Raw genomic sequence first — 72,089 nt, forward strand, 5'->3', positions numbered from 1 at the left:
AAAAAAAAAAAATGCTGCAAGAAGAGGGAGTGGTGAAAATAAGAATCATTTATCTCTCTCTTTTCCTGGTTTGTAGCAGATATTGATGGCCAGAGCCCAAGCCCAGGAAGATTTTCAGCTATAGTTTCGGACTGGGTTATAGTTTCCAGTTCTCGGTACCTATAAACACTGCCGAAGCGTCCTGAGTCCTATTAAATGGAAGTGAACGTTGAGGCTCTGGTGGCCATTTACCCTATGGGGGGGAAGGGAAGGAGGGAAAGTACCTATTTGCTCAAACTTTATTTCCACTAAGAGTCAAATAACAGAAGGTTCACTGATCCATCTCATACATACGTCAAAAAGCAATGGTCATGCTGCCAACAAGAAATAAATCAGGAAGAGTTCAGGCTCCAAGTAACCTATAAGGCTCCCAGCTCAACAGGGAAAGAAACACAAAAACTGCTCTTCCACAAACCTGGAGAAGAAGACCCAGGATGATGATACCTCAGCTTCGTGCAAAACTCAGCTCTCTGGACGAAAGTAACCTTTCCATTCTGCTCATATTTTTTTATTACTCATTTAGAATTTCTCAGGGGAGTTAAAAATTTTTTTTCTAAAAATTAAAACAAAACATTCTTTTAAAGTAAGTAAATAATCTTGAAAAACATTTGTGGGGAATGGGAAGCTCCATTTTCACCTAAAAAGATTTCAAATTTGTGTACACACAATTGCTTACTCATAACCGTTTTCTGTTTGAGATATCATACATAAGGTGCTCAGTTTGCAAGGAAGCCACTGTAAATGTACAGGAACGCTATGAATCTTCAAAGAGCCCCATACCACTTGAAAAGCTGTTTGCCAAGCAATGTTTAAAAAGAAAACAAACTCTTGTCTATGAACAAGATCTCCAAACTCGATTTTCTGTAAGAATGCTTTTTAAAACAGGCTATCAAGACACATGACTCTTTTCCATTGTTCCTTGACATTCAGGATCTCTGTTCACAACTTCCTAGTAAACAAGTTTTTCTTAGTATCAGGCTTGAATTTTTTTTTTTCTTCACCGCTATAGATAGAAAAGTAATTGCATAGAAATCTTGGACAACTTTTTTGTGACTAAAAGAAACTGAAAAAGAATTTTACATTATGGCTTTGGTAATAATAAAGCATATAACTTTTCACATAAACTTTTTACGCTTAGGGTATCGTGAGACGCGTGGGATCTCATCTGCTGCAGTTACATGTCAAGTTTTAATCACTGTACTCTTTTGCTTTCCTTCACCCATGAAATACAAAGAATAGCTATTCGCTTCGTTTTTGTATACACAAAAGTAGGATACAAACTCTTCTATGTTCTTCTGCTGCCACCCAGTGGTTCTGATCGATAATGCAATGATGACAAATTAAAATGGGACAGAAAAGCTTGGTCTCGATATGAAAGAGATACATGCACCTCTTCCAAGAAGGCCCAAAGCATGAAAATCCAAAGTAATAAAAATGTTAAGTTTTAGAGGAAGTAGTTACATTATAAAATGCTCCCTCTTGTTACATAAAGATTGTGGGAAAACCTCCCCTAGATTGTAGCTTCAAGCAAGAGTGGAAACACCAAAGTTTACTCTTCCTAGCTAGACACAGGCTAGTTGTGCATCAACACATAGCAGGCAATCAGTAAACACTTGTTTGTCCCGATATTACATTTGTATTAACTGTTGTATCAAAAATGCTCATTATAATCAAGTAAGAAGAAAAGCACAATGCAAAGCTTTTTGCAGTTGAATGTAAACGGAAAACAGGCAGAAAGGAAATATTTGAAATGTTAGTCAATTATCTCCTGGTGTGGAATTTCTTATTTTCTATAAAGAGTGTGTTTTACGTGGCCAAGGGGAGATATAATCCATAGTTTAAGAAAAAAAATTATTTCTGAGGAATATAACGAGGTGTTTTAAATAGTATGTTTCTTGAACAATTTTAAGATAGCTTGACCTGGAGAACAAAACTGTCAAACATGATCACAAATGGCTATTCAGAAATGTCTTTTCCATTGCTGACACCAGCAATAGAGCACACCATCAGAAGTGTGATAATGGCTCCAAGTCATGCTTGAAAGTTGGTGTGCAAATTTAACTCCAATACCAATTCACCCAAACCGAAACAAGCTAGATAAGTGTTTCAAAACTCCATGCAGGCATGGGCAATTGGCAAATAGCACTCGTGACTGCCCCAAGTCCTCTCCTGTAAAGCCTCTTCCATGTGTAGCTCCTAAGTCAGTAATTAAGCTTGAGGCAAAGACAGCAGGTCAAGGTGCAGCCTTCAGAAGGGACTCACTCCTAGCCTCACTGTGATCTCGGACAAGGTGTAAGCTCTCTGAGCCTCAGTGGCTTTACCTGTAAACAGAAAATAATGACCACCTACCTCAACTGACTCCTTGAAAATATACAAATGATATAACACAATGCCTAGCAAGGAGTTGGGTGTCAGTTGCCATAAATGCATACACCCTAACACAGAGAAACGTATATGACACTAACAAACACACAGAACAACTACTATTCAGAGAGAAAGGAACGAATGGAGAATTTTTTTTACTCCGTTGTAAATCATTTTTTAAATTTAATAACATAACTATAATTCAGATACAGTATATGAAAAAGAAAACATTGCACCTGGTTCCAGATATGAAAATGACAATCCAGTGGGAATTTTTTTTTTTTTTTTTTTTTTTGAGTTGTGGGATGCATGTGAGGATTCACTACATAAGTAAATTGCATGCAGGTGAGATCTGGGCTTCTAGCGACCTCCCTGCCCCTGGTAGTGGTCGTGATGCTCAGCAGGTGGTTGGGTGCCCCTTGCCCACCTCCTTCCCTCCTTCAGCAGTGCCCAGGATTTGTTCCCACCTTTGTGCACACAAGCCTAATGCTTAGGGCCCACTTAAGAGTTAGAGCATGCGATATTCAGTTTTTTCTTTCTGTGATAGTTCACTGAGAATGATGGCCTCCAGCTGCATCCATGCTGCTGCAAAGGACATGATTCTGTTTTTTTTTTATGGTTGCATAGTATTCCATCCTGTGTATGTACATATTTTCTTTATCCAGTCCACTTTTGAAGGACATCTGGATTGGTTTCATGTTTTTGCTATTGTGAATGCTGCAATGAACATACGTGTGCAGGTCTTTTTGGAAGAAGGATTTATGTTCCTCTGGGTATATTCCCTTTAAGTGAAATTGCTGGATTGTATGGTCGCTCAATGTTTAGTTCTTGGAGAAAACACCACACTGCTTTCCACAAAAGCTGAACTAGCTTACATTTCCACCAATAGTGTAGAAGCCTTCCCTTTTCTCCATGACCTTGCCAACACCTGTTGTTGTTGTTGTTTGACTTTTTAATAATTGCCATCCTGACTTGTGTGAGGTGGTAAATCATTGTAGTTTTGATTTGCACTTATCTGATGATTAGGGAAGCTGAGTGTTTTTTCATGTTTCTTGGCTACTTGAATGTCTACCTTTGAGAATTGTCTGTTCATGTCCTTTGCACAGTGGGAATTTTAAGATATCAGTGTCCTACTTGATTCACCTTATCACAATAAAGACAAAAATATGTAAAACAATTGGTAAGCATAGCATTAAAAACAAGGCCTCAATACATTCAGCTATTTCCCAACTCACGTATTAACAAGCATTTCTTATCTCTGACAAAAATATCAATTTATGGAAAAGGACTCATACTTTGCCTCGTAGAAAGTTGAATATATTGAAAATGTCTTCCAGTGAGTCAGGGAATATAAGGAATTTTAAGGTACATTTTTAATGAACACCCACGCCTTATTCTGGATGAAATGTTCTATTTTCCAGTATCGAGGAGTGCAGACTCTAGTTTCATTCCAATCCTATCATTAAGAAATGTAAGATATCCTACATCTCATTTGATCACATACATCTTTTGTTCTCTTTGCCTTTAACCTCTATAAAAATGCATGGCAGAATCTACAAATAAAAACTTTAAAAATAAAACACCAAATGCTGGTGAGGATGTGGACCCATGGAAACTTACATTCACTGCTGGTGTGAATGCCACTTCGAAAGACAAAGTTTGGCAGTTTCTTACAAAATTGAACATACTCTTACCACATGATCCAGGAATTGCACTCCCTAGTATTTGCCCAAACAAACGGAAAACTCATATCCACACAAAAATCTACACATAGTTTACAGTCATTTTATACATATTTGCCAAAACTCGGAAGCAAGCAAAATGTCGTTCACTAGGTGAAAGATAAACTGTGGTACATTCAGACAATGGAATATTTTTCAGTGCTAAAAAGAAATGAGCTATCAAGCCAAGAAAAGACACAGAAAAAACTTAAATGCATATTGCTAAGGGAAAGAAGCCAACCTGAAGTCTACAGACTGTGTGATTCCCACTCTATGACATTCTGGAAAAGGCAAAACTATAGAGACAGTAACATCAGTGGTTGCCAGGGGTGGGAGCGGGAGGAAGGATGAATATGTGGAACACAGAGGATCTCTCGGGTGGTGAAAATACTTCATGACACTATAGTTAGTGGTGAATGCAGGCTATTATATTGTCCAAACCATAGGATGCACGACACCAAGAGTGAATTCTAATGTAAACTATGGACTCTGGGTGATGCCAATGTGTCAATGTAGGCTCATCAATTGTAACAAATGTACCGCTCTGGAGAAGGATGTTGCTACTGAGGGAGATTTTGTCTGTATGGCAACAAGGGATCTATGCAAACTTTCTGTGAACCTAAAACTGCCCTAAAAAGATGGTTTACCAGGCCAGGCATGGTGGCTCACATCTAATCCCCGCAATTTGGGAGGTACTGCTTGAGCCCAGAAGATCAAGACCAGCCTAAGCAATATAGCAAGACCTCATCTCTCCAAAAATCAAAAATTTAGCTGGGTGGCACACACCTGTAGTCCTAGCTACTCAGGAGGCTGAGAGGAGAATCACTTGAGCCCAGGAGTTCAAGGTTGTGGTGAGCCATGACTGTGCCATCTCACTCCAGCCTGGGTGACAGAGTGAGACCCTGACTCAAAAATAAATAAATAAAAAGCTTACTAATTATTTTAATTACATATGAGAAGGAACTTTAAAAACCTGGCATTATCTTTTGAAGGGCAGGCCCCTTGTAGTTCACTGAGAATTTGTTTCTCTGGATCAAGTGATCAAAGTTTTTACTTGGAAGTTTTGAGAAGATTGTACAACAATTTGTGATTTTACATTTTGCTACATCTTTGACACATATAAAGTCTAACAATGAACAACAAATTTCCATTATAATCCAGTTGGGATCCAGTGACACAACAAATTATAAACACATTTCCTATGAACCAGCCTCCCCTGATGAAAATTAAGTACAATAAAAAACCCTCTTCTAATTTAGTACTATTTAAGGCATTCAAGCAAAGATCACATTATCACTTATATATAATTCTACTGCTGTTGTGTCTAAATTTACCTTGAATAATATTTAGAAGTTTAAAAATAGAATTGGAAATTAGAAAGACCTACTTCCAAATGAGAGTTATTCTCTAGCTGCATCTGGAATGCAACTTGCCTAAAACTTTAAAATAGACTGGGCCCAAATCTAGGATAATTATTAAATGGCTACAGAATATACTCTATGTACATGTGTATATATATATATATATACAACAACAAAATATTTAATACCACATTTAAGCACTCATATTATTTCCCCATCACTAAAGTGTTTAACTGCCTAAAACTTCAAAAACTAAATAACTATATTCTCTGGAGTCCCTGACTGTCATGCTGCTTTAGACAAATTTTATTGCTGGTGGTAATAAAATTCTTTTTTCTCTTTCTGTTTTAGCAGAGAAATTATGCCCATGACAAAAACAAAAACAAAACAAAACACAGTGCTACCACTTCCCCTCTGCTGGTGTGAGGGACTCTCATTTTTAAACCATTTCTGTCTTTAGTTCTGGTGATTACTTTCATTGCCATATCATTTGACACCATCTTCTAACTAGCCAGCCTGAAAAATTAGGATTTAATTTATACTACCACTCTCCAACACCTTCCAATCTTTGATGGAAGAATTTAAAATGAATATCACTATTACCTTTGCCACTTAAATAACTTAAAACCACATTCATCCATTAGTTTTGTACAGCACCTGTGTTTCCCAACACATAAGGATACCCTTTACACTAGGCCCTATTTCCAACTCATTTCTATGACACCTTTACTTTTACATTGCCACAGTCAATTTTATTTATATTCTTGTCTTTCATGTTTTATGTACCAATTGATTCTAAAAGCTAAAAACCAATAAACAGTATTTACCATATTAAGAAAAATTAAATGGGTCCCAAATTATTAAGAGTAAGAACCCACTTCTGAGTTCCCTAATACCTAACATTAAAGAAAGAAAACTGAATACCACACTGTAAGGAATTTTAAAAACACACACACTTTCAAACTAATCTGTTTGAATGAATATGGGATTTTTTTAAGTGGCGTGTGCTCATCTAAGAGCACAAATTATACAGAACTTGTAAAAAAATTTTCAGTATTTTTTTAGGTTAGAAAATAAGTTTATTTAGAAAGTAAATGAGAGAGACAGCGGCGGGGGGGAGAGAGAGAAGATTCACCTTCCCAAGGTAGGAGAGAAACAAAGCCAAGAAACATGGCAGCCACAGCTCAAGGAGCCACGTGGACACACCAGAGTTTAACAAAGCAATGTCACTTATTTTCGATATTTGAACCTGACTGCTGCAGGAAAAGACCACATGGCACATGATCATAATAGGCTTGGTGAAAATCTTCTCCCTGTGAAAACCTGACAGGGTCTTCTTTAAACGAATTGCTGCAAACCAAGATAAAAAAGTTTAAAAGATGGCACGCTATTTTGCAGCAACTTGGATGAAACTGAAGATCATCCTAAATGAGCTAACTCAGGAACAGAAAACCAAACACCACATGTTCTCACTTATAAATGGGAGCCAAACTAAAGGTATGCAAGAACATAGAGAATGGTATGGTGGACACTGAAGACTCAGAAAGCGAAGGGGAGAAGGGGTGGAGGCTAAAAAAAAAAAATCATCTCTCAGGTACAATGTGCACACGTAGGAGCAATGGGTAACTTTAAAGCCAAGACCAAAAACTATAGACCTCCAAAAGTGATTAAAATTTTCAAAAAAAAAATTTTTTTTAAGATGGTACACGAGATCATAATTGACAGTATTTGTTAGAAAGGTCTGAACGTTTTGGCTTAGAAAGAGTGTAACACGGGCTCGGTGGTTCAGCCTGTGATCCCACACCTTTGGGAGGCTGAGGTGAGTGGACTGCCTGAGCCCGCAGGTTCGAGACCCACCTGGGCAACCTGGCGAGACCTCATCTCTACAATAAATCAAAAATTAGCCGGACGTGGTAGCGCGCACCTGTAGTTCCAGCTACTTGGAAGGTTGAGGCAGAAGGATCGCCGGAGCCCAGCAGGTCGAGGCTGAGGTGGCCGGGAGCGGCCACTGCACTCCAGTCTGGGCGATAGAGTGAGACTCCAACTCAAAAAAAAAAAAGAAAAAGAAAAAGAGAGACAGAAAGCTGTGTTGACATTTCAAGGTATAAGTACCAAGACCTCTGCCCAAATTCAAAAGTATTCCTAAGTTTATACAGGTTCCTAGTTTTCTTCAGAAGTACATTTTTATCTTGTGTCAAAGATTTTTACACATAGTTTCACACTCAACTTATTCATCTTAATAGCTTCTGCTCATCTAACAGCCACTATATAGGTTTGCCAGAGCTAACAAAGTACCACAACCTAACTTATAAAAAATGGTAATAAAAAAAGTACCATAACCTGGGTGGCTTACACAACAGAAATGTGCTGTCTCACAGTTCTGAAGTCTAGAAATCCAAAAGTAGTGTCAGCAGAGCTGGTTCCTTCTGAGGGCTATGAGAATCTGCTCCGGACCTAGCTGCTGGTAGTTTGCTGGCAATCTTTGCTATTCCTTGGTTTACAGAAGCATCATCCCAATCTTCACCTCCATCTTCATGGAGTAGTCTCCCTGTGTGCATATGTTGTTCTTTTTAATAAGGACACCTATCACACTGGATTAGGACCAACCCTAATGATCTTATTCTTATTAATTACATCTACAATGACCCTATTTCTAAATAAGGCTACATTATGAGGGGTTGAGGCTTAGGACTTTATATATTAAATTTAGGATTTAATATATAACCCAATTGAATCCACAGCAGTCATTTTTCACATGATAAAAAAGTATGACCACTCCCAATCTCTACAATCATGTTTGGATAACTGCTGAATCTCCCATGCCTAAAACAGAACCTGGCACACAGGAGTTCAATAAATATTTGTTAAATGAATGAATGAATGAGACTGCAAGTCAGGAGAAAAACTGTGGATGCTGAGAGGTGAGCTTAAACTAAATCATAGCTGAGTAATGCCTTCCTACATGGAATTTAGCAGGAATTAAAGAGTGTGCCTTGGCAAAATTGCAAAATACTATACACTCCATGGACCTCTAAAAGTCATTCACAAATAGTAACACACAAATGTTGAAAGTCACAAATGTCAAAACTCCTAAAAACCAGCTAATTTTAAATAATGAATTATTTCTTAAGGGAAAAATAATAAAGAAGAGAGATCAGAACTAGGGTAGTAAATGATTTCTGTTTAAATAAGTCAAGGAAAACCTTATTAGCAAGATCAAAGGTCACCAAATAAAACTATACCAACCAGATACATTACAACATTGTCTATGGGCAATCCATTACTCCAGCACTAAACTGGAGGTGATTCCTTGTTACAACAATTTTTTGTTATTTTAATAACTAAACCTTTTTGGATAAGGTCCAAGATGAATTGTACTCTATAGCAGATTGTATATAATAAGCTGCTGTTCTTTTTACAATATTTTTCAACATAGCATCTCAATTGATAATACCCACATAATAAGAAATTGAAGGCACTCTTTTCTATTTCTCCTAATCATCTCATTCAAATCATATCACCATGAATTTCCTGGGTACTTGGCTTTAAAATAATTGTATTACTATAAATTCAGGCCCTGGATAGGTCTATATTCATTTCAGCAGAAGCATCTTGAAATGTTGAATTATCAACTTCAATTTCCTTCAGTCATTTATTGTAGCTGCCAAACTGAAATGGTACACCTTATAGGCAACACTAAACTGAAAAGCAAATAATAAAAAAAAAGAGTCTCTTAAATGTTTCATTTATCAAAGCGTATTTTTCCACCATCAAATTGTGTATACTGTCTGAAATATAGCACTTTACAAAAATGACATCTTGTATGCAGTTACTCTATTATGATAGATTTGCTAAACTTCAAGGTTTATTGGGGGTGGGAGAGTAAAACTAGCATCTTCTTTCAACAGATAAGTAATACAGAGCTGGTTGGTTTGAATTTTCAGCTAGGATTCAAGGGGTAGGAGGGGGCATAGAGCTAAGAATTAAACCTCAATTGCCAATAGCTATCAACTAGAGCTACTCCTTTTCTGGCCAGCTTTACTAATCTTTCTGTCTGTGTTTAAAAAAAATTATGCCATAAAATAAGCACTTTAACAAGGCACAGCAAGTCAGAGGGTGGCTCTTCTAAAGTGTAGTCTATGGCTGTTAGCTAACTTTGATAGGAAAACAATCTGCAAACCAAAACCTTCAAAGAGCTTCCTTGAAATCCTGCTAACAAGTAATATAATAGCAAATTAATCAAGTGGAACAATTCTACAGAATTCTATTCTAAAGTCCTATATACTTTCCCCAACATAACTGTTAATGACAACTATAAAATGTGAATATATTAAAAATAAACAAAATATGTCTTGTATTTCCAAAACTAAAGACTTTTAGATCAGAATATGATTGTTTGTATTTGTAAAGTATATTCATATCAACTTACATAAAACAGGTTACTACCAAGATCATTTGGTAAAAGAGCCACTGAATTTATCTGGGCAAATTGGTTAACTAAGCTATGAAGGGAGATGAGACATCAGTGTTTCTTTTTCTTTCCTTTATACACCAAACTTAGCTATTACATGAGACTCAGAATCACTGTTCAAATCTTTCTCGGTTAATGTCACTTTATAAAGCCAGAATTTCTGATATTTATTGCATAAAACCATAATTCAATTATCATAAATTGAGTGATTCCTAAAGTATCTTTTTCTCATTTTTTAAGCATTTCCTACATTTCTAGTCAATTTTAAAGTCTTATTTAGAAATAATACCCATTCATTTCTAATAACTAAGAAGAATTTTTTTAATCGGCAGGGTATCTCAAAAACTAATCAACTTGAAATAACCTAGTAATTCCAGGAATGTAAACCATAATTCAAGCTTCAATTTTTCTCTTAACATATTCTATTTTACTTAAATGAATTCCCAGCCTACAACTATGAACAAGAAAAAAAAGTGTACTTAAAATAATATTAAAAGACAAGTTCTCATTATTTAGTATTAGATTAATAGACTATAATTCTAATCTTAAAAATATGTGTAGCTGCAACCTTTCCAATTTGCTAATTCCCAAAGAGATTAATAAGAGATGTAATTAACATCTAAACTTCGAGAAGACTGTCATTTGGAACAAACTATGTTAACAATGACTGCACCATAGTCAAATAGATCAACCATATCACCCTTTATGGTTCTGACCAAGGTTAATGAGCACAATTTGTCATAAATTTCCCAGTAACTCTGAAAAACTGAATTGAATGAAAAGACTACTTTTTTCATAACAATTTATAAAAATAGGATAAAGGCTGAAATTGTCTTTGGAACCTGGAACCTAGTGCCTAGTACCAATTCTGGCAATGTAAATGTCAATAAGTGTATTTGTGGAATGAATAAGTAAACAACAAACAAATAAGCAACCCAATGCTCTACTACCATTCAGCTTTTTATTATGTGCTAAGTAATAAATATTTAAGATTATACATAATAAAATGGAATATATGCAAAAAAATTTTTATTTCTACTAATAACCACTGAAAGAATTATTCACTTAAGAATCTCCAATTTAATAGAATGTAGAGTTGGGCTTTCATAAACCAACAATCTGGCTAATGATTTTCTGCAACTGTATAACATTTTTAATTTAAGTTTTTTTCTTTAAGAAATTAGAAAACATACAGAAATGCAAGTTATGTTTCTTTGCAATAAATAATGCAAAGACATGTACACTAGGTCTTATTAAATAACAACACTTCTCTCATGAAGAAGTTACTTTTAAAAATAGCTAGAAATTTTAGGATAAAGGTGGGAAAAGGAGTGAAATAACTGTAAATGTTCATAAATGTTCTTCTACTTCAAAAACTATCTGACATCAAAGCTAGAAAAGAATTCCTATATCTACCAGTGACTTCTCTTCATGTGTCATAGGAAGAGTTCAACATGCTTTATAAAATCCATTACATTTTAAGATCATTTCCAATATCTGCTATCATAAATCAAGAAATCCACTTATTCAGGGTTACTTATGGAAAATTAATCACACGGAAAATTTTAACAACTCCTGTTTCAAAAATTAAAGTACTTTACTATACTTGGCATTCCTATATATAATGATGTGGATTCAACACTGAAAGCATTAAGGGCATATAATTAAAATTCATGGGCTTAGACATTTTTTAAAGGTTAATAGGTAGAAGTCTTTGTAACAAATATTCCAGAAAAATAAATCAGAGCGTAAACACAATGTAATCTCCTTTGGATTTCTCCTCTGCTTAAGTGACATTATGTAACATAAGAAGTTGTTCCAAAACACTTGTACGTACTTGATACAGCCTTAAAAACATGTAATTTTAAAAATCTGAAAAAGACAAAAAGTACTGTAGACACTATTCATCAGAAACAAAAACTCATAAATTTCTCTATTTGTGATGACTTCTAAAACCTATCTTCCTAATTTGGAAGGCAAATTTACTTAAAAGATAAAAATACACAGATCAGCTACATAACACTTACAGCCTTTATTGAGAGTATGCCAAAATTCATCTTCAACATACAACCTTACTTCCTCTAAAGTTAATGAGAATGTATTTTATTTTAAGTGGGACAGAGAGGCAACCTGCCAAGAATTAAAGTACAACTGTAAAGTTTTAATTTCACACTTTGAATACCAAAAAAGCAGTAATTCCGAAAATCATGAAAACATGATAACCACACACACACACAAAAAAAAATTGGACGTTTAAGTCATTTCATTCTTTCTTAATATCATATAGTGAAAACAGATGCACTTAAAACTTTAGCCTACAGATAGCATCCTTCATAAGGTCATTATTCATTCAAAATAGTACAAATGTTTACAAAAAGCATTTAACTTATATTTCACAATTACTTATAAAATGGCATTTGTAAAACTGATCTATAAAGGAAGTCTCATCAAAAGAGACAGTAAGCTATAAATATAAAATATATCATAATGTTTAAAATCTCATAGTCCTCTATAGGAAAATCAATACAGATAACTTCATTTTTCTGAAGGAAAAAAGTGTCTAACATTACAAATTTAAACTGTAAATTTGCACATGAATTCAATAAGGAATACATTTAAACCTTGCATTGCCACATAATTATCTATTTTGTGAAAACACATAAAAAGAAGATAAACTTTTCTAATATATGTACATCAGAACCAAAAAGTTAGTTTTTACTTTTTCCTTTATTGGCAACTTTTGATGCGTTTTTAGGTCTTGGTTCCCAAAGGGCATTTTTTACAAATCTTGAAGCTGCACCTCTGTCCAGCTTGCCAGCCTTTTTCTTGTCTGTTATTTCCTTGACTCTGTTCATATATACTCTGATTCTCTCCTTAAAGATAAAAAAGACAAACAATAGATTTACTAACATGTCTGCTACCACTAAGTTTTATTATAATATCCTTGCTTAAATGCAACAGATATGTATTTACTGCCTATAAAGTGCATTGTGCTAAGTTAATACACGTGAATAGGATAAAAATGCTCCCTGCTTTCCTGGAGTTCACAGTCTAGGGGGTAAGACAGACATTAAAAATTCATTTCCGAAATGCTCTAAGTGTTTCCAAAGAGGAAGACTCATACTAAGACCTCACTATATAGAGATAACCACTGAATTGTTTCTATACGGTTATACATTTTTTTAAATTACTACTAATCTAAATCTATTTTTTTTTTCCTCTTCAAGATAGGATCTCACTTTGTAACCCAGACTAAATTGCATTGGTATGATCTGGTTCACTATAGCCTTGACCTCCTGGGCTCAAGCAATACGCCCTCCTCAGCCTCCCGAGTAGCTGGGACTACAGGTGCATGCTACAATGCCCAGCTAATTTTTCTATTTTTTTTTTTTTTGTAGAGATGAGGTTTCGCTATGCTGTCCAGGTTGGTCTCAAACTTCTAGGCTCCAGTGATTCTCCCACCTCGGCCTCCCAAAGTATTAGGAATACAGGCATGAGCCACCGTGGCAGGTCTTAAATCTACATATTAACTGTTATGTATCTGAAGTCTAAAATCTAAAATTTGAGCTTCAGACACTTGCAACACAACTAAATTATCCTGAAATGTTTCTAAACAGGAAATAGATGAGGTAGTGCCTAACTCTTTACCTTTTTATGTTACTGTCTAGTCACAATTAAAATAGACAAAATGAAAATTTAATTTTTTTATTCAATTTCATAATTTTGATTGATAAATCCATAAAATTTTCCAATAAAATATACAGTTATAATCAGACTTTACAGGGTGAGAAACGTACTATGTTGCCATACCACTTTGAATCTTCTGAAACCATTAATCAGCATAAATGGCTATCCTATACTTCAAATGGAGAAATAAAGTTGATGACAGACATAAGATAGCACAGTAAATGATTGATCGCTGCTTAAAAGCAAATTTCATTAAAATAATCAAAATAGGCCGGGCTCGGTGGCTCAGCCTGTAATCCCAGCACTTTGGGAGGCCGAGGTGAGTGGATTGCCTGAGCTCGCAGGTTTGAGACCCGCTTGGGCAACTTGACGAGACCTCATCTCTACAATAAATCAAAAATTAGCCAGGCGTGGTAGTGTGCGCCTGTAGTTCCCGCTACTTGGAATGCTGAAGCAGAAGGATCCCTGGAGCCCAGCAGGTGGAGGCTGCAGTGGCCACTGCACTCCAGTCTGGGTGACAGAGTGAGACTCCAACTCAAAATAATAATAATAATAATCAAAATAGTTACATAAATACACGAAAAATACAGAATCTTAGATTGTTTTCATTGTGAAAGACCAAAAACTCTGCCCAATACTCGCTAATGGCTCCCTATTTCTGCCAGAGTAAAAGCCATAATCCTGACAACAGTGGATACCAGCTGCAGTACACACCCAGCTTAGCCCTGTCTCAGGGCTTTGCTCTGCTTATTCCTTTGCCTAAAATGATCTTTCCTCAATTATCCCTCTCTTCCTTCCAATCTACTCAAATGTTCACCTTGTCAGTGAGGCTCTAACTTCACCATTCAAAACTGCAAGCCCATCTAACCACCCTAGTCCCCCTTAATCCTGATTTTTTTTTCTTTTTTCCCATAACACATAACTTTTTAAAATACTACATATTCATATATGTGTATTATCTATTTGTTTATTATGCTTACTGTTTGTCTCCCCCCGTTAGATACAGTCTGGTGTCTACCACAAAGGTAGGAACCAGCTTTATTCACTGAGGAATCATCTCACTTGGAAATAATACCTGGCTTCCAGGAGGCACTTGAATATTTGTCGAGAGAATAAATTGACTATTTTCAACGTCTTTCGTCAATTGTGATGTATATGGTAAATAGGTTTCCTATCATACAGTAACTCAGAGATCAATTAGTAATGTCTGTCACAAGGTCAGAAAAAGGGAGTGGGTTTATGTTTGCTCCTTATTTGCCAACCCTTGTTTAGAATTTTAACATACTCCTCCATAAAGTGGGTTCTGAGGGAGAAAAAAGACAAATGATCTTAATCCTTTCATAAAGATAGTATCATGTACTCCAAATAATTTTGTGTTAAAGGAAAGAAGAATTTTATTACTGTAAAACCCATAGTAGAAGCAGAAAACAGATGATCCAGGCCACACTTATTAAGGTTTAAAGCCAGTAGCACTGGTTGAATGAAGATCTGCATTATCATATTGCTTTATACTTTTGCTTTAAATATTTTTCACAATTGCTGTATTTAAAAATAAATGTATTTTCCCCAATAACTTTAAAAACAGAAAATGTCTTAGACCACATGTTAAAAAAATAAAGACAAGAGATCTGACTTACTCATTTTTTAAAAATAAATGACCATATGCTTTACTAAGTTATAAATAACATACATATCAACTACCATAAGACTTGAGAATAATGTCAAGTGTATTTCACATATAAACTTGCCTTATATTTTATAAACACAAAGAATAAATGTTTTAATTTCTTATTCATAATGCCAAGTCAAGAAGGTAACCTTAAGTTTGATTTCTAATTTTTCCCTTCAAATTGAATGATTTGATTTAATTTTTGAAGTCAGCAAAAACTCCAAGATACCAGGCCTTATATACTGTACTTATATACCTAAATGGAATACAAAGACAAACCTAGAAGATTTATTATAGGCTGTAAATATGTCACTAATGCAGAATTACTGGACAGTACACATACCACTGGTGCCAAAAAAGCTTTTAGCTTTGTTGCTGAACTGAATTCTTTACTGCTGAGAAAATGAATTAATGGAGGAATTGAAAAGGTGGGGGGAGAAACTTTCCCGTCTTTGCTAGTAAATCAACTAGAATATACTTTTAAGAATTGTGTAAGAGTTAAAATAAAAAGAGAAACAGTCCTAGAGATGAACAATATTTTAAGAATTTATAGGGAAAATAATACGCAAGTTATAAATAATTACTAGAATTGTAACATTTTCCCATCCAAAGATTTATATATGAAATACCAATTCTCTGACAAAGGTGAGAGAAAGAAAAACCGAAGATGATAAGATCTGGCTTTCTTCCCTAATTTCAACCCTAATTATGTTATACATAATTAGTGTGATAAAGGTAGTTTGAGCTAAACTTCAGGGATACGATAACAAGTAGGCATGGAGAACTAAAAGGAATGAACTGAAATCTTACCAGCTCCTGCTTCACTGGATGTTCCTTAGGATTAACTCCTTGAGTTGCCAAATAAACTACAAGGAAAAGATTTCATGGATAAAATAATATATATATTAATTAAGAGCATTTCAACCAAAGAAGCTGTAGTTAGTCACAAAAAAGAAAAGTCACACGAATGATTAATTAAATTTTGAATTATTCAACCCCTACTAATATTAAATGTATATGTGGTTTATGGACGGTCAGTATTCTCATTTAAAGAAAAAAAATACTTGACTATTAAAATGTCCATAAAGTGTAATTTTATATAAATTGTTAGCATTTTAAAAAGAAATCAGTTACCTTTAACATAATAAGTAATTTGTTTTCTAATTAATTCCAAAAATATATACATACCCCAAAACATTGAATTTAATGTGTATGCAGAAACCAAGTCCACTTTCGCTTGCTCAAGTGGGTCCAACTATTAAAAAGAAAAAGGAGAGAGGAAAGGAGAGAGAGAAAAAGAAACACACACAAATTCTGAACACCATCCGATAACATTTTAAACTTTTACCAAGCATAATATATCAAAGAATTTTTTTTCACTTCCTACAATCCAATAATCAAATGATCTGGAAATAATTTGCAAAAAGAAGAAGTTTTCTTAACCATCAGGTTTTGCCCACAAATTTTCACTTCAGGCTATCATCTTTAGTTAGACAAGGAATGTGTATAATCCAAGAAAAATTCTTTTGAATTATTTTAATTTCAGGAGTTACAATCTGGGCTTTGTATGTCAAAAGTAATTTATCAATATAAACACTGTACATGATGCATTTATGTATAAGAAGCAGGCTAAAATGCTTAGGCAATACCAAAGACAGAAGAAATATAATGAGATTTGTTTTAGACTGTCAAAGTCAATTTACTGTTTTTGTCCTATAGGGTTTCCAGAAACCCTGATAACATCATTGTAATGCTTAAAAGGTCAAAGACAGAATCTGTCAAAGAGAATACTGTGAGTGCTCCTTTTTTTTCAAAACCAAGTTAAAATAAAAATATAATCAGAAGGTACTTCCTAAGGCTGGAGCTTGGTTTTGTTTTTTTTACCCTAAAAATACTCAAACACTAACAAAATTGAAATACAAAAGGAAAGGGGTATATACTCTTAATCTATTTCTTCTTCCATATGTTTCACAAAACAGCACTCTTTTATAAAATTCATTTTTAGAAATAATATCTTAAAATACCTTCTGCAGCAACTCATTTCTAGAAACAGACATCATGGTCTTCAACATCTCATCCACAGCACCAATGGAATTCTCAAATGTTGATAAATACTCATGAATTTCTACTGGATAGTCTTCATTAATTTCTTCCCCTGCCATTATGACCAGCTGGAAAAAAATTAAATTTTTAGAATTCATATTGGACACAGAGTTTGTTCTCGAGTTCATAAAAAAAATTTTTTTTAAATAGGTCATATCATACATTTCAAAAGCACTCAAACAGTTAAAAGCTAAAGATAAACAAATCTTAGAATATCATTCTAGAGCACTACACTCTAACTTTCCCTCTTACGTTTCTGGGGTAGGGAGAAGAACCCACCTAAGTCCACTAATACTACACACACAACCCTCATCACTTATAAAGAACTAAAACCATGGTTACCAGACATAAGATATCAATAATCCCCTCACCTTGGGGAGGTGAATCTTCTCTCTCCTTTCTCTCTCTCTCTCTAATTTACTTTTAAATAAACTTTTCTTTCTTAAAAAAAAAAAAGATATCAATAATCAAAATCCTACATTTTAAAACTTTCTGCTGAAGTTAAAGACCAAGCAAAGCAGGCCAGGCACAGTAGCTCTCATGCCTGTAATCCCAGCACTTTGGGAGGCCAAAGCAGGAGAATCACTTGAGCCCAGGAATTCAAGACCAGCCTGAGCAACAGAGTGACACCCTGTCTCAAAAAACAAAAAAGTAAAGACCAAGCAAAGCAATGTAAGTTTGATAAATACATCCCCTAATGCTTGCTGAAGAAATGATAAGCAAAGTACTTTTTTCTTAAAGCTTATATATTTTAGCCCTTCTAAATTTAGGTGTTGATCTAGCAGCATGTTATATTAAACTAAAAAAATTAGATATCTTAATTATTACCTGAAATACCTTAATTATTTATCACTAAAATCATTTTTCAAGCCTATAGATAGATAGATAGATTCCCTAATCTTCTTTAAAATAGTAACAGAAATCCAAAGAGCCCATTAATCTCATAAAACCTATAAGTATAAAAGAGGAAACTTTGGGGAAATAAACCATTTCATTTAGGCTAGACCATACCTTGATAGCCCATACTTTTAAAATTCACATTTGTATCATAATATCTATGTGAAAAAAATATATATATTAATGTATTAAATAAAGTATCTAAGACCCAATTTCAGAAGCAATTCCAAGATATATGTAACAACTTTAAGTTAGAAAAAAACTTTATTAACAGAAATGCCTCCTTTATTACATAGCTAAGGAGAAAAGCAAGAATGTGTATATGAGCAAGAACATGGCTTTCCATCTTACTTGATCACTAACTTTGTTGCCTTAGCTATTTCACTGAATTTTTCTGTGCCTCAAATTTTTCATCTATAAAATAAGGCAGCTGGTCTAATGATCTGTAAAGTCCCCTATAGTTCCAAATGTTATGACTATGTCTTTTAAGTTTTAAAAGTGTTATTTGAATTTTTAGCTGCAATATATCAATATTTATTCTCAATAAGTACTTTCCACTAGACATCTGGTTTCATTTAAAAGAAAAAAGGAGAAGTCCATCTGACTATCACTACTTGAGCTGTAAAGTTACTATCCAACTACTGTACAATCAGCAATAAACAAAGAACTATGATAAAAGAAAACTACAGGAAAGAATTGTAACTTCCTATTTCAAAAGATTATGTGAAAATGTGTTTGCCTCTCACTCTCCCCAAAATCCTGCCATAATATGACAGAAGAAATATAAATATGAAAATAAAAACATTAGAAACCAAGAAAAGCACATATCCACCCGTAGACTTCAACAGTAAAACTTCTGAAATATAAAGAACAAGTGGGAACAGACTAACAGGAAACAGAGGCAAGAAATCTTACAAACAAAAGAGAATGAGAATCTAGGAATAACCCCAAGATCAAAGGCCACAAGGGCTGAAAACAGCTAAACAGCTCTCCAGATCTGTGAAAGGATAGTTTCAGCATGTATTGTCTGGATGAAGATGTAAGTATAGGAATATACCGCAAATATACAGAAGACACATTTAAAGACTTCTTATATTTAAAAAAGGCTTAGCATTTCCTTTATGTAGAATTTTACATTTTAAACCAACAAATTAGAAAATGTGGATAAAAAAAATAATGTTCAAGGAAGACATCAATTACCAAAACCAAAAAGAAGCACATAAACCACATAGATAATGAACCACTAGAAAAAAAAAATGACAAAGTAGTCAAAGACCTACCCTCCAAAAACAACTTTAGGCCTAGAAGATTTCATAGGTAATTTCTTCCAAACTTCAAGAAACAATACAAAGAAACATGAAAAACTTAGATACCCATTTCACAGCAAACACAAAAATAAACTCCAGATGAATTAAAAATATAAATAATTAGATTATATAAAATATTTATATTGCTCAAATGAAACCCAAATGCTATAAAAGGAAATGGCGGGCAGACTTAACTACATAAAAGCTTTTTTTTTTTTAAGTCTATATGGTAAAAGGATACCATAAGCAAAGTTAAAAGGCAAGAGACAACCAGGAGAAAATATTTGCCAAAACACAACAAAGGATTAGAAAGATTTCCTAGAAAGCACTAAAACAAATTAAAATATTGAAGATAACATTACAATGAGATTGGCAATAATTTTAAAGATTAAGAATGTTCCATGTTAGCAAAGGTAAACACTGAAGGTGGAATATAAATCAGTACAGGTTTTTAAAATGCACAAACCCTTAGACTCAGGGCCTCCTTTTCATAATTTAGCCTACAGAAGTCCTTGTACACATGCATATCGATTTATTAAAATAGATTCCTCCAAGCTGTCTCTGAATTTCCCATTTTCTCCTGCACCAAATTTTCCCTCTACTGCATCATTTCTTATAAGCTTAAAGTATTTTATTTTTCCGTCTGAGACAAGAAACAAAAGAAACATCCTGACTTCCTATCTCCCTCCAGCTGAAGTCTTTTAGAACAAACTTCTCAAAAGAGATGCTATACTAATAGTCTCTAATTCCCCTTCTTCCATTCTCTATCAATGCTCCTATAACCAATGCTCTCTTCCTCTCCTCTACCAACAGATTTAGAGCTCACGATGCTTCACCAGATCTCTGCTCCAATGTCAGCCAATTGTTGGATCTCTCCTGACCACCCCATTTTAAAGTGTCCACTCCTCCCCTGACTGCCTATCTCCTTCCCCTTCTTACATTCCCCAATAGGAACTTAAATATTTTTTAAATTCATTTATTGTCTGTCTACCTCCCAAAGCAGGCAACTACGTGAGAGTAGACCTCCTACTTTTCATTCAAAATTGCTCTTATCAAGGCAGCCCACAGTGCCACATTGTTAATTTCAATGGACAATTCTGTTCTCATTATATGACATCATTGAGCCCCTTCTCTTGGTTTTCAGGACATCACATTTCGTGGTTCTCTTCTTCCTCACTGACTGCTTTCTTGGTCTCTGATGCATCCTTCTCACATCCTCAGCCCCTTAACCTTGAAGTGCCCAAGGGATGTCCTTGACTTTCTTTTCTTCTCTATTCCATCTACTCTTAGGTGAGTTCAAGGTTTTAAATTTCATAAACTGATGACTCAGGTTTGTTTCTCCAGTCCTGACCTTTCCACTTAACTTCATATTTATGTTTCCAGCTGTTTACTCAATACCTCTGGTTGGATGTCTAATAAACTCTGAAATGTAACCTGCCCCAAAACAAAATTCTAACCTTGCCTACTGCAGTCTTCCTCATCTCATTTCATAGCTATTCTAACTTTCTAATTGTTCAGACCAAAAGTTTCAGAGCGATCCCTAACTATTCTTTCACCTCATCTTTAATACCTATCAAAAATCTAACCCTGTCCTACCACCTCCACTGTCATTATGCTGGTGCAAACCGCCATCATATCAGGCCTGGATTGTTGCAGTATCTTCCCAAATAGCCTCCTTGCTTCTGTCCAGGGAGTCTATTATCAAGAAGTAGAGAGACCATTCAAAATGTAAACTAGACTATGCCATGCCTCTGCTCAGAACCCTCCAAAGGCACACCACCTCACTCGAGTAAAAGACAAAATCCTTCCAGTGATCTCCAAAGCCCAACATAATCTGCCCTGACTCCCCATCACCTTCTGTGACTTCAACCTCCCACTCTCCTCTTGCTCATTTCACTCCAGCCACAACAGCTTCATTGCTCTCCCTCCATCACATCAGGCATGCACCTAACCTCCCTCTGTACTCATTTTCTTCCTAGAATGCTCTCATTCTGTCTCCCTAACAATAAATAGAGCTCATGATGTCACCTTCACCAGATCACTGCTCAAATATCACCCATTACTGAATCTCTCCTGACCACCTCATTTTAAAATGCACACTCCTCCCCTCACTGCTATCTCCTTCCCCATCTTACATCCCTCAATAGCAACTGACATGCATTTTTTTTTATTATTCCTTTACTGTCTGTCTACCTCCAAAAGCAGGCAACTACACGAACACAGGAATTTTTGCATTTTGTTCACAAGCACTGCCTGGCAGTCGATAAACATTTGTTGAATGCAAATAAACTATAACAAAATATTGGAAATAATCTAAATATTAACCTACAGGGAAACAGTTAAATAAATTATACCATATCCATCCTTGGGAATATTTCATCTACTAAAAATAAATAAAGAAGTAAATCCTTATACAGTAACGCAATGAGAAGTTTAAAAAAACATAAAACATTGTGTAGAAACATAATGTCCCAAACATACGCCATTTATTTAAAAAAAAAAAATCTACACCTGCATATATGTAGAAAAGGTCTGGAAAGAGGCATATAAAAAAAATAGACATCTTTTCCGAGAAGAGGCAAGAATTAGGAAATAAATTCAAAGTAGACTACTTTTATTTTTTTATTCTTCACTGTCTAAATTTTATTTCAAAGAGCATATATTAAATCTGTAACCAAAATAATCAAATTTAAATAAAGGAATTTTCAGAAACTATTTTGGCTTCTAACAAATACTGCAGATATAAAAAAAGTATTTAAATGTAATTTTTTTCATCCAATTTTCCCATTAGAAAATACTTCCCCTCTCTAGAAGATAGTGGAGATTTTTCCTGAGATTATTCCCAGTCCCTAAGACTCAATAAACAAGCAGTTATTTATTGTTAAAACAGGTTAGGGTGAACACTGAAAACAAGGTAGTAACAGTAATTGCCCTCATTAAATCTGAACTAAACCACTTTTTCCTAACTATTATCAGAAATCTCTCCCAATTCAAATGATTTCTACTAACACTTAACATAGGCAATTCTTGAATATCTGTTCCTTCCACAGGAAAAATGCAGGCATTTCCCTACGTCTCCTCTCTACTACTCTGACTCAAGCACTGTCTCTGGTGTTAGAGCAAACACTTCAACAGCACTGACTATAGGTCAGGCACTATTCCAGGCACTCTACACACATTAGCACACCTAGTCCTCACGGATGAAGAAATTGATCAACAGTGAGGCTGAAGAACTTGTCTAAGGTTGTACATGCTAATTTCCAAAGACAAGAAAAGAACTCACCAGCTCTGTTCCTCACCACCCTCCCGGGTTCTGCAACTACTCCTTCAAGGCTACTCCTTCTAAAGCATCAGTTACAGAGGTAGAGACAGACGGAAGGGGCATGAGAGAACTTGCTTCCTTCAGTAAAATATGGCTGAGACTAAGAAGCCAGGGGAAGGAAAGGAGGACGATGCTATCCAGTATCACTACAGGATGTTAGTGCCACTCCTCTGTCCCTCCTCTCACTAGTTATAGAAGCCAAAGTAGGTAAGTGAAAAGAATGGGCACCCAGCATCACATACAGAACTGAGGCCATCTGCTACCTCCTCCCCAGATTCCCCATTTCAGTGTAGTTTGTCCAGTCAGAAACCTGGGAGTCATCCTGACTCCTTCCTCAGGCCCAAATCCAATCAGTACTGTCAACACAGTTTCCTTAATCTCCTTACACTACAAGCTTTCTCTCATTCTCACTGACTAGATTATATCAACAGTCTTTGAGTAGTTCCCTGTCAATTTTTCTGCACTTTCAATTTTACTGTGGCAAAATACAACAAAAATAATCTGACCATGGTACTCCCCTATTTAAACTTCTGCAATAGTTCCCTACCACATGGAAGACAGTTCCAAACATGGGTGCAAGGTCTTACTATGGATGCAGGCCCATTATAATGTGGTCCTTGCTCACCTGTCTAACTTCATCTTTCATGACTCCCCTTTTACAACCCTGTAAATGGGGGTGTGCTGGCAATTTTCCAAATGTGCCAAGCTTTCTCATTCTCGACTTTCACCTGTGCAATTCTCTGTACCTGAAATGCCCTTCCAATTCCACTCAATTCAAACCCTCCTTATATTTGGAGGTAAGATCAGGTTTCAATTCAGCCAATGACAACTCCTCTGCAAGCCCTCCTTCATTAAAACACAACTACTAGCTAGCATATTACCTAAAACACTGTTTTATTTTTAATTTTTATTTTTAAATTGTGGGGTACAATTCAGGGTTTGGCATACAAATACTCATTGTGCAGGTGCCCTTGTTGATGAGGTGTGCCCCCACTTCTCCAGGCAGATATCGACTACTGTCAATCTCACCTCTCTCCTCCCCCTCACCCTCCTCCCACAGTTTCCCACTACTGTCAATCCTTTTCTTATAGTATTATGGTAGTTGTTCAAGGTCTACTTATGAGTGAGAACATGTGATACTCAGTTCTTTGTCTCTGTGAGAGACCACCCAATATTATAAATTCCAATTCCATCCAGGTTTCTGCAAAGTTCATGATTTTGTGCTTCCTTATGGCTGCATAATAGTCCATTGTGTATATGTAGCACATTTTTTTATCCAGTCCTCTTTTGATGGGCAGCACAGTTGGTTCCATGTTCTTGCTATTGTGAACAATGCTGCAATAAACATACATGTGATTTGAGTTCTTCCCAGTATATTCCTAGCAGGAGAACTGTGAGGTCATATGGAAGGTCAATTTTTAGAACTTTTAGGAATCGCCACACTGATGTCCACAGAAGCTGTACTAGTTTACACTCCCACCAACAGTGTAGAAGTGTTCCCTTTTCGCCATATTCTCTCCCCATGTTATTTTCTGAGTTATTGATGGTGGCCACTCTGACGGGAGTTAGGTGGTATCTCAATGTAGTTTTAATTTGCATGACTACTGAGGCTGAACATTTTTTCATGTATCTGTTGGCTGATCGTATGTCTTCTTTTGAGAAGTGTCTATTCATATCTTTTTCCCACTTTGTAATGGGGCTTTTTCAGCACGTTTGAGTTCCTTGTAGATCCTTGATGTTAGGCTTTTGTCAGACATGGAGTTGGCAAATATTTTTTCCCAGTCCATAGGCTGTCTCTCTGCTCTCTTGATGGTATCTTTGGCTTTGCAGAAGCTTGTCAGTTTAATGAGGTCCCACTTGTCTATCTTATCTCTTATGGCATGGGTATTTCAGGTTTGATCAGGAATTGGTTGCCAGTTCCAACTTCCATAAGAGTGTCTCCTGTATTTTCTAAGGTTCTTATAAGTTTGAGATTTCACATGTAGGTCTCTGATCCATTTAGAGTTAATGTTTGTGTATGGGGATAGGTAGGGGTCCTATTTCAATCTCCTACATGTGGTCAGCCAGTTTTCCCAGCACCATTTATTGAATAGGTTCTCCTCTCCCCGGTAGTGGGTGGTGGAAGCTTTGTTGGAGGTGAGTTGGTTGAGAAATTGAGGTTTTTCTTCTGGAACCTCAATTCTATTTCATTGGTCTATATGCCTGTTCTTGTACCAATACCAGGCTGTTTTGATTATTGTAACTTTACAGTAAAGTTTAAAGTCTGGGAGTGTGATATCTCCTGCTTTGTTGTTTTTTTTTTTGTTTGCATTTTGTTTTTGGGGTTTTTTTTGCTGAGGATTCTTTTGACTATCCTTGGTCGTTTATGTTTCCATATGAATTCCTGTTTTGTTTTTTCTAGATATGAGAAGAATATTGCCGTATTTGGTGGGTATTGCACTAAATCTGTAGACTGCCTTAGGTAGAATGGACATCTTAACAGTGTTGATTCTTCCAGTCCATGAGCATGGAATATTTTTCCACTTTTTTGTGTCATCTTTTATTTATTTGAGCAGTGTTTTGTAGTTTTCATTGCAAAGGTCTTTCACATCTCTGGTTAAGAAGATGCCAAGGTATTTCATTTTGTGGCTACTGTGAATGGAATTGTGCTTTTTATTTGGGTTTCTGTTTATTATTGGTGTATAGAAATGCAATTGTCTTTTGCACATTTATTTTATACCCTGAGACTTTGCCAAACTCCTTTATCAATGCAAGGAGGTTTCTGGCAGATTCTCTTGGGTTTTCAAGGTATACAAACATGTTGTCTGCAAAGAAAGACTTCCTTTTTTCCTATTTGGATACCCCTGATCGCCTTCTCTTCTCTGATTGCTCTAGCTAGGACTTCCAAAACTATGTTGAACAGGAGGGGTGAGAGTGGGCATCCTTGTCTTGTTCCAGCTTTCAGGGGAAATGAAAACACTATTTTATAATGCCTTTTTATTTACTTTACTTCTCCCTTTGACTGCAAGCTCCTTGAGGAGCTCTGTCATATTGATATTGTACCCCCAGTGGCTGACACAGAATGACTATATGTCTTTATATGTCCAGGACAGGACTGTTCCACTGTCTATTGTGTCAGCTTGCCACAGTCAGCTCTTTTCTCATTCAGAAGTCCCATTTTGAATAAAAATTATGTGGCCACCCTAAACAATGTAGGTCCTCTGACACTTATCACTACTCCCCCACTCCATTTTGACAGAAAACTGGAGTCAGGGAAGTTGTTCCTTGTACCACTCAGGTTCAACCAGAGAAGCAGAACCAGTAGAGATATAGATTGAGAGAGTTATTGCAAGAAACTGGTTTACACAGGGCAGGCCATCAAGGAAGAAACTCACACTGGAACTCTTGGCAAGTGGAATTTCTTCCTTTTTTGTCAGGGAAACCTTAACTCTGCTTCTAAAGTCTTTCAATTGATTAAATTAGGCTCACTCAGATTATCTGGGATAATCTCCCTTACTTAAAGTCAACCGATTATAGATTTTAACCACATTTATAAAATACCTTCACAGCAACACTTAGATTCATGTCTGACTGAATATCTGGGGACTGCAGCCTAGCCAAGTTGACATATTAAAAAGACCATCACAACTTCTTTCAGACTTCAGAACTATGGCAAGGAAAGAGATATTCCTGGCATCACAAATTGTTGCTCTGATAGCATTTTTCTACAACAGCCCTGTTATTCTTGATTACCAATTCCCAAGTAATAAAACTAGACTTCAAATTTCAGCTAACAAATGTGAAAGAAATCACATCTCTGTTTAACAACTACTATTTCTCTAGGTAAGATCACTATTATTTTTTACCTGGTGAAATTATAGATTCAGACAATGATCACTAACAGATAAAAGAATGTTGGGGATGCTCACAATGGAAGGACGAGACTATCACTACCTGAACCCACTTATCAATCTTCATGGTCAGATGTGGTGTAATTCCAGTACTCTGGGAGGCCAAGGCAAGAGGATCAATCACTTGAGGCCAAGAGTTCAAGACCAGCCTGGGCAAAATAGCAAGACCCATTTTTTTTTTTTAATGTTTAAATCCTAACATCACTAAGAGTAGAACAACACATTATAAACCTCCTGATGTGAGGCGATGTAACATACACAGCACCATCTGTGAAGTACTTTCAGCCCCTCAAAAAGTTGATTCTGAATCTAATTGAGACCTTAGAGCTAACTTCCATTTTATAAGAAATACAGAGGGTAGAGAAACAAATTAACACCACAAGAAAGCAAACAGAAATCTGAAATAAGAAATACAATACTCTATAGAACTGATCAGGTTTCTACAAAAAGGGAGATAAATGAAGATGAGATTAAAGAGATTTAGGGAACATAACAATTAAACAAAATGTACAGACCTTGTTTGGATCTTGATTCAAATAAACCAAATGTAAAAATGTATTTTTGAGAGGAAAAAAATTCTAAACATGGGTTGGGTATTAGGTAACACCAACAAATTATCAATAATTCTGTCATCTATGATAATGGCATTATAGTTATATAAGAAAATGTCTCTATCATCTAGGGATGCATATTAAAGTCCAAAGAGGGATAAAACTACATAACAATTTGAATTTGCTTTTTTAAAAAAGTAGGCTTCATGAATTAACTAAATTTGAGGAAAAAAATAAAAACCTATGTACATTATTTCTATAGTGAAATTAGATTGCTAACTCACAAATTAACACTTAGAATACAACTCAATTCCTATATTAGAGTATATCTAATGAGAAGAGGTAGTCTAGAGTATTTAAGCAGCTCTATTATATATCATTTCAGTTCTATATATAATTGGAGGTGAGGGAGAAGAAGGTTATTGGGTGATAACTGCATCTGTGAGAGCTGATGAACAAAATTTATAAAAACAAGATAGAGCCTGTGGCATCAAATGAAGTTCGTATTTGTACATAGCTTTTTATTTTTGTTCTCAAATTTAGTTAATTCATGAAGCCTACTTTTTTAAAAAAGCAAATTCAAATTGTTATGTAATTTTATCCCTCTTTGGACTTTAATATGCATCCCTAGATGATAGAGACATTTTCTTATATAACTAAGGCTGACATTCTAAAGTGTCTAATCAAGAACATCACAAATTTCCTTCTTTGAAAAAATCCTGACCAGGTATGGTGGCTCATGCCTATAATCTTAGCACTTTAGGAGGCCGAGGTTGAAGGATTATGTTTGAACCCAGTGTTCGAGACCAGCCTGGGCAAAATAGTAAGACCTTGTCTCTACACCAAAAAAAAAAAAAAATCTAAATTAAAAAAAATTAGCTGAGCATGGTGGCAAGTGCCTATAGTCTCAGCTGCTCAGGAGCCTGAAGCAGAAGGATCACCTGAACCCAGGAGGTCAAGGCTGCAGTGAACTACGATCATGCGACTGCACTCCAGCCTGGGCAATAGTGAAGCCTCAACCAAAAAAAAAAAAAAAAATTTAATTAAATTAATAAATAAATAAAATCCGAATTTCTTGTATCTTTATCCAGCAGTTTAAAATGTATGCATGTAAAGCCAGGCACAGTGACTCCTGCTAAAATTCCAGCACTTCTGGAGGCCAAGGCTTCAGGAACACCTGAGCCCAAGAGTTCGAGTACAACCTGGGCAACATGGAAAGACTTCGACTCTACAACAAATCAAAAAAATTGGCACAGCACAGTGGCACATGCCTGTAGTTCCAGCTACTTGGAAGGCTGAGGTGGAAGAATCTCCTGAGCCCAGCAGATTAAGGCTGCAGTAGCCAGAATTGTGCCAGTGCACACCAGCCTGGTGACAGAGTGAGATTCTGACTCAAAAAAAAAAAGTACCATGCAAAATTACATAAACAGACCAAGTCTAAAGCTAAATGAAAAACTAGGGAAAGATATCTGTAACACAAAGGCAGATAAAAAGGAACCCCTACAAATCAGTTTAACAATAACAACAACAAAAAAATACATATAGCCCAAAAGAAAGATGGGCAAAGAAAATCAGCAGTTCACAAATAAAAGAATCTGGATGACCAATAAGCATAAAGAAAGCTACTCAGTCTTACTCATAATTAAGGAAACACAAATCACTAAAACAAGACACCAATTTTCATGTCAAACAGGTAAAAATTTAAAAGATTCACAATACCTAAAATAATAGGCAAAAGTGAGAGAAGAGTCTCTCAGTCACTGTTAGTCAGAATATAAATTAATTGAGCATTTTAGGGGTAATTTGGCACTATGTTTCAAAATTGTATATATACATATTCCTTGACCTAGCAATATTACTTCTCAAGATGTATATTTTTACCCAAGATAATGTTCAAGGTCGCCTACTGTAACAGTCTTTTAAAACAGTGAAACTAAAGCAGAACAACCTTTATTAGGAACTGGTTAAATAAATTATGATATGCCCATCCAGTAAAATAAACTACAGTAGTGAAAAAGTATAAAGTAGAGCTTAGAGAGATTTATAATATATTAAGTGAACAAAAGCCGGAGAATAGTATGTATAATACATCCCATTTGTTTTTAAGAAAGGGAGATATATATGAGTGTGGCAGCACATTTATACGGTATATGCAGGCAAGTTTTCCTAAAGGATGCAAAAGAAACTGTAAACTACAGTTCCCTCTGGGAAACAAAAAATATGAAGACAAGAAAGCACATTTTATTACACTTTCTAAATTACAACTTTTAAACAATAATATATGTAACATTACAATATAAAATTTAAGTTTATAAATTGAAACTCTACTTATCTCAAATTTTGAAATTTATTTTATTCCCAAATATGCCAGATAAAATGTCATCACTTCCCCTTACTTAGCAGCTACAATTAAACCTATATTCTCTAGCTCTATTACATTCAAAGAACCATATATTTTCTACACCTAAATTTTCAAGCCAATATGAGGCCATTTTATCTCTATTCCCATTGTACAATAGCCTTCCTTCCTACATGGCCATACCCCAAGTCAGTTGTTTTAAAGATGCTTTTGCAAGTTATCTTTCCATTGTACCCACTAACCAATTCCCAGCCCATCTTGATAATCATTCTATCTCCAGGCCTACTGAACCAATTCCTAAAGGAATTCACAAAAATTAATGCTACCCAATCTCAAAGGGCCCTCTCTCAGGACAATTCTTTTGCTTGACAATTCCTTTATTCAACCCTGACTACCTCTTCAGCACACGCTCTATAATGACAAGTAAATGAATAACATTTACTGAGCATTCACCACATGCCAGACACCAAGGACTCATTTATTCAATAGGTATTTATTCAGCATCTATGGCATGCTGCCCTGATACTTGGAATATAAAAGTGAGCAAAAGCTTGCCTGTACTGTTTAGTGTGGATGATAGCTATTAATCAAATAATCACTGAAGTATAAAACTACAGAAATGATATAGAGAAATACATGGTGCTAAGGGACTATAACCTAGTAGACATGACTTAATCTGAGGGAGGATGGGATGCTTTCTTAAGAAAGTACTCTTGATGATAGAGCTGAGTTAAGCAGACAAAAACACAGTGTGGGAGTACTCAAAACAGCTCTATGACTGGGCACTAATATTAGCCTCGTTTTACAGATAACACAACAGAAACTCAGGGCTAATAATGGCAAAGCTAAGTAGAATGAAATCCAGATCTAATGGAGGGGGAGCATCCCTCACAAATCCCTTCAGTGGTCTCTCATCCTTTCAAGACAGAATCCTCTTGACACAACATATAAGGTCCTTCAAAGTCTGTTCCTCTCACTCTTCTAGCTATGATTCCCGTCTTACCCTATTTCCCAACATCACACTGAACTTCTGCTCCTGTCATTATTCCACATGACTAGAATCCCCATAATGTACTTAGCAATTAGAGGCCTGGTACTAGAATGGTTACTCAAAGATGGGAAATTGGCCAGTGAATACAAAGGAAAAAGGACTTGCAAAAGTATCTTTAAAACAGCTGACTGGAAGTTGTGGCATGAAGAGAAAAGTAAGGTATTTTCATAGTCCTTTCCCTCTGCGTTTTCTGGGCCTAGTGAAACCTAGCAATCCTTTAAAGCCCACAGAAAATGCTCATTTCTCTATCAAGGCATCTATCTCCCAAACAAAAGTAGTCTCTTCTTCCTCTTTGCCCTCAAGGCTCTCTGAATATAATCGTAATATAGTTTTCACGTTAGTGTGTAACTAACTGTCTGCTTCTCCAGACTTAAAGTTATCACATATCCATCAATAATACTCCTTGTGTATCTTGATACTCCACAAATGTCAATCTTCATTTTAGCTGATTCATCAACTGCACTTGACAAAATTGAACGTACTACTCAACAACAAATTCCACAACACCAGACTCAGGCTTGTCCTTGTCCCTCACTGGCTGCTCAGTCTGTCTCCTTCAGTGGTTCTGCCTCATTGTCCTAACCTGTACATGCTAAAATGCCTAAGGACTTCAGTCTTGTGCTGCCTGTCTGCTGTCACTCCTTTTATGATTGTTTCCAGTCTCACACAACTGTCTGTTCACTGACAACTCCCAAATGTTTGTTTTCAGCAATGAGCACTCCCTTGAACTACAGACTCAATATACTCAGCTGCCTATTCAACATCTCTGCTTGGATGACTAAAAGACACCTCAGGCTTAGCAAGTCCTTAACTGAACTCCTAATCTTCCGCCAGTTTTCCACTTCTCAGTTAATGGCAGTTGCCTTATTCTCACAATCCGCATTCAATCCCTAAGCAAACTGTATTGGCTTTGCCTACAAAATACATCCAAAATTGAACTGCTACTCACCACATTCACTGCTTTCCATCCAGTTAACTTACTATCATTTCATCTAAACCATTACAACACCTCCATAGGTAGTCTCCTGGTTTTCACCTACCCCACACTCCAACAAACTATTCTTAACACAGTAGCCAGAGTGATTCTGTTAAAACCTAAGTCAGACCACATCACTCCTCTGCTCAGAACTTTCTACTGGTTATCTACTCATTGGGCTATTCCTTCAAAGCAAGATTCATGCACCATATCACTAACATAATGTCTTGTCATATATTAGGTACTTAGCAACTATTTGTAAACTGACTAAAGTCAATCAAAGTAAACTAAGACCAAATTTTAGAGAATCTTAATATCAGATTACTGCTTGAACTTATGAGTATTAAAAAGTCACCACATGCACCCAAAAGAAAAATATATGATAATGTATATTCTGGGGCTTTTCTCATCTTTATACACAATTATGAACTAAGCCAGAGACTAAATCCAACATACAATTGTTTTTGGAACTAGAGAGAGATTTGCAGTGGTTACACCAAAATTCTATTACTGTAATGAATTATTGCAATGACTTTTTTTAGAAAATAATAGTAAAATGCACACACAAGTTCTCAATATTTATTGTTGTCTTGGATAAACAGTGAGTCCATGTTAGCGTCACCTGTAATTCTCCTTCAGTCTCACAATATAATTCTTGAATAAATATAGATTTTTTTTCTAATAAAGATGTTAACCTCTAAAAACAAATTTATCCCAAAGGCCAACAGAAAAGTACAAAGTCTAATAGGAAAGTATACAAATTACAAAGAGGTTACTCAAAATTGAGATAAGTAATTACATCAGATTAGAGTCAATTCACTTCTATTCAATGTTTAATTCGAAGCATTTTCAAAAGTACTGGTATGAAGCAGTAAAATTATCTTCCAAAACACATAAAACTTGCTTATTAAAATAATCTCATCTCTAAAATAATAGTACATGGAGTTGCTGAGCAGATTAAATGAATGTCAGTAAAGCTATTAATAGTGCCTGGCTTAGCACTCAAACATTGTCTGTATTTTACTAAGGTGAAAATGATCAGAGGCCCTAATCTAATGTGGACAATTTAGAGCCATAATTAAAGGCTCAACTATTTGGAAACAGTAGCTGGGATAACACATATAAAGAGCCATGTGTAAAGGTAAAGGCAGTTAAGACAAAATTATATAAACCATACATGGTAGTTCACACCTGTAATTCCAGCACTGTGGGAGGCTGAGGCAGAAGGATTGCTTGAGGCCAAGAGTTCCAGACCAGCCTGGGCAACATAGTGAGGGGAAAAAAAAAATCACCCTGGCATGGTGGTACATATGTGTAGCCCTAGCAACTCTGGAGGCTGGAGGCTGAAGTGGGAAGACTGCCTGAGCCCAGGAGTTCAAGGTTGCATTTAGCTATGATTCAGCCATTGCACTCTAGCCTGAGCAAGACTCTGTCTCTAAAAAAATTTGTTTAAGAAAAAAAACATTATATCATCACTGAACTGTGACACATACAACATTACTACACGAAGGCAGCTATAACATCCTTTGACTCTGAGAATTTTGTTTCAATTATTTTGAAAACCATTGCTCATACTTTGTCATTATTTTACCTTTCAACAAAACAATAAGATCTATCATTTCCACCAATCACAGCAGTTTTCTGAACTTCAACAGAGATTATCTGTTATTTTCAAATCAAAAACATATGATTAAGTCTTAGTTCAGTCTACGGTGAGAAAGTCCTAATAGGTTAGTTAGTGGGTAACAAACATCTCCTTGGGACAAGTACATTTTTAACGAGCTAATATAGAAGTGCAGTCAACCAACATGAAGACATTAAAGCTATTTTCAAACGAAAATTTTAAGTCACACAACTTTCCCGGGTCATAAAGAAAAACTGCTCTCTTGAGATTACTCACTACATATTTCAACTGGTCAAAATTAGCCCACTATCTCAGGTGGCCTAGAACTGCATCGGCAGGCAATCCGTAATCGTGAAAGTGAATGATAACTCGGGCTAACACAGTCAACATACTTCCCTACACCTTTCACTCTAGCCTTCATCCCTAAACACGGTTTTAAGGCAATGCAAATTCATTGTGAAGTCATGTTTTTTTCGATTTCTCTGCCTTCCTTGATTTGAAAGGCGGAACTAAGAAGCGAAGAGAAAAAGAAAGACCTGACGGAGAGAAATTAGGTGGCAGGATCAGCCAAAGCAGGCAAGCGGCCACAAGAAAAGCGCAAGTGGGGGACCTGCAACAATGCTGCCCCAACTCTCTGTGTGAGGGATCGCATTCCTGGAGGGATCCGGATGATAACAGGAGAATCCCAGGAAAGAGCAGCGGACTTACACAGGGGCACGAGAAAAACTCACAGCTTTGAATAATACCTCTCGGCCTTCGACTCTGGTCTCCAGGAAAGCGGTCGCGCGACGATAACGTCAACGGTGCGCCGGTTCTAGCCGCGGCGCAGCGGCGCTCTGCGATGACGTCACGATGCTTGCCCCGCCCCTTCGCTGCTTTTCCCTCCGCTGTGAGGGCGAGGTTCTGCTGGAATGCTTAGAGCCAATGTTGGGGGAGGAGTTTGGAGTGGCACGCTGGGCACCTTTATCTAGATTTGTATTTGGCTAACACCTACCCCAACTACAAGTTGAGTATATTTAACCAGGAAAAACGGTTACAAAAGTTTTGGTCAGATTTTTACTTGTGCCTAAGCTTGTTCTGACTCTGGTCCTTACACTTTTATTTTTTGCCTCAAAATTAGCCTCCTAAACCGGGCGTGGTTGCTCACGCCTGTAAACTCAGCATTTTGAGAGGCCAGGCAGGAGGATCGCTTGAAGCCATGAGTTTGAAACCAGCCCGGGTAACAAAGCAAGACCCCTGTCTCTACAAAAAGTAGAAAAATTAGCCGGATGTGGTAATACATGTCTGTAGTCCCAGCCACTCGGGAGGCCGAAAGAGGGTTGCGTGAGCCTGGGAGTTTGAGGCTGCAGTGAACCATGATTGTGCCACTGCACTCCAGCCTGGGTGACAGAGTGAAACCCTGTCAAAAACAAGAAACTACAACATAGTTTATATATTATTTTTGCCAAAAATGTATTACATAAATCTAATCCGTAGAAATATCAGACATCCAAATTAAGAAATTTTTTTTTTTTTAAGTTGGAGTCTCACTCCGTCGCCCAGGCTGGAGTGCAGTGGCACGCTCACAGCCGCCCCAGCGTCAACCCTCTGTGCTCCAGAGATCCTTCCACCTTGGCCTTCCAAGTAGCTGGAACTACAGGCTCACACCACCACACCTGGATAACTTTTGATTTATTGTAGAGACGAGGTCTTGCCAAGTTGCCCGGGCTGATCTCAAACCCTCAAGCTCAGTCAAGACACTTGCCTCAGCCTCCCAGAGTGCTAGGATTACAGGTTGAGCCACCAAGCCCAGTCAAGAAATATTCTTAGGGGAAAAAAAAACTGTCCTGTATTTCCTAAATGTTAATGTCAGAAAAGAAAAAAAAAAACGCTGAAGAATTTGATTAAAAAATTAAAGGGACACGACAGCTAAAAAGACAGCATGTGATCCTGTATTGGATCCCAAATCAATGGAACAAAAAACTCTATAAAGAATACTATTGGAGCAATTGGTGAAAATAGAATATAGATTCTATACTGAATAATGGTATTAATATTTTCTGAATCTGATCATTGTATTGTGGTTATGATACAAAATATCCTTGCTCCTAAGAGATGCACACTGAAGTTGTAGTGGCCGAAAGTTTAATTCGAGAGACTATCAAGAGTTAATTTCGATGAAAGTTTAAGAGGGTTTTTATTTGTAAGCACTGCTGGCCTGTGTTTAAAGTATTTAGATTAGCAGTAGAGGGCCATATTGTACCGCCATTTAATTTCAAATAGTTTAGGAAACATTTTAATATTAATAATAGTGATAACATGTGGAGAGAGATGAAATATGGCAAAATGTTAGCTTCATAGTTGGTAAATCTAGGTAAAGAGTATGAGAAAGTTCATTATATTATTCTTGTAACTTGTCTATAAATTTGAAATACAGGGGAAAAAATGATGCGTTGGAAGGCCAGAGAGGCAGAGAGCCTTTCTTGACATGCGGTTGTTTAACTTTATGGGTAGTTTGCGTACATGACTTCTTGTCTTGTTTGTGACCCTGAGGACCTAGGATGAAAAATTTGCCACTGGTTTTAGCCTATGTATACAAAATATTACTTTGCAGAATATTTCCCATGGCCACTCCACAATTCCCTTCTTCCATTTTGAAAAGAAAGACACAGGCCATACTAATGTTAAGAATTCCATGCCAGTTGCAGGGGCTCACACTTGTAATCCCAGCCCTTTGAGAGGTCAAGGTGGGAAGACCGCTTGAGGGAAGTTTACTCACCTAGACAATATAGCAAGACCTTGTCTCTTTAAAAAATAAAATAAAATCCAATAGCAAACTTTGTTTTTAAATGAAACATGAATTCAAAGATAACACTGAATTTGTCCACATGACCCAATTAGAAGCATACTCTCATGAATTAATTTCATTTAATTGGTGAGCTACAATTGGCTGAATCACCCCCTCCCTTCTCTGGTGGGGTATTAGGAATAAATGAACAGGTGAAAGCAGGTTTAGCATTCACCCTCACTCATTCAGCCCTGCAGGAGAGGAACAGAAGGGAGAAGTCTTTTTTTAGACAGGCAAGAACTGAGGGATGGAAATTCCAACATGAAGCTGCGGCCCCATTGGGGATCATAACTTGTTTGTTCAGAAGACAACCCACAATCCACTCCACCTGATTTAACTTTTTCTGTAAGAATCAGCAGAGTTCCAGAGAATGACACTTTAGCAGCAAAAAAGTTCAAGGGAGGTGATTAATGTTCCATGGCATCCTGAGGGAGAATACCCAGATGGCAAGAATTGTCTGTCTTGAAACCAAGAGTGGAGGCACAATTAATGCCATTACCATCGCTACTGTTTGTCAAAATAAGGACTCTTCCTCCTTTTCTACTTGTTTTTTAAATTGTGATTAGTCTAGGTATTCAAGAATCCTTGATTCATTTGAAACATTCTGATAAGGTAGAATAAAACAGGTTGTCAGCTCAAAAAGCATTCTAAAAACTCTGCAAAAATGTATGTGTTCACTCATCTTCAACTCCCTGTGCTTTATTGTCTTGAATGATTTACATCAAAAAGTGGAATAAAGCCAGGATTTGAAAACCTTCCTAAAATAACCATTTCAAAAAATAATTGTGTAAAGGCAATGCTTATTTAAGAAATTGATTTCTATCATACTCCCTGTAAAATCCCCTTGAAACCTTGCCACATAATAACATCCTTCAAAAAGGAATCAATGTTTATAGGCATTATGAAAATAAATATATGTATTTATTACTCAGAACGAACCCTTCCTGTGAATTGCATGTAACTGTGTGTTCTGATTTCAAAACCACCTCCTTCCACTCCCACATCAAGAATAAGCTGAGTTTTCTGGACTGATGCTCAGGGTACAAAGAGAAAAAGTCTTTATTTGGGATGCAGAGATTAGATCTCGTCACCAGTGTGGGCGTGTGTGATTCAGTTAAGTGCTCTGAACCTAAATCTGTTAAGTCATGATTCCTGACCTATTAATTATGAGGAAAAGTGAGAAACTTTTATTCCTTGTTAGAAGAATTGTTTGAGGAAAAAAGAGAAAAGGAGCATACTGAAAACCATGAGAATGTAAGGTGTTTTGACAAACTCCACGGATCTGTAGCTGCCGCCTGTTTTTAAAGATCCTATGGACAATAATTCCTACTTTGAAACTATTCAAGTTGGAAAAGTCCAGGAAGTCCTCGGCATATGTGAAATTAGTTTTCAAATTTTTGAATACTGCAGATACATTCAGAGTATCCTGAATTGTATTTATGTGTACTATTTCTAAAGCATGGATGGAAAACTAGTTTTTAAAGCCACGTAGGTAGTGAGTCTGCCTAGCTAGGTTCTGTTCCTCTCTGTACATCTCATGTGATTGTAACTCCAGTCAAATATAAACTTTGTGTTTTGTGTGTAAACAATGACCCCAAAAAGAAATCTAGTGGCTGGTGCTAGTGGTCAGAGTGAAGAGATCAATGGAAATTTTAATAAAATGGTAAGTTTTAGCATGAGTACAAAATTTGTGGATAAATCAGAAAGTGTAATTTAGAATTCCACATTGGCTTAGATCTAAAACATAAATGAGTTCACATATACAGAAAAATTATCCAGTGATCATTTTAGCTAGTACAAAAATTATTTACCAAATGAATGATAATTTCACAAAAAAATGTTTATATAAGTTCTGAGCCACTGTTGAATCCTTTCTAGAAAGTCCTGTATTTCTTACACAAACTTTCACACCACAGATGAATCTTGTTTCCAATTTCTATCCATTGTGTCTTTAGAATACATTTTATGGGACAATTCAAAGGCTAGATTCAGGGTGGAGGAATTACGTTTCTCAGTAATATTTTTCCTAAATGCTATGCCAGAAATGAGCTGCTACCCTTTACGAATTCAAAGATTTGAAAATGTTTCCAAATGTATTCCTTATAATCCCAGGTTCTACTGAATTTTTGGCATTGTAGGTAAAACAATCCCCTGTTACGAGAAGCTAAATAGTTGATACAAACAGGTTTTAAGCCTTCTCTGTGACTGTGACCTTTGCTATGTGACTTTACTGTTCCTCCCATCAGCAGGCAGAGTATATTTTCCCACCACTTGATTTGTCTTTAAAATACATTATAGATCCTGTATTAAATGAATTTTTAAAATTCTGAAAACGACTACATTTAGATAAAAACACAAACATTTGTAAAGTAAAAATATTCTACTCAAGAAACAATAAATATTAATATTGGTCCAAGAGAACATAAGAATATAGTCTTACCAAAATATCAAAAGAAACTTATCTGTGCTTATTAGTGGAAAATCTTATCAGTACCATAATCTTTAATGACATATTGTTTCTGAAGTCAAGAGCAAGTCCTTCTTTCACTTTTTAATATGTAGAAAGCATCTACATGGGCTTTATATAAATTTAACTGTCTAGAAACTTGCTAGCCGTTTTCTGTTCACTTCTGTTAGATGTAATGTATCTTTTAATTAGAAACCAGAGCCATTTCTAGTAACAATCCTGATTAATGAAAGCCTCTTTTTGCTTTTTTACTATAATGCTGCATACCTGTTCAAAAGTATACATTTGTACAATAGGAGACAGGCAGCAGATCAGGAGTGGAGGCTCATGCCTGTAACACCAGTACTTTGGGAGGCCCAGGCAAGCAGATTGCTTGAGCCTGAAAGTTCAAGTCCAGGCTGAGCAAAATAGCAAGAACTCATCTCTACAAAACTAAAAAAAAAAAAAATTAGCAGGATGTGGTGGCATGCACCTATAGTCCCAGCTATTCAGGAGGTTCAGTCCTGGAAGTCCAGGCTGTGATGAACCATGATTATGCCACTGCACTCCAGCCTGGGCAACGGAGTGAGACCAAGACTCAAAAAAAAAGAAGCAGGCAGTGAGTAATCAATTAACATTTGACAATGTAGTGCTGTCAAAAGTATTCATCTGAGGCTTCTATAATACATCAAAATAATTTTGCTTTATTAATTTATTCTATGTATCTCAAAGACTGCATATGCGTATTACACAGAATTCCATTGATTATGAACTCATTTATTCTTTCCATCTGCATATCTTTTTTTGGGCATCAGATTTTTTTGATAATTCTGTAAACCAAAAATACATGTAGATATTTCAATAGCATGCATATACATTGAAAGCGACATTCAAGTATTCTAACCTTATTTGCAAGCTATTTTCCAATATCAAACTATAAATCATTCATTTAAAAAATTCATCCACATTTCTTAGTAACGTATTGTTTTAAGCAAACTCTTCTAACCATCTATTGTAGTTGTCCAAGGATAATTAGTATGATGGAAATGAATGAAAGTTAATTTTTACAAATGAGAAGCAAAATTTTATAGTAAGTTTTTTAAGAAATGGCTTGATTTGTATGCCAGTTTGAAAATTGAAATTAAAAATATGATTAAAATTGGTCATTTAACAAAATTATGTTTATAGCTGCAACACAGTAATTTTTAGAATGAATGATGAAAACATTTAAAAAAATCTTTTTTGAGTTGGGGTCTCACCCTGGCCAGTGTGCAGTGGCATGATCACGACGATCACAGCTCATGGCAGCCTCAACCTCCTGGGCTCAGGCCATCCTTCCACCTCAGCATCCTGAGTAGCTGGGACTACAAGCGCATGCCACCACGCCTGGCTAATTTTTTTTTCTTCATAGAGATGAGGTTTTGCTACATTGCTCAGACTGTTCTGTAACTCCTAAGCTCAAGCAATCCATACACCTCGGCCTCCCAATGCTGGGATTACAGGCGTGAGCCACTGTGCCCAGCCACGATATCAAATTTTGATTTGGATTTCTGTTAAAAATTTTATGACAACATTGTTAGTTGTTAAATGCAATGTGGCGTCCTAGATTGGATCCTGGGAGAAAAAAACAGGACATTAGTGGAGAAAATTTGGTAAAAATCTGAATAAAATCTGGAGTTTAGTTAATAGTACTATGCCAATGTCTTAGCTTTGACAAACATTCCATGGTAATTTAAGATGTTAATATTAGGGGAAAATGGATGAGGGGGTAGATAGAAACTCTCTGTATTATCTTTGCATCATAAATCTAAAATTATTCCAAAATAACATTTACTAAAAATTGTTAGATGGCATGATGTGACATTCTTCATTCACTTTAGCAGCACAGCCATAAAGAGATTCAGCTCCACAAAAATGTGTGAAGTCTGCACAAATTTTCCAGAAAGTCTCTTTCAATCCCTTGAGACACAAATCTTTCTTTCTTGACGCACATAATTCTTGTAGATTTTCTCTTCTTTAGCAGTAACTGTCCTGAGTCTACCACATCCTCATTGCCCCTGATTTTCCGTTTTATCCATCACTTGGTTCAACTAAATGAAAGTCAGCATCTTTTGCAATATTCTTGATCACACTTTGTAGTCAATCTGCACTCCCCAACCCCTCCCAGAACTTTGGACAGAAAGATGCCCGTGGAAAGGAGATAGACTGTAGAGTTAAGAGGGGAGAAAAGATTGAGGAGAGACTAATTTTATATGTGGTCAGTTATTTTACAAAATGACATACACAACCTCATAACTGTAGTACTGTAGATAATATTTGTTTTTTCTGATCTCTGATTATTATTTTATTTGCTTTGTTAAATATTTTGAAAAATATATAGTAATATCAGATAAATATAGAAAATGGGATGGGAAATAATCCAAAATTCCACCCCACATGCTCTGCAATTTCCAGTTTAGCATCAGCCTGCCAATCTTTCATCTTTGCACATTTCACATCCCACTACTAGTGAGTTTGAACATGAAGATAATATTTGGAAGGCAGGGAGCCCTATGCTTCTACTTTTCCCATACTGTAAACACATAAAGAATTGAGAAAGTAAAGCAGCCAGTGAGAACTGGCAGCCAATTCGAAAACAAGAAAGTTCCAAGAGAGATATAAACGTGTAACACAAACTGTCTTGCTAAAAAAATCTTTACCAGGTGCAGTGGCCCATGCCTGTATCCCCAGCTGCTCAGGAGGCTGAGGCAAAAGGAGGCTTGAGTCCAGGAGCTTGAGCTGCAGTGAGCTTTGATCACACCATTGTATTCCAGCCTGGATGGAGTGAGATACTGTCTCCAAACAAGAAAAAGAAATCCTACAAGTGGTTGCTTAAAACATCTAATCATTTCAATTTTACTTGAAAATTAAAAATAACTTAGGTAATTATAGACCCAAACCTGTTGCAACAGGGGTTGAATTAAATAACTCTATTAATTGGGGGTTATTAATGATTGAAATATCATGCTACATTTCAATCTACAAAAATAATCTTGTTTTTTAATTTGTTTCCAAGTATACTTTGAAATCTACTGTTAAAAAAAAGAAAAACCTTGAGAAGAAAATTGACCAGAGTTTGTGTTCACATGTTCTTATGTATACATAAGAAAGTCTTCCACTTCTGTTAAAAAAAAATTAAAAAGTAAGTTCCTTGTTGCAATGCAATTCTGATACTAACTACCCAAAGTTAGGTCAAATTTCACAGGCTAAAAGCACAGTCCTCCAGAAGACTTCCCTCGTTCAGACACCAGCCCAAGCACCAGGGCCCCTGGGCCACCACATTTCTGACCAATTAGCCACAAGTTCAGAGGTTTCCACTACTGCCACAAGCTCAATAATTCACTAGAATGACTCATGGAGCTCAGAAAGGTGCTATACTTATGATTACTGCTTTCTATAAAGGATATAAAGCAGGGTTAGCCAAAAACAGATGCATAGGGCAAGATCTGAAACTATCTCCATCCTCAGGATGCATCACCTACAGGACACATTAACATATGTAACCAACCAGAAAGTGCACCTGGGCTTTAGGTATCCAAACTTTTTAACTGGGGTTGCAACAGAAACAAGATTGACTCATTGTCCACAGGATTGAATTAAGTCTCCAATTCTGTCCTCCAATCTGGAGATCCAGGCTGATCTGGCATGGCTTAAAGCCCCAACCCTCTAATCACAGGGCTGTCTTCTAGCATGGCCTGTCTCCATCTTCACACTATGTAGGGAACCATCCTGAGTCATTAGCATAAATTCGAGCATGGTCTGAGGGACCTTGCATGAATAATAAGGATACTCCTGTTACTCTGGATATTACAAGAATTTAGAGGCTTCCTCCCAGGAACCAGAGATAAGGACTAGCCAAAGTATTTGTTTTACAACTCTAATAACAACTAATAAACAGTTCAAATACCGTTTGAAATCCACATTCTAAATGAAGCTGGAATTCTGGAGCCAAAGCTTTTCTCAGCTGATTTGGTGTGGCTTCTTTTAAAACACAGATAGGACAACAATACCTGGCCTAGTTAAGTAACATGTGATTAGAAAGTATTTTGGGTTCCCAAAATGAGTATGCTGCTAGGTATGACCGTGGTTCAGTAAACTGGGCTAATTTAGAAGGGAGGGTTGGGTTATCTGACAGTTTCCACAAAAGGATGAGTTCAGAGGAAAGTCTATAGAGAGGCAGAGTTCATACCCATCCCTCATAACTTGGACTTGGGGGATCATCAGCATAAAGCCTGAAAGTCAACACAGTTGTGTCCAAGACAATGGGAACCAGTGTGTCCATGCTGGGAACTCAAGCCCCAAAAGCATCTATCATACAGCTTCATTTACAGGATCATAAATTATAATGAATATTTGAAGAGGTACTCGCAACCTGCCCTTTCCTCCCAAAAAAATAAAAGAATGGAACCATAAAGGCAAAGGAAGCTGAAAAAATCCAGATCAACTAAAACAAACTGTTTATGCTAACAAAATGAATTAAAATATGGAAATGATTATCCTGGTAGACAAGACTGGAAATGTTTAAGTAGAAGCATCTGTAGTAATTTGTACATGTTAGACTTGTTCTATACTATGGCCTCTGCTAATTGGGAAACAAATAGCTATTCATGAAGAGGGCCCCATTCGTCAGTAGATCTTCTGTAAAGCACCTGTCCTTAGAGTAAAATATTTGCATCTGGATCCAAGAGTTAATAGATTTGAAAATCTAAATTACCCAAATCGGCTTCTTCTCATCAATAACAATTACTTCTCTACACTTAAAAGTATTTAATGTAAAAAAGGGGGGGGTGAGATATTATATGGTTTTATTTTCTTGTTTTACTTTGTTTTATAGAGCTGATAGTGGAAATTTCTCATTTTTATTAGCAACCATTATTGATGGGTGTTTCCTGAATTCCAAATGAGGGAGAAACCTCTGTTTTTATATCTTATGTCAATAACATATTTTATTTCCTTTGAATCAGGTAATAAATGGTAGCTCACTACCTTGTCAGTGTTATCTTCACTACATTCCCCAAGTACCTATTATCCCTAGGAGCAAAATTCCTGAAAGGGTCAAGAATCTCTTCCATGGGGGCCAATACACAGCAGTCCCTGGGGAACTTTACCTGGATGATTTCTCTGTTTCCTTCTTTTCACTTTCACTTTTATCAGTGTCTTTGTCTATAGCTACAGTCATTGAATCACAGTTCCAGGGAGATGGCATAAAAGTATAGTGTGCGTATAAACACAGTAGGGAGTCCGTTCTGAGTTCAAAGTTGGCACTTTGGTAAATGCCTCAGCTAAATTTCAAGGTTCTCAATGACAGCGACCTCTTTTCTACCTCTCTCCTGTCTTTTTCTGGTGTGTTACTATAATCCTATCTGCTTGTTAACTGGTTAGTTGATTGATCAGATTCATCTTTTTGGATACCATACAAAACAAGTCTAGAAAGTATACATAAACAGATTAGTATAAAGAAATCTGGCATTACTTTCCTCAGTATGTGCAAAAGTATAGTAGAAATATTATAATAACAAAATTGTTGATAGGAAGAAGTACATCTATATTTTGAAAGAACATATAGTTTGATCAGTACAATTAAATGTAATATACATAGAAATTCAGAAAAATATATAGCTATAGAAGGCATTGGGGTGATTTTTAAATTCTATTTTTTCAAATATTCTGTGAAAATTGTATAGAATGTTGAAATTAAGAAACACAAAGGAAAAAGCAAAACAGACATGGTTGTGTCCATTAAAAATGTTTTTGCTCCTTCATTAGAAAATTTTAGAATGAATAAAGTAAATATTCCATTTAAATATAAGTGTACAGAGATAAATCAGTCTTTAGAAGCTTTCTTCTCTGGAAGGGAAAGTAAAATTATATTGATTTAAAAATTGGGGCAAGGCATGATGGCTCACACCTGTAATCCCAGCACTCTGGGAGGCAGAGGTGAAAGGAATGCCTGAGCCCAGGGGTTTGAGACCAGCCTGAGCAACTTGGCAAGATCTCATTTCTACAATAAATCAGAAAAAGTAACTGAGCGTGGTGACGCATGTCATAGTTCAAACTACTTGGAAGACTGAAGTGGAAGTATTGCCAGAATCCAGCAGGTCGAAGCTGCAGTAGCGTGACAGCGCTGCTGTACTCCAGCCTGGGTAACAGAGTGAGACTCTGACTCAAAAACAACCAACAACAGCAAAAAAATGCCACTGGTTTGTTGGTAGAGCTATGGTTGTTATAAATTCAGAGGTCTTAAAAATGGACTTTATAAAAGTAACTGCAGCAGCAGCCATACAATTTTAGTTGAAGCAACTTTTCTAAATAGGTGGCATCTACTTTAAGTTTTGATGTAAATCAATTAATGAACAATAGAACTGAGCATTGAGTACATATGTTTGTCTAGACATTTGGATTAAACCCTTATCAATTCATTCATTATGCTTACATAAGACCAAGGTAACCTAGTAGTCAGGAAAGGGAGGCAAGAATTCCAAAGAGTGATGGCTTAAGCAACAGTGGAACTTATTGAGATGACCACATTCACAAGCTCAGCTCCATACCTCTGTGTTAATTTGTAAACAACTCTTACAGATTGAATTGTGTCCTCTCCAAAATATGCTGAAATCCTAACATTTAGTAGCTGTGAATGTGATCTTAACTTAATAATAGGGTCTTTGCAAATGATCGAGTTAAGATGAATTCATTAGGATGGGTCCTAATCCATTATAACTGATATCCTTATAAAAAGGGGAAAACTGAACACAAGACACAGATAGAATGCCATGTGAACATGAAGGCAGCAATTGATATGATGCATCTAACGCCAAAGATTGCCAGCAAGCCACCAGAAACTAGGAACGAGTCACGTAGTAGATTCTCCCTCACAACTTTCAGAAGGAACCAACTCTGCCAACATCTTGCTACTGGATTTCTGGCCTCCAGAACTGTGAGACAATAAATTTCTGTTGCTTAAGCCACCCAGTTGGTGGTACTTTGTTTTAACAGTCCTAGGAAACTAATACCAGCCTGTGTTGTAGATTACACAGGTAACCTAAATAGAAAGTTTAGGCTAAAAACTAGCGTGGTATGTATACACACTAAATGTATCAAAAACTGAGAATATATAGTAAGGAACCAAGGAGGAAAGTGCTTTAGGTTATCAGATTTTTTTTTAAATAAATTGTATTGAGGTTAATTTGCATACATTTAAATACATGTTAACCGTGCAATTCAATGAGTTTTGACAAATGCGTAGACCATCTCAATCAAGCTATAAAGCATTTCCCAGAATGTTCACTCATGCCAATCCCCTCTACTGCCATACCCAGCGACCACTACTTTTCTGTCATGGTAAATTGAGACTGCCAGGTCTAGAACTCCATATAAACGAATTTACACAATATGTACTCTTTTTTATCTGCCTTCTTTCATACAGCCTAATGTTTTTTGAGTGAATAAATGAATCAAAAAACTATGAACATTCAGGTACCAGTCTTTGAGTAGACATATTTTCATTTCTCTTCAGTAAATACCTAGGAATAAGATTGCTGGGCCATATGGTAAGTGTATGCTTGTTTGTATAAGAAACTGTCAAACTGTTTTCTAAAGTGGCCGTGCCATTTTATACTCTTCCTACTTTTCCTATGTCAAAGTTCAGCAAACTTTTTCTGTAAAGGGCCAGAGAGTAAACATTTAGGCTTTGTGAGCCACACATACCTATTGAGATGCTTTTTCCACTGCTCAAAACAGGTTTTGAACTCATCCTTTTTTTATGAATTTTAGTGCATCTGCTATTTTTGGTTTTACCTCTTCCACATTGGCAAAACTTTTCCCTTGGAGGACTTTTTTCATCCAGGGAGACAACAACAACAACAAAGTTGCTCAGGATGAGATCGGGTGAATAAGGAGGGTGGGGCAGTGGAGTCATGCCCATTTTGGGTCAAAAACTGCTGAACATTCTGTGCATTGTGGGCAAATTGTTCATGTAAATCACCCATCATGAAACGGGCAAACATGTTGAAATAATCTCTCAAAAAAAAGAAAAACTCATTGAAGTCAAACGCACCTTCTCACAACAATGCTAGCTGGCACACTGATGCCGATGGGCTCCTAGACCACTTACTTAGCAAGGGAAGCCTGTACTACAAGGGACTTGCCCTCCAAAAGATCATTCCAGGTTTCTTTTGGGGGGTGCCCCCTCATATAATACAACTCTATACAGCCTGGCACAGAGTAGATGCTACAGATGGTAGCACATTTTTATGTGTCTGAAATTTAAACTTCCACCATTGAAATTGTGAAGAGAAATTTGAGAATGGTAAAGACAGTGTCTCTCTAAACATGCTCTAGCTATGGCAGTATACATTGGCTGTTGTTGTTATGCTTTCTTTTATCCCCTTTCTTCCTCTAGTTCAGTTTCCTTCTTTATGGTATACATCCTTTACGAGCTCTTTCAGTGAGAGTTTATGACTGGTACATTCTCAAACACTTTGTCTGAAAATGTCTTTATTATACACTGTCGTTCAAGAGTAAAGACATAATAAAGACCCTTTTACATTTTTATTTTATACCACATGGTCACTCCAAGAAGAGATTCAGCTAATTAAAAATGAACAGTTTGGGGCAACCCCCTCAGGTCCCCTCCCAATCTGGGAGCTTTTCTGTCCTCTCAATAAATCCTGCTTTGAAACAAAACAAAACAAAAAAAGAACAATTTCAGCCTCAGGAAATCAGGTATGTTTGTTTCAGGTGAAGCTAGTATTTTAAGTATTGTTGGCACCATCATTTACATACTTTTAGATAGATCCATGAGCTCAAGAAAGAAATTGGTTCAAATCTGTCTTAAAGAAAATCATCTTTAGTAAGAATGTACTAATTCTTGAAAATATGACCTACATGCTAGAAATAGTCTGCAGGCTTCAGGAGTCCACTACTCATCAGAAGCAGCATTGGGCCAGGTGTCTTCCATCTTTGAAGAACTGATGAACATAGAATACAGCTGGCCTTGTTGGTATAGGTTATCCATGCAGCGAAATAGCATGGTTAGGAAATAAAATCATCGCTGTGCATACACGAATGCAGGGGTTCTCAAGCTTGAATGTATACCATAATACAAGGAAGATTTGCCACAGCACAGGGTGCTATTCTCACTCCCCAGAGTTTCTGCTACAGCAGGGCTAGGATGGGGTGCCAGGATTTTTACTTCTGAGTTCCCAGATCACTCTGATGCTGGTTTGGGACAGCACATTGAGACTCAAAGAACTAACGATATATAAATGAATTGTGGCAATCCATGTAGATCATAGTTTAACAAACATAAATTATTTTTCATTTCAGAATGTAGATAAGTTATTTCCCTGATATTGATTACTATTAAAAGTAATGGGGGAAATGTTTTCAGAAGGAAAAATGGTCTTGCCTATGTGGAAATTTAAATCAGCTACAAGTCTTATTGATCAATTCACTATTTGGGAATTCACAGAGTGTAGTATAAGCAATCATGTGATGAAAATGACATGCAGAACTAACGTTGATTAAGTTGCTATAAAATACAAGTCTACAAAATGAGACTAGCTGGGCATGGTGGCCCATACCTATAATTCCAGCACTTTGGGAGGTCAAGGTACAAGGATTGCTTGAGCCCAGGAGTTTAAGACCAGCCACAGCAAAATAGTGAGACCTCATCTCTCCAAAGAAATAAACAAAATTAGCTAGGTATGGTGGCACACACCTGTAGTCCTAGCTACTCAGGAGGCTGAAGCCGAAGGATCGCCTGAGCCCAGGAGGTCAAGGTTGTGGTGAGCTCTGATCATGCCACTGCACTCCAATCTGAGTGACAGAGTGAGACTCTGACTCAAAGATAAATAAATACTAAAATGAAACTATAAAAACAAGTCAATCTTATTATCTCATACTTAGTCTGCTTGGGCAGCACTTTGGGCCTAAAATGGGTTATAAACTTAAATTAACAATTTTTTTTTTTTTAGTTGGAGTCTCACTCCACCTCCAGGCTGGAGTGCAGTGGCACACTCATGGTCACTCCAGCGTTGACCTGTTGAGCCCTGATGATCCTTCTGCCTCAGCCTTCCAAGTAGCCAGAACTATAGGCCAGCACTACCACACCCAGCTAATCTTTTGATTTATTGTACAGATGAGGTCTTACCAAGTTGCCCAGGCTGGTCTTGAACCTGTAGGCTCAGGCAATCCTCTCACCTCGGCCTCCAAAATTGCTGGGATTACAGGCTTGAGCCTCTACACCTGGTCATAAATTAACAAATTTAAACAGATATATTTTTATTTTCTCTTATTGTCTGTCACTGTCTTTACCATGCATCTTTCTCTTACTGCCCTTTCTCTTTTCCCATTATTCTTATTCCCATTACTTTACTAAATACTTCCAAATATTTTTCAATTTTTGTAGGGCTTGATGTGTAGTACTACATACCAAGCATAACAAATAGGATAGCTTTTTAAATTGAATCTATTGTAAACAGTTGGACTTACTGGGTTTGAATCAAGCCCACATGTCTTCTCCGTGGCTCTGGATAATTTTTCCAAGCTAATGCTATTATGATGTCAAACGGAAATGGTCCTCTCACCCCAGTCCATCGTTATAAGAGCCTCACCCTCTATCTAACAGTATGTATAACAGAGTTAAGTTTTGTGTGTTTAGCTTATGTATTCATTCAAATGGGAAAAGTGAAGCTGTTGGAGCAGGGCTGAGCTACGGAAAGATCCATTCCTTATTTTAAAGGAGCACAGAAATTACATCAATTTGTATACACGAGCCGTGGCAATTGCATTTTACCACTGTCAAAGAAAACATATGGAAGTTTAGTCCATACTGTAGGAAAGGAGTCATTATAAGTACAATTCCTTTTATATTATCGATGTCTATCCAATGAGTTGGTATAAGATTTTTAAAACACCACACCCAACTGATTTTCATATTTTTTGTAGAGACGAGGTCTTGCTATGTTGTCCAGGCTGATTTCAAACTCCTGGGCTCAAGTGATCCTCCCATCTTGGCCTCCCAAAGTGTTGGAATCACAGGCATGAGCCACCACACCCAACCTCCTTTGATTTTTCTACCAATATCTGTAGAGAATAAGGAAACGAGTTTATTATTACAAGCAACCTCTAAATCACCATTTCTTAGAGCCTAGTATTTATTTTTGTGAACCACATTAAAATAGCTGACCCCTCCAAAAAAGCACTTCTCACAAAAGCATTCTATGAGAACACCGCAACTGAAATTGTATATTCAGAAGTGCTAGTTTACAATATATGTTAATGAACTGCTTCCCATCATATAGGCATAATCTGACTCAGAGACATGAACAAAAGATGCAACTTCAGGCATGAGGGCACTGAGAAGGCCCAGATTCTTTTTCAAGGGCTTACCTTAAACAGTTAGACATAAAGAAGAGACTCTCCCCAGTTTGTTTACATGAATAAACAATGAAGACAGTGGGATAGGAGATTTTATTTATTTATTCTTTTTACTTTATTGTAAAGACGTTGGGTATGAGTCAAGATTAGGTACATAAGTAATGTATGTGCAGGTGAAACTGAGGCCTCCAATTGGCCCTCACTTACCCTGATTTAGGACTAGGTACCCTTTGTGTTGTTATGTGTCCCACCTCCCATCTTCCCTCCCCCGGCAGCGTCACGCAACTACCAATCCCTTTCTTGTGTTGTTGTGGAGATTTTAAAAACATGTTTTATTATGAAATATTTCAAATAGACACAAAAGCAAACAGAAAATCACAATGGAGGAGGTTGCTTTTAAATAACTGCAGTTAAAACGCAATTCAGGGGGTAGAGTAATAAAAAGAAAATATTTGAACCACTGAGTCTATGCCTTCAGCAATGACATAATAGCTTTTTAAAGTAGTTGTATTATTCTATTCAAAGTGTCGTGTGGCACTCTCTCATAGCAGTGATTAGCACAAACCAATAAACACACGAGGCTTATACTTATGACTAAGACCAAAGCAGCATAAAACAATTCTTAGTATTTGCAATGATATCTTAATTTATTCAGACTCCATTCGTTCAATATATATTTGGGAGAGCAAATAAAACAGGTGGTATAACATCTGTTTAAAGAACAGAAATGTAGAAAGGGAAACAAACACCCCAGTTATCTCAAATTCTTCATTCCCTCTGTATGAAAATTTAAAATTCTCCAGAGGACAGAGTTTCTTTCCGGCCATAGAACAAAAGGCAGTCTACGAACCTAATATTTATGTAGACAGTTAATTACAAAGGAACTTTTAAGCATTTCCATCACTATTTTGTGAACAGGGAAACCTAGGAACATAAAATTTATGTTCTATTCCCTGTCCTTAGTCAAAATGCTTAATCCCAAAGCAACTGCAAGACTTCTACCCCAGGGGTACTCTCTCGCCATTTTGTGCTCCACACTGCCCTCTCCTGGTGACTTTGAATTTCCTGCTGCAAAGTAAATATGGCCTAACACATCCAGGCAGCTCAAAAAATCCTAAGTACTAGACAATTAAATGCATCCTTTGCTTAAGCAGTGGGCAGCCTACATAAACTCCCATTCACCTCTGTAACTACAACAGAGAGAGAGAGAGAGAGAGAGAAAAAACATTGGATATGTCTAGCTTTGGTAATTTAAATTAAGCTAGAATTATTCTTCATCTATTCATCTACCACTTAGTTCCTTAGTCTCGTTTTCTCTTCCTTGTTTTTCTTAAGAAAGAAACACAAACCTGCTCATCAAAATATCAATGACTAAGTGGCTTGGAAGAAGAAACCCAAGTCTGATGTTTTGCTTCTAACAGAGTGAAAAAAAGACGCTAAGATCAAATCCTATAATTCAACTTGTTGCTACCCTCTGATTAAAGCATTTTTTAAAGTAACAGATAGGAAGCTGAGATTTGCATTCAGATAAAAATGATTAGCATAGATCAAAACGAATTGTACACATGTCAGTTAGATTAAGTGACAGGATGTGGGAAGTGGTGGGTCCAGTATCCAGTTACTTTATGTACACGCCAAATGCAGGCTCTCTAATAGGCCAGCCACTCGTAGAGGGAAACCATGGGGATTAATGGAAGGCCATCTGAAATGCTCAGAGTGTTTGTTCTGATATGGATCCAAGACTACATTTCTCCTAATTACTAATATTACTGTAATTTTTTATAACTGTCTTTCTTGCCCTGCCCAGAATAGTAAATTATCTTTGAAATTTTCATCAGACATTTCTGAGGAGGTCAGCATTATGTTGCAAGTACTCTGTACCCCCATACATAAACATGGAAATTGGTTAAAGACAGACTACATCCCCAAGCCTATTAGAGGAAAAAATAGTTAAAATCCCCCCATAAAAGATTCCATCTAAAGCATTTTGGGAGACAAAAGGGGCCAAGTCATGTGAAATACTGTCAACATCAATAAAGTCCAGGAGAAGAATGTTAAACTGGTTTTGAGTTGAATTGGGATTGGGGAGAGGCGAGGATGAGAAGGAGTAGCAGTTTACTTGCTAAGTAAAATGGAAGAGTCAATCGCTGCTTATTTTCTGGAAGACTGATTTGCGACAGAAATGTGTTGCTAAAGGCTACAGTCGATGTTTCTTTGGGACACCATTCATATATTACCCCTCATAATCAAGATGGTCTTGGATAGTCAAGACCAGGCTGTAACTCAGAGAGATTAAAAACCCATGTAAGGGTAATTTTATGCCGTTTGACATGGGTGTTGCTTCCTTCCTTAACATATTCACTAAAATCTTAAATTCTAGAGTTGAATCTTCTCATTTACTTTCACCAGGCTCGACCATCCTAGTTTAGTATTAATCAAGTCAATAACCCTTTAGCTAAAATAATTTTATACTCTTGATAATCCAACAGACCAGGACTAGTGTGAGGCAGCTGAGGCACTTACCTCAGGCACAGAATTTAAGGGGGATGCCCCAAACTTCAGTAATCAAGATAAAAAAATTTTTTTAAATTTTTTTGAGTCAGGGCCTTGCTGTGTTGCCCAGGCTAAAGTGCAGCGGCACAATCATAGCTCACTGCAGCCTTGACCTTCTGGGCTCAGGCAATCCTCCTGCCTCAGCCTCCCAAATAGCTGGGACTACAGGTGCATACCATGCCTGGCTAAATTTTTTCGCATTCTTGTAGAGATGAAATCTCACTTTGTTGCCCAGCCTGTTCTCAAACTCCTGAACTCAACAATCCTCCCACTTCAGTCTCCCAAAGTGCTGGGATTATAGATATGAGCCACTGCACCTGGCCATGATAAAGAATATTTTAACTTCCCATGCAGCAATCCTATCTCTGTATGAAACTATTTTTATTTAAAATTTTGACAGATTGTTCATCACAGATTTTTTGCACTGATTTTGAGTTTTTAAATATTCTTCTTGATCACTGATGTTTTGGCACTCTTTTAAATTCTGCACCCTGAAGCAGGCACTTCACTGGCCTTATAGGAGCCCAGGGACTATAACCTCATTCCTATATTTATATAACTTCAGATTCAAATTTTTCTTTCTCATATCTAACCCAAGATTTCTCAACCCAGCACTTCATTTGGGGCCAGATCATTCTTGGTTTGGTGATAAGGACTGTCCTGTGCATTGCAGGATGTCTAGCATCACCCCTGGCCTCTACCCACTAGATGCCAGTAGAGGTGCCAGAGGCCTCCCCACCCCCACAGTTGTAATAACAAAGAATGTCTCCAGATGTTTCCCTGGTTGAGAGCCTTCTAGCCAATGTCCCTCAAGCTGCAAACCACCCCATTTCTTCCCATTGTATCCCCAAGAGAGATGGGAAGCAGCTTTTCATCATCTTCTAAACAATAACCCCAAGAGATTCTTTGCTTTGTAGAGCATGTGTTTACTTTATAATTTGATTAGAGTGATGATAATCACATTAGCATGTCTAGACTTGCTAAGGTCAAACCCCTGGCCTCTATAAGGTTTATTCCTGGCTAATATCTGACATCTCAGTAGACCACTTGGCCATCTGAAGCAGTAACTTCTCCCACAATTTAGAGATGCCTTGTAACTATAACCCCCTGTCAAACTGTAAACTCAACTCCCTCATTGCATTAGGCCACAGGGATTAGTTACTTCCTAATGACATTTACTCCCTTCAAAGTGAATTTCTTCTTGGAATTTATCAGTAACCTTTATGTAAACTATGATATTTTCTTCCATCTCAGATGCTAAGGCTCTAATGAATCTGATTATATTAAATAATTCAGCAATTCAGTTTCCTCTGTGATCTTAGTTTTTTAAACACCACAATTTGGGGAAGACATTTTGTCTATAGTGAGCCTGAAAGATATTTAGTACTTAGTATTTTTCTTTCCTATCTTTCAAAGGAAAATTTACTATAACATTCATAAGACCCAGAGTCAAATTATACTGAAAGGTGAAAGTCCATTTGGGGGCACTAGTTTTGTAATAATATATTAAAAAGTCCCATAATCATGCATGTGAATCATCCATATGGATCATAAGTAGGTAGGTGGATGAACTAGAAATTATTTCCAATTATACAAAATCTGTAATATTCACCCTCTGCTATGTTGAACAGTCACAAAATTCTGGGTACTTGTGTGTTTTTCTTCCAGGTAGGAAGGATATATGTTGAGAGTTGTTTTGTATTCAAGATAATGAGTTTGGATATTACACCAATCAGAGTTGTTGACAGCAAGCAACAGAAACTAACTCTGGCTGATTGAAGCAAAGAAAAGCATTTGCTGCTAAGTTCATTTGCTTGAATAGTTCAAGGAATTTCCACCATGACTGAAACCAGACTTAGAAAAGGAGACCAAAAAATGGAAGCTGTGGACCATTTCAAATGGTCCACCTACCAAATCACACCACCCATCACTGACACCAGCCCCTACTGAGCAATGGTTGACACAGATTGCCCAGCAGCCACAGACCAGGACTTTAGATGGTCCACCTCAGTGCCTCTGGACTTGTTGCTGTCTCTGCCTCTTTGTGTCACCAACTTGCAATTCAAAATCACTAGCAGGTGCATCTGTTTCATCAAGCTTGGGTCACATGCCTACATCCTAGCTGCAAGGGAGGTTGGGAAATGTCTGGAGTTGTTAGCTCCTAACATGGGAGTCAGGAAGCTTAAAAAAAAAAAAAAAACAGCTTTCATTGCAGGTGTGCTAAAGGGAGATAATTTATAATAACAAATGAAGGTTTGGGCTCTGAAGTCAGACTATCTGAATTTGAATCCATGATATGAAACCTTCGTTACCTTGGACAAATCATTTAAACTCTTACTTGTTTCTATTTCTTCACTTCTGAAATAGAGACAATACCATTACCTGCCTTAGAAGGTCTGAGGGGATTAAATAAAAACATCCTTGTAAAATTTCTTAGTGCAGTTCATGGTACATAGTGAGTATTTTTCTATACCTGTGTGTGTGTGCATTTTCAAATGAGCACATGTTTATACTGACATGCAGCATTGATAGCAAAGAGAGATGTTCTCTACTCCCATTCTCTTTCTCTTTTATAAACACCTACCAAACACTGAGAGAGTACTTGCAGATCTCAGATTTTTCATTTCATTTAATTCAAAACAAGGCAACTCAATTTAACTTTGGTCTCCTCGTGTAGACATACATAACCTAGCAGAGAGACACCAACGAAGAAATAACTATAATTCTGCACAAGCTATAATAGCATAAAAAGGGAAGTTCAGAGAAGTTTATCTGGATACCTAGAAAAATTATTATAGAATGAACTTGCCAGGAAACATGAAGAATAGATCATAAAAATTTTCCAGAGAGTCGGGAGAGCAGGTCTTCTACCAGGCAGTGAGAATACACCCAGAACAGCATAAAAATGCAGGGTGTCTAGGAATGGGGAAGAGTGTGGAAAGACAAGAATATGGGGTTGATGGAAAAAGAGGAACTGGGAAAGACAAACTGAGACCAGATTGTCAAAACCCTTTGGGGTTACACTAGAGTGGTGTCCTCTTATCTGCTAACACACATACCAGAAAAACTGCTAAGAACTGACCTGAGGCCCCTAGCAATGCCACATCACTGGCACTGACATCTTAGGTCATGATTTGTTCCTGGTCAGGTTTTTAAAATTCATTATTCAGGAGTTAAACTCCAGGGATTAAGATTGACCTAAACAAGAATGAAATAGGCCAAGTCTGCCTCAATCTTTTGTTGAATCTTCATTTTCCCCTTAACTTCTAACCCGGCTCCTGGAGCCATCTGAAAGGCTCTGGCTGTACATCACACTCATTGCAATGCCACCAAAGCTTTAGGCTCTCTTGTGTGATTCCAGATCTTGCCACTGTTCTTCCTCCACCAAACATCAGAGGCCCAATTTCTGTTTAATTGACAAGACTACAACTGAAAATGGGCTAAACAGCTAAACCAGTCTCAACCGCTGTTTCAGTCAATGGGCCTCCTAGCAACACGTTTGGGTTTCCCAAAACCTGTGTGAACAGTTCTCTGGCCTCAGGTTTTGTTAGCTCCTGCACCTACATCTTCGCCAACCTCTTCACTTCCCTGCTCCCACACTGCCACAGTTAGAACACATGCTCTTATATGGACAAAAGAACGTTCATAGACCACAAAATAAGAATGCTCAAAAAGCAGGATTGCTCCAGGAAGTCTGAGGTTAGCCATTGCTTCCTGGTTTCCTCTCAGGAAATAGAAGCAATTCTGAGCTGACGTCGGCTCTTCCTGCTGGGCCAGAGATTGATTCTCAAGTTCACTAAGATGGTTAAAGCAGGAATATGAGCCCAGTGGCTCCAGCATCCATGTGATCAGAAGTGGGATGATCTGCCACGTCGCTGTGGAGGTGTTTCAGCACGTCAGTTGAAAAGCTGAATGGATTTCTTTCAGGCTTTGTTTCAGCTGCCAAGAGCCCAGGGGCTCAAGCCCTGCGAGCAGCTCCAGGAGTCTCAAGGAATCAAGAAGAGACCTGGGAGGTTTGCACTGGCAGAGCTGTTGCTGGTTTGGCCTGGACAGAGGGCCAAGACAGCCTGCAGGGTGCGGCCTGTTTTTGAAGAATCGCAGCTGGGAGGGGTTTGTGTACAAGGGCTGGATAAAAGTGAGCAATCATACTTGAGACAGATCCATTCCTTCAGCGGCAATATATTCTCTTCACATGATTTTCTTTTCACAGTAAGCAAATGCATATGAAGCCAGCGACTATGAAGTCGATCATATTGAATTTACTCAGTTTTTCTCAAGTCTTCAAGCGTGAAGCATCGCAAAACTTCAAGTGTACACTGGGAAAAGAAAGGAAGAAAAAAAAGAACTCCACAGCAAGGCTTAAGGAAAAGCCTGTGAAAAGAAAACGGCAAGATGAAGCAACACAAATTTCAAGTCTTAATCTCCTAAAATGGTGCCTCTAAAGCTGCACTTTCCACATTTCTGAATGGGACCTTTCGAAACGCCGTGTCAAATCATATTAGAACCTTGCGTCTTATCTGTCTGTGATGGCTTTCAAGGGCCAGTAGTTCCCCATATGCGGCAGATAAGTTCATAGTAGAGATTTGAGCACTTGACTAAGCTTCCCGCCTTGCTTTTGTGGAGTGCCGGTGAAGGACAGAGATTTGTTCTCCCTTTCAGAACTAAATCATGCATCTGCCAAGGACACAGGCTTGAAGCAAACCGGAATCACTCACTTGGCACATAATCCATAGAACAACAACTTAATATTAGACTCTCTGCTTTTGTCCAGTAAAACACATAGCCAGGTAGAATGCCCTGCAGTTTTGTTTTGTTTTGTTTTGTTTTAAGTCAAAACTAATAGATAAGACCATATCTATGAGAGAGATTTTTTTGGTGCTCTCTTGGAGTTCTGGGCACTGGCTGATTGCTGGGGTGATGGCAGAGGAGACTGGGGAAAGAAACCTTAATAGCTGCATCAAGATGGTGTCATCTGTTACAGAAAGGGCGGAGGACAGCTTACTCTGTCTCCTCCTCTGCCTACCTGGTGACTCTTGGACTGACCTGAGGCTCACACAGGAAGAGGCAGAAGCAAAGAGCTCTAAACAGCATCCGGGATCAGGGTCTACAAGCACAAGTGTTAACAGGCCAGGCAGGTAATGTCAGTGAGTGAAATGGGTAAGGTCTAAAAAAGGTGGAGGGAAAGACATCATCTACCATGATATTTGGTTTTTGCTTTTTAAGAAATACAGTTTTCTTAAAAAAAAAAAAGATAATATTCTAAAACAAAAACAAAATTAGTTCCTCTTGGCCAGTTGACGACATACTTTCTTATATTAGGCATGAAATCTATTGTTCCCTTTATCCCTTGAATTCCAAGAGCCTCAAAGCTATATTTTGTGCTTCTCTTTGACTTTTTGAACATAGCTGTCTGCTTCTCCTTCCAACCCATTTCCTCTCTCAATGCACACACAAACACACAATACACACACATCATACACACACATATACCCACCACATACACATACAAGGGTTATATGCTCTTCCATTTTGGCTTCTGACTTTCTTGCATTTGTCCCCTTTATTGTAAGCTTTATCACAGATGATGTTTCCAATTTTTAACTAGAATATCACACCACTAGGCCCCGAGGAATCCAGACAGCCTGGAAACAGAAACCAAATTTCATCCTTGGTTTCTAGAGTGGTGCTAAGGACAAGAACTACACACAGGGTTCAGCCCATTTTTGGGTGAAAAAGACCACAAGTAGCAGGATCCAGAGCCCTGTTTTAACCATCTTGAAGTGCATTCTCTCTCTGTGTCTTTTTTTCCTCGCCTCTCTGTTCCTCTCTTTCATACACACACATACATACACACACATGCACACTTAGCAGTCTATAAAGATGTGGTATAGATTACATAAGTATAATACCAGTTTAAATATTCCAGAGTTCTTAATTTCTTATTAAGTACTATATTAACATATGCCAAGTCAGCCAAGTACAATGGCTCAGACCTGTAATCCCAGCACTTTGGGAGGCCACAGTGGAAGATCATTTGAGGCCAGATGATGAGGCCAAAACCAACCTGGGCAACATAGTGAGAACCTGTTTTTTGTTCAAATTTTTCAAAAATTAGCCAGGTGTAGTGGTGCCCACCTGTATTCCTAGTTACTTAGGAGACTGAGGCAGAAGGATCATTTGAAGCCAGAAGTTAGAGGTCACAGTAAGCTATGATCATGCCTCTGCACTCCAGCCTCAGCAACAGAGTGAAACCCCATCTCTGAAAGAAATAATAATAATAAATATACCTTTATGTGGGGAGGGGTGTGCATGCGTGCCAAGGTTTTATTTGTTATTGTCTTCTGTTTCTGGTATTTTCAAATAAAACTCTCTACCAAATGTCCAAACTCAATGGAAAGAACAGTTAAATTAATTCTAAATTCTGGCTCTACCAGTGAACTCCAAAGGTATCCTACTTTTAAAAACATCCTGTTCTCCTCATTTTAAGGATTTAAAATATTTCCCTTTGGAAGTTTTTTGCCTTTGTTTTCATTTTTGCTCACTATCATCTCTGTCCACCAGCCAAGATTATGAATAGAGATGATATACATTAGAAAGGAGCTATAGATTTAAAATTAATCTCCACTAAATTAATTCCTGCATAAATTAAGTTGAATGTGCTTTTTCAACATCATAAATCAAGTATCATATCCATAATAAAACATAAACCTGGTTTTCCTAATTTATAACTTCAAATCTATGATACTTCTTTTTTCTATTCTTTGAAGCTGTGGGACTAACCATCTTAAAGATTATAGTAAATATTGTAGAATCAAGTAAATTTTTTCTGTATGGTCAAAAAGTTATTAGAAACTCATAGAAAAATTCCCTTTGCATTGTTCCATGTGCCTACACCAAACATCATGACCTTCCTCTCGGGACCAGCAAACCAGTAGAAAAATTGCCAGTGAAGATTTGAGAATGAGGTGAGAGAAGAACCGACAGCTCTAGGGGTTAGGAAAGTTGTTCTGTCATATGAAATACAGGGCCAGTTGCGGGTCTCAGGTTATTCTATGGCTAGAGTTAACTCTTGGAGAATCTATGAGGTGGGATTAAAATAGGATGTCAAGATGATCCAGTTGAGAACTAACCTGCAGTGGTTCATCCCCACCCCTTTACTTGGCCAGTGCACTCACCCCTGTGCCACCCTCCCTTCTCCCCCCACACCCATCTGTTTGAATGTTGGCTGCTGACAGGCTTGCCTAGAAAAATACACCCCACTCCACCATCCTACCAAGGCTTGACCAGCCCACAGCCAATGAGAGCACAAGGGGTCAGCCCCCTTGCCTCACCTCTGTCTTGAGGTTTGTACTCTAGAACCACATTGTCCAATATGGTAGCCATTAGCCATATTGACTTTTAAATTTAAATTAAATTAAATTGCATTTTTAATTCCTCATTTATACTAGCCATATATCAAGTGTTCAATGACCAAAGGTTGCAAGTGGCAACTATATTGGACAGTGCAGTTGATTTGCTGTTGTTGTTGTTGTTGTTGTTTTAGAGTCAGTGTCTCTGTCACCCAGACTGGAATGCAGTGGCACAGCCATGGCTCACTGGACAGTGTAGATTCTTTTTTTTTTTTTTTTTGAGTTGGAGTCTCATTCTGTCGCCCAGATTGGAGTGCAGTGGCCGCTCCCAGACACCGCAGCCTCGACCTGCTGGGCTCCAGCAATCCTTCCGCTTCAGCCTTCCGAGTAGCCGGAATTACAGGCGCGCGCTACCACACCCAGCTGAGATTTTGATTTATTGTAGAGATGAGGTCTCGCTGCCCAGGTGAGTCTCGAACCTGCGGACTCAGGCAATCCACTCACCTCAGCCTCCCAAAGGCACGGGATTACAGCCTGAGCCACCGAACTCGGCTGACAGTGCAGATTCTATAGAACTTTCCATCACTGCAGTAAGTTCCATTGGACAACACTGCTTCAGAGTCCACGTCTATAGATCAGACAAAAGGAAGGCTTCACCTGAGGCAATGTCCTTGCTTGTCTCTTTCCCTTTCCCTATCCTTGTATGTTTTTAAATTTTGCTTTGGAAGAGCACTCTGTCAGTAAATTCTGTGCATCTGAATTCCTGTAGCCTCTGCATCTAGAGGATTTGATCCAAGATACCATCTGTATTGCTTTCAGCTCATTGTAAACCAACGACTTAGCATTTATATACGAAAGCCTTGGATTTCCTTACCCTAAAAGATAACGTGCATGCTTGTTTTCTAAAGCGTAGAGCAGGATTTCATAAAAAGAAAGGGGTCCTGTTGAGATAACTGTAATAGAGTATACCATAAACTTAGGTTAAGAGCATGCTATAACCCAATAATTATGTAATCGACTTGTGGACAATAGCACAGCCATTTTAGTTTTCTGCTTTAAAACATAACCTGTAGCTGTTTAAAGTTTCAGTTATGAGAAAAACTGCAAAGCTCCAGTTCAAGCTTCAACCCCTTCCCTTGACCCACTTTCCCTTTAGCAACAACCAATCAGGTGCCAGGGGAAAATCACCTAAAGTTTCCAAATGTCTCTGCAACTTCCCCAGCTAGTGGGCCAAGGTCAACCCAACTCAAACTAGCCAATCCTCCACGACTGGGCTGACCACCAGAGGTTATTACCCAATTAAATGGTAACAAGACTGGAAAGTGCCCCCCAAACTCCTCCTCTCTTTGTGTAAAAGCATAAAATGTATCTGCTTAAGGAAGTCAGGGCCTCTGGGTGTACTCCGCTGAGTCAGTTGTCGACAGAGGTCCAGGCTCGAGCTTGCAAATAAAGACCCTCTTGAACTTTCATCGGAATTGGCTCTTGGTGGTCTCTCGGATTGAACTTTCGGCCACTACACTGGGAACCCAATGAAGTAGTTTTTAATTCCCCAAGATTGTGACTGAAGAGTTAAAGACGCTGCAAGAGGCAGGGCGCTTTGCTGCACTTGCAAGCAATGGCCAGATGGGGGTGCTATCCTTGGGTGCTGGTAGTGAAAGGATTTGGGCACCAGTAACAACTCCACACCCGGCTGGGACCAAAAGATTTATTAAAGGGACTGTTACCGAGAGGGTCTGTAACCGAGAAAAAGCAAGAGAGAGAGTTGCAGGGAGAGGGCTGTATTTATTAGCCTGACAGGGGCCGGAAGGGGCTGTGCTAGGTTTTTATTGGAGGAGCGGCATGGGAGTAGGGCGGGCAGATGCTGTGTTATAGCCCTATTGGACGTATAGCAAAGCTAGCTACGTCACGGGAAATGATTAGAGGCTTGCAGGTTTGAACTTTGCAGGCGAGGGGAATCGTGTATGAAGAAGCCGGAACCTAGGGCCTTTATTGTCTTGTGTGGCTTTACCGTGTTCAATGCCATTTTGGGAGCCGCCCCTCTGGCTGTTTCCTGCACCCTTCAGGTAGAACCAGGCAGTAAGTGCCAGGAGTGTGAAAGCACAACACTTGACCTGTTGTGGGGGATGAGTTGCTGACAGGAGAGCCAAGTAGCAGAAGGAACAGTGGTCATGATGTGGCCAACACAGACTAAGCTATAGGCCCCTTCCCCGGCTGCATCTAAAATTAATGCGTGATGTAATGACAGAGGGAAAGAAGCCCAAGTACTAGTATTGAATGACCAGCCCAGTAAGTGGATTTTCAGAGCTGTATGAAACGTGTTATAAAAACACAAGTATAAACATCAGGGAAATGCAAATCAAAACCACAAGAAGATATCACTTCACAGCCATAAGGATGGCTATGGTAAAAAAAAAAAAGACAGAAAGTAACAAATCCTGGAAAGAATGTGAAGAAACCTGGTCCCTCATTCATTGCTTGTGGGGAATGTAAAATAGCGTCGCCCCTTTGGAAAACAACCTGGCAGCTCCCCAACAAGCTGCTCAGCAGTGACCATAGGCCCCAGCTCCACTCCAAGGTGTGTACCCAGAAGAAATAAAATGGATGAAATGCTACAAAAGACTTGAAGGCAAACATTCCTAGCAACGTTATTCATAATAGCCACAACGTAGAAATAATCCAAATGTCCATCAACTGGCAGATGGATAAATAAAACGTGGTATACTCGTACTATAGTATGCAACAACACGAAGGAATGTAGTACTGATATAAGCTACAACATGGATGGGCCTTGAAAACATGCTAAGTGAAAGAAGCCAGACACAAAAATGACATGCTTTGTATGACTCTGTGAATATGAAATGTTCAGAATAGGCAAATCTATAGACACACAAAGTAGATTAGTGGTTGCCAGGGGTTAGGGAGGTTAGAGGTCAGTGGAGTGTGACTGATAATTAGTTGCAAGATTTCTTTTTGAGATGATAACAATGTTCTAAAAGTGATTGTGGTGATGGTTGCACATTCTTTGAATATACTAAACACCACTGAAAACTACGCTTAAAATAGGTAAATTGTGTGGGATGTAAACTATATTCCAATAAAGCTGCTAGAAACACACTCATACAAGTAATGTGAGACTTTTTGCCATGCATTTGTGTGACAAAAGTATTTGCATTACAGTAGGTTTGTTTATTTTTTAATTTATACCTGAGAGCCCCTCTTTCACTTTTTCAGGCGAGCCTTGAAACTCAGATTGAATGACTGGTGAAGGCACAAAAGTCTCTCAATTTCTTGAACATGTTCCACTTTATCTTATTTTTCTGAAGCACCCGGTCATATAAACATTAAATCAAAAGTATTGACTGATGAATCAATCACCAACAGCTTCATGAAAGGAATGTAAAATCTGGTATGAAAATAAGGGCATGCCACATTCATCCTCAAACAGAAACACATGCTGGGAAGAATACAAAATTTAATAATCTAAATATAAACTTTCTAAACAGGAACTGGATGTTAGAGAAGATAAATTTATCTCCTGTTCTTTCCTGAGAGCTTACTCTGTAGTTGCTTGTTTGTCATATACTGTTTTTCTTTTCTTTTTTTCTTTTTTTTTTGCGTTGGAGTCTCACTCTGTCACCCAGGCTGGTGTGTGCAGTGGCACCCTCATGGCCACCCCAGCATCGACTTGCTAGGTTCTGACAATCCTTCCGCCTCAGCCTTCCAAGTAGCCGGAACTACAGGTGCGTGCTATTATGCCCAGCTAATTTTTTTAAATGTTATTGTAGAGACGAGGTCTCGCCAAGTTGCCTGGGCTGGTCTCGAATCTGCAGGCTCAGGCAATTCACTCACCTCGACCTCTCAAAGTGCTGGGATTACAGGCTAAGCCACCAAACCCAGTCTGTTATATACTTTTGCCTCCATTTTCTTGACTGAAGTTATCCATTTGAGTCTTCAAATAAGTAGATTTCCTCTCCCCAAATACTCCAATCCAGAGCTGTCCAGTAGAAATGTAATGCAAGTCACATATGTAATTTTACATTTTCTGAAAATTACATTTTAAAAATTCAAAAGAAATGGATGGACTTACTTTTAATAGAATATATTAATTAGGCAAATATATCCAAAATATTAACACTTCAACATACAACCAATTTAAACAAATCATGAAGGAGGCATGTTTTGTTTTATATTGAGTCTTCAAAGTCTGTTTTTAGTTTGCACTTAAAATAGAATCTCAGTTCAAACTAGGCACTTTTCAAGTGCTTGTGGTTGCTGTATTGGGCAATGCAGTTCCAACAAGTGCCTTAAACTTAAACTTAAAATCTATCCATCAGCCAGTACACCAGTGATAAGTTCTGTGATGAAGCACAAATAAGTTCTTCTTCTGGGATCTCATCTAGAACTACCTGACCCTTAAGGTCCCTTCAATCTCTAAAATTCTGAGACTGTGACATCTCTAATTCCAAAATCTCCTCGAGAATATCTAGCCAGTCTAAGTTTAGTCATGCCTCACCAGTCAAGCAAGATTTGAGATATTTTTGTGTGCATTTGAGTTCATGCAAAAACTGGCCCACTTTCCAATGGTGCAGTCCATCTGCAAAACTGAGGAATGAGACAGGCCCAGGAAAAAAAAGAATGTTTTTGTAATTAAATTAATTTTTAAACCATTTTTTATTTAGTTTAAAAGCAGTGAGCTTTACCCACATGCATGTGAAATTTAATAATATATCCACACCACATTAAGTAAACACAAACATACACATGAGGATATTCACTGCAATGCTTTTTATTATAGCAAAATATTAGAAATAAGTTAAATGTTCACCTAAAGACAATTACTTTTTAAAAAATGAGTGAGAACAAAATTATGGACTTTACAACAACTTGAATGGATTTAGTCTATAATACTCAGTGACTTATCATAGAAATTAAGAAGTGAGTACCACATGTTCTTACTCATAAGCCAACCTTGAACATTTACCATAATATTATAAGAAAGGAATTGGCAGTAGCCAGAAACTACCAGGGGAGAGAAGCAGGGGGCACATAACATTAGTAAGGGTACCTGATCTCAAACCAGACAAAGTGGAGACCAGAGAGAGGCCCAAACTTTACCTGTAAGATGACCACTTGTATACCTAATCCCGAATTGTACCCCACATCTTTAAAATAAAATAAAAATATATAAATAAAATAAAAATAAGTGAGGCAGTTCTAAACTAAGGTGGAAAGATCCCTGAGATATTTTTGTAAAGTGAAAAAAAGTGGATCTAACTGTCATATGCATGGGAAAAGAATATACACATATATGTTGCAAAGATACAGGACCCTCTTAGAAGATGGCAAAATAAACTGATTATAGTGCATGCACAGTGGATGCTTCTGGAGGGGGAAACCGGGTCCCTAAGGGATGGGAGAGTGAGGAAGATTCATGCTTGCTGTATACTTTTTTATATCTTTAAATTTTGTGCGTGCATTATCTACACAAAAATTAAACTTAAGCAATAATTTTTAAAGTGAGATTAAGAGCAAAAATTTTAGGAAAATGTTCCCAGATCATATCAGTTTTCATACAATTAAATCTGTCTGTCTTGCAGGTTAGTCATAAGGATCAAATAAGATTATTTGTGTGGATGCTCCACACAGCCTGCAAATAGCAAGTATGAAATACATCATAGATAGGCTTGAATTAAAATAATAAACATTACAGCTACCCTCATTAAAGTTTAAGAGAGCCGGGCTCGGTGGCTCAGCCTGTAATCCTGCACCTTGGGAGGCTGAGGTGAGTGGATCGCCTGAGCCTGCGGGTCCAAGACCAGCCTGGGCAACTTCGCGAGACCTCATCTCTACAGTAAATCAAAAAATTAGCCGGGCATGGTAGCTTGCGCCTGTAGTTCCAGCTACTTGGAAGGCTGAGGCGGAAGGATCGCCAGAGCCCAGCAGGTCGAGGCTGCGGTGGTGGCCGGGAGCGGCCACTGCACTCCAGTCTGGGTGACAGAGTGAGACTCCAACTCAAAAAAAAAAGTTTAAGAGACACAATTTTAACAACTAATGGGTTTGAAATGTATGGTTTTCCAACTGCAATGACACTATGTCTTTGGAAGGAGCAGAGTGGGATGGAAGAAGAGAAACCAGTGGCAAGGGAGGGCTGTGCTGGAATCCCACTAGGCCACTTCTTAGACAGATCACTTAAGAGGAGATATTTTTCTTTCTTTTGTGCTCTACTCCACATTTGGTCAGGGGGAGTCTGCCAATTTGTAGATTCATCAGTTCTGTGTATGGGCTTAAAAAGAGCTGTGTGGTTTATCTAACCCTGAATTGTACCCCACATCTTTAAAATAAAAATTTTAAAAAGCTACATGGAAAATCTAATCTTGACCTCACCTAGAAAAGCTTTGTCAGTGGGATTCTTGTCATCAGTCAGGCAGCCAGCCTGTGGACTTGTATCAGAATTGTAGACACAGCTGTATGATAAAGGCTAGATTTGTCAGGAGAAAGCAAGTGGGGTTAGACAATTAAGGAGAACATCCAATTATCTGGATAAAGTAAGTTCCTATTCGCCAGCTCGGGAGAAATGAAATCTGGATAAGGCAGTAATTAAACCTCCTCCTGCATAAAGAATAATTGAGAGACTCTCGATTCTGTTTTGCAACACGGTGAGTCACATTTCACCTTGTTCCAGGATATCGCCATGGGGATACTCCTCCATCTACTGTCGAAATGGCCCTAGATGTGGGGCAAACTCACTCCAGAGACTCACCTGTAGACTGGGCTATAAGGCGATGAAAATAAATGCCACATTTCTCAAAGGGTGTGGGCTGAGATTCAGAAGAAATGAAAGGTGTCCACAAACTGGAAAAATTGCTTAAACTTTTAAACAATATATTAATTACCTTTTCAAAGAATAGGCTCAGTATATTTTTCAGATGAAATCTCTCTAAACTAAAAGCAATGGGCCTACTTTTTCATTGAAAAAGATACAATCAGCACTCTATTTTCCATGTGCTTTCCAGACCTTTGAACATCCTTTAAGCTTTCTGAAACGTATTTGCTACATTTTTTATATTGACAGTTGGATCTTGCCCTTTATTTTGTTTAAATTAGTACATTGTGATTGTACATATTTATGAGATACAATATGATATTTCAAAAATGTATATGTTGTTTAAGATCAAATCAGAGAGGTTAGCATATCCATCACTTCAGGCATTTATCATTTTTCTGTGGTAAGAACATTCAAAAGCCTCTCTCCTGGCTATTTTGTCATTATGTAACACCTTACTGTTAACCATAGCACCTTAGTGCAATAGAACAGCAGAACATATTCCTCTCAAGTTATTGTAACATTTGCATCCATTAGCCAACCTTTTCTCATCCTTCCCTTCCTCCTCTTCTCTTCAGTCTCTGGTAACCACTGTTCTATTTCTATGACATTAACTTTTTTTTCCAAGATACCTCATAGGAGTGATATTATGTGGCATTTATCTTTCTTTGACTTACTTCACTTAACATGATGTTCTCCAGGTTCATCCATGTGATCATAAATAATAGAATTGTATTCTTTTTTATGGCTAATAGCATTACATTGTGCATATATACCACATTTTCTTTATATATTCATTCATTGTTGGACACTTAGGTTGACTCCATATCTTGGCTATTATAAATCAAATCATAAACATGGGAATGCAGATTCTTCAACAGACTGACTTCATTTCTTTTGTGTATATACCCAGTAGTGGAATTGTTGAATTACATGGTAGTTTTGTTTTTAATTTTTTGAGGAAACTGCATGCTGTTTTCCATAATGACTGTACTAATTTAGACAATCCCACAAACTGTGTAAGTATTCCCTTTTCTTTGTACCCTTGCCTCTGTACACTTGTTTTCTTTTGTCTTTTTTTATAACAAGCATTCTAACTGGAGTGAGATGGTATCTCATTGTGGCTTCGATTTGCATTTCCCTGATGATTAGTGATAATGAGCATTTTTTCATATACCTGGTGGCCATTTGTGGGTCTTCTTTTGAGAACTGTCTATTAAAGTGTTTTGCCCATTTTTAAATTATTTTTGTTTTCTGGGGGTTTTGTTGATGATGTTGTTGTTGAGTTGTTTCAATTCCTTATATATTTTGGATATTAACCCTTATCAGATGTAAAATTTGCAAATATTTTCTCCCATTATGCAGGTTATCTCCTCACTCATTCCTTTGTTGTGCAAATTGTGTCTCTTAAACTTTAATGAGGATTTTCAGTTTGATGTAATATCATTTGTCTGTTTTTGCTTTTGTTGGTTGTGCTTTTTTTTTTTTGAGTTGAAGTCTCACTCTGTCACCCAGACTGGAGTGCAGTGGCATGCTCCTGGCCACCACAGCCTCAATCTGCTGGAATCCAGCGATCCTTCCGCCTCAGCCTTCCAAGTAGCCAGAACTACAGGTGTGCACCACCATGCCCAGATAATTTTTTTTTTATTTATTGTAGAGACAAGGTCTCACCAAGTTGCCCGTGTGGGTCTGAAACCTGCGGGCTCCGACAATCTACTCACCTCGGCCTCCCAAAGTGCTGGGATTACAGGTTGAGCCACTGATCCCAACCAATGTTGATTTTTTTATACTGCAATTTTACTGAATTCATGTGTAAAAGTTAAAGTCTTTTTCTTTTTTTTTAATATGAAGATGTGGGGTAAAATTCAGGGTTAGGTACAAACGTTGATTATGCAGGTACCCTTGTTGATGAGGTATGCCCCTCCCTCCCCTAGCAGTTTCTCTCAACTGCCAACCCTACCCCCTCCCCTGACAGTTTCCCACTACTGCCAATCCCTTTCTTATAGTATTATAGTTGTTCAAGGTCCACTTATGAGTAAGAACATAAGTACTCTGTTTCTGTGATAGATCACTGAGTATGATAGACTCTAAATCCATCCAAGTTGCTGCAAAGTCCATGTGTTTGTCCTTCTTTATGGCTACATAATATTCCATTGTGTATATGTACCACATTTTTTTAAATCCAGTCTTGCTTCGATGGGCAGCATGGTTGGTTTCATGTTTTTGATATTTTGAATAGAGCTGCTAAGATTATGTCATCTGCCAACAAGAACAATCTGACAGTCTTCTTTTCTATTTGTATACCTTTTTTTCATTCTTAAATCTAATTGCTCTGGCTAGGACTCCAGGTACTACATTAAATAGAAGTGGTAAGGGAGACATCCTTGTCTTGGTATTGACCCTTTTAACTTTTCACCATGCATACATTTAGTTATAGGTTTGCCACATACGGCCTTTATTGTGTTGCGGTATATGCCTTCTCTAATCTAATTTTTTGAAAGTTTTTCCTCATTTTGAAAATGCTATAAGAAACGGATTGGCAGTAGTGAGATACTGCTGGGGTAGGCACAACATCAGTAAAGGTACCTGATCTCAAACCAGGCAAAGTGGGAACCAAAGGGATGCCCAGACTACCTATACAATGTCTACTTGCATACCTAATCCTGAATTGTACCACACATCTTTAAAATAAAATGTAAATTTTTTTTTTTTTAAGTATGGCTTGGTGGCTCATGCCTATGATCCCAGCACTTTGGGAGGCGGAGGCAAGAGGATTGGCTGAGCCCAGGAGTTCAAAACTGGGCAACTTGGCGAGATCTCGTCTCTACAATTTAAAAAATTAACCAGGTGTGGTGGTGCACATTTGTAGTCCTAGTAACTTGGAAGGTTGAAGAGGAAGGATTGCCTGAGCCCAGCATGTCAAGGGTGCAGTGGCCACTGCACTCCAGCCTTGGTGACAGAGTTAGACTCCTACTCAAAAAAAAAAAAAAGAAAACAAAACTCCTTTTGAATCTTGCAATCTTATAAAATGATTTTTTCTGTGTCTATTTAAATGAGCATGCTACTTTGCCTTTCTTTCTATTAACGTGGTAGCCAACTTTATTGATTTATGTATATTGAACCATTCTTGCATTCCTGGAATGAATCCCACTTTATCATAGTGAATGATCTTTTTAATATACTATTGAGGCCAGGCATCATGGTTCATGCCTATAATCCCAGTACTTTGGGAGGCTAAAGTGGGAGGATTGCTTGAGGCCAGGAGTTCAAGACCAGGCTGGGCAACATAGTGAGACTCTAACTCTATTTTATATTTTTAAAAAATAAAAACCATTGTTGAATTCAGTCTGCTGATATCTTATTATTGAGAATTTTTGCATCTATGTTCATCAGGGATATTGACCTCTGGTTTTTGTTTGCTTGTTTGTTTTCAGTTGTGTCTTTTTCTGGTTTTGGAATCAGAGTAATGCTGACCTAATAAAATGAGTTTGAAAGTATTCCACCTTCTTCAATTTCCTGGAATAGTTTAAGGAGGATTAGTATTAGTTTTTCTTTAAAAATTTGGTGAAATTCATCAGTGAAGCCATCAGGACTCAGGCCTTTCTTTGATGGAAGACTTTGTGCTGCTGATTCAATATCCTCACTTTTTATTGGTCTATTCAAATTTCCTACTTAATTATTTTTATCTGATTAGGTTGTTTGTGTCCAGGAATTTATCCATTTCTTCTTCTATGTTGTCAATTTTTTTGGCATCTTATTATTCATAGTAGTCTCTTATGAACTTTTATATTTCTGGGATATCAGCTGTAATGTCTTCTTTTCATCTCTAATTCTATTAAGTCTTGTCTATTTTTTTTTTCTTAGTCTAACTAAAGGTTTATAAATTTTGCTTATCTGTTCAAAACCCAACTCTTCATTTTATTGATATTTTGAGTTTTTTTTTTTTAGTCTCTATTATGTGTATGTTTGCTCTGAGTTTTAGTATTTCCTTTCTCCTACCAATTTTGAGTTTGTTCTTATTTTTCTAGTTCCCTGAGTAGCATCATTAGATTTTCATTGAAAATCTTTCTTCTTTAGTGATGCAAGAATTTATTGCTATCAATTTCTCTCTTATGACTGTTTTTGCAATTTTCCTATAGGTTTCGGTATAATATGTTTCTATGTTCACTTTGTCTCAAAAAATTTTCATTTCCCTTTTAATTTTTTCATTGACCCCTTGTTTATTTAGAATTATGTTGTTTAATTTCCAAGTATCAGTAAATCTTCTGAAGATTTTCTTATTATTGATTTCTAGTTTAATACCATTATAGTCAGAAAAGATAAATGATATTGTCTCTATTTTCTTAAATTTGTTAATACTTGTTTTGTGGCCTCACATATGATCCATCCTGAGGAATGTTCCATGTGCAGTTGAAAAGAATGTGTATTCTGCAGCTGTTGGGACAGAATATTCTGTAAATGTCTGTGAGGTCCATTTGCTCTACGATGCAATTTCTTTCCTTCCAATGTTTCTTTGTACTTTTCTGTCTAGATTATATACCTTTTGTTGTAAGTGATGTATTGAAGTCCTCTACTATTATTGTGTTACAGTCTATCTCTCTCTCTTTAGATCTAATAATAGTTACTTTAAATCCTCTATTGATGGGTGCATATATATATTTTTAAATTTAAACATATTTTTTATTTTAGAATTATGGGAGCCAGGCTCGGTGGCTCAACCTGTAATCCCAGTGCTTTGGGAGGCTAAGGTGAGCAGATCGCCTGAGCCCGCGGGTTCGAGACCTGCCTAGGCAACTTGGTGAGACCTCATCTCTACAATAAATAAAAAATTAGCCGGGCATGGTAGCACGCACCTGTAGTTCCAGCTATTTGGAAGGCTGAGGTGGAAGGATCGCCGGAGTCCAGCAGATCAAGGCTGCAGTGGCCAGAAGCAGCCACTGCACTCCAGTCTGGGTGACAGAGTGAGACTCCAACTCAAAAAAAATATGTGGGGCAGAGTTAAGGGTTAGGTATACAAATGTGCATTGTTCAGGCACCCTTGTTGATAAGGGATGCTCCCCCGTCCCCAGACAAATATTGACTACCATTAATCCCACCTCCCTTCCCCTCCCTGCCCTCCCATAGTTTCCCACCACTGTCAATCCTTTTCTTATAGTATTACGATAGTTGTTCAAGGTCCACTTATGAGTGAGAACATGTGATACTCAGATCTTTGTTTCTGTGAGAGGTCACTCAGTATTATAGACTCTAGTTCCATCCAGGTTGCTGCGAAATTCATGAT

General features: G+C 37.4%; 1 protein-coding gene across 4 annotated transcripts; it reads right to left on the reverse strand.

The window, feature by feature from the left end:
- Positions 1 to 10,903: 10,903 nt before the first annotated feature.
- Positions 10,904 to 34,183, reverse strand: C1D (C1D nuclear receptor corepressor). Of its 4 annotated transcripts, none has more exons than XM_008053919.2 (5): positions 34,139 to 34,183; positions 17,337 to 17,483; positions 16,501 to 16,567; positions 16,123 to 16,178; positions 12,623 to 12,829 (listed from the first exon to the last, which is right to left on the reverse strand). In XM_008053919.2, exons 2-5 carry the CDS (start codon positions 17,472 to 17,474, stop codon positions 12,665 to 12,667), a joined length of 426 nt encoding a protein of 141 aa, XP_008052110.1. In that variant the 5' UTR covers positions 17,475 to 17,483; positions 34,139 to 34,183; the 3' UTR covers positions 12,623 to 12,664. The 4 variants fall into 4 exon arrangements, with proteins under 4 accessions (XP_008052103.1, XP_008052110.1, XP_008052123.1 ...); XM_008053932.2 differs by having other exon boundaries at positions 34,124 to 34,183; XM_008053926.2 differs by having other exon boundaries at positions 34,101 to 34,183.
- Positions 34,184 to 72,089: the final 37,906 nt, after the last annotated feature.

The sequence above is a fragment of the Carlito syrichta genome, unplaced genomic scaffold, assembly GCF_000164805.1.
Source record: "Carlito syrichta isolate Samal-C Ts95f unplaced genomic scaffold, Tarsius_syrichta-2.0.1 Scaffold76546, whole genome shotgun sequence".
Taxonomy (NCBI): domain Eukaryota; kingdom Metazoa; phylum Chordata; class Mammalia; order Primates; family Tarsiidae; genus Carlito; species Carlito syrichta.

What these genes read in the sequence shown, in the direction of transcription:
- C1D (XM_008053912.1), bottom strand. Translation starts at nt 17,579, where the DNA reads ATGTATGATATGACCTATTTAAAAAAAATTTTTTTTATGAACTCGAGA. An exon ending in GAAATGAGTTGCTGCAGAAG is followed by an intron (nt 16,568 to 17,336) that starts GTATTTTAAGAT and finishes TCTTTTTAATAG; the next exon opens with TTGGACCCACTTGAGCAAGC. An exon ending in ATTAAATTCAATGTTTTGGG is followed by an intron (nt 16,179 to 16,500) that starts GTATGTATATAT and finishes TTTTCCTTGTAG; the next exon opens with TTTATTTGGCAACTCAAGGA.